Here is a 72,089-nt window from a genome sequence, read left to right on the forward strand (position 1 = left end):
CTCCCAGTAGTTGTGGTACCAGGAGAGCAGCTACTATATATTTCACTTAATGAGTATCCATGGTTTACTGAACGAATTACAGTCTATTCCCCACCTACCTTTTTATGAATGCAGGCCCTGAACCTGGGTGTGAAAACTACTACCTGTGGTAAGAAGGGTATTACCAAATAAGGGGGAGTGGGAGAAGTCCAATTTTGAGACACATAGAATATAGACAAATATTAACAATAGCACACCTAAATGAGACAAAACATTACAGAACATACACCATTAAACAAAAACACACTCTGTATGCACAAAACAATGAAACTCTAGTCTAAAGACTCAGAAACCTTGATAGGCCAACAAGGTAAATACCCTGCATCCAAAATAAAAGAATATAACTAAAAACTCAATCTCGCTTACAGCAGCCTGGATGCCAAAAAGTGAGTGGGAATCTATCTCCTTATTCTACAAATCACTAAAAAGGAGAGCCAGAAGAATCCACAATAATTTCAATCGGAATTGCCTAAAATAAGGAGAATACCAAGCTCTCTAAAATGATTAATTTTACTTAGCCAGAATTTGGGATCTCCGATCAGAACAAGGTTCTCTCACCTTGCACAAGCTTACAGAAAGAGGAGGCTGATGATGTTATTCTTCTTGCTTTCTTTTTGTACCTATTTCCTGCTTTTTGGCTCACTCTGTCTTTTTTTCTGTTTCCTTTTTCTCCTTCTTGTCTGCTTACTATGTTTGTGCTGTGTTCTGTCTGTTGAAGCCTCTGATAATTTACCATGAAGTTTAAATTAACCAGATTAAACCACCAGAAATCCCCTTTTGATCATTTGTGTTTAACTGTCCGACAGCTAGCCGAACACCTCAATTGACCCATTGTTTTTCATAGACACCCTAATTTTAACAAGAAAAACAGGTACTGAGTGAACCAGCGTACCGTCCCTACTGGACTACTGACCTACAGTATCAGAATCATGGATTTTAGAGAAAAACCAACATTTGCACAGAGACTTTACTAACCATCACTTTCACTAGAGCTGTTTTTATTTCCAGAGAGAACACAGTAAACTACAGTATAAGTGCTGCAAACAATTTGCAGATTTTCAGTTTAATAAAAATTGCAGTCCATTAAGAAGTTTGAAAAAAACAGTAAAATTATTTGTCATTATATTTACATTTGGGGGACTTTGGAAGTGTTAACGTGACTAATTTTATACCTGCTATACTCTGCAAACATTATTTATCTGTGCTTAGTGAACTTCCAATGATACAATAACCACAATGCTTAATTTAAAACGGAAAAATGCAAAAATTAATCTGTCTTTTTCTGTGTTAAAAAAAGTTTTTAAACTGAAGCTAGAATACCCTATTAATAACTGAATATAACTGAAATCTTGCAATTTTATTTGTATTGCTATTCCTCCCTTTTTAATGGAATTACTGTAATTCTCTCAGAGAGAGGATTTCAAAGGAAAAGATGTAGCATAGTAGCATGTAACAGTCTCCATCTACTGTATGTACTGTACATTCTGAAGACGCTTTTGTAAAACAAGCCAGATTTTCTCATTCAAAAATTGGTTTAATCATACATTGTTGGCTGCAAAATTAAAATTAAACCATTAATAGTTTACTTGATGAGTGTGCTGTGTATAAATGAAAAGACTATGGAATGAAAGTGACTATGCTGTAAATGGACAGTACAGTATATTATTTTAACAAGCTGTGCAACATTGTAAGAAATTTAATCTACTGTAGGTACAGTACAATACTGCTAAAAAGACAATTACATAACGCTGAAATATTAAAAGTAATAGCAGCTAAATAGAAATAAAAATGCCAAGATATTGACCTTTAATAGTGGTATATCAAACACTTATTTCCTGCTTTTTTGTTATTTTGTCCATTAAAAACCACCTCACAAAAAAGCAATAAACAGATTTGTAATAGAAGCTGTAGTCAATCATAGTGTTGAACATCTCCACTGAGGAAAAATGGGTTTAATTTTCAGTAACCAACTCTGTCTTCATCTCATGGACTCTAGAATTAAAATAACTTTGTACTCTTCAAGGATACATTTGACTAAATTCTTTATTAATAGCTGATTTGATAAAAGGATTACTGAATTAATTATTTACTGTGCTTTAATCAACAGTTGCCGGAAATCACTGCAGTTTCTTTTTAAATTGGACCTTCCAAGATTTATTCAGCAATTGGATATTGCAGTCTTAATCCTGTTGCCAAAACCACAGGTACTGTATGTGTTTTTATGTAATATAATATTTATGTAACATATTATGTAATATGTATATATATATATTAGTCTTATATTAATAGAGAGAGGTCTCAATACTCAATGCTGCTGTCTCTATTTCTTGGTGCTAGTAGAAGAGTAGAAGCATTTAAATGATATTGCAAACATATGGCAACATTTATGTGCTCAGATAAGATAAAACTGGAACTTTCTGGTCTAAATGCAATATGTTACATCTGATGCAAACCTAACATACTGCATCACTCAGTAAACACCTAATGTCAAGTGTGGTGGTTGCAACATTATATTACAGTTCTGTTTCTGACCAGTGTGGACTGTGAAATTTATCAAGACATGAAGCAAAGTACGGGCAAATCCTAGACGAAAACTTGTTTCACACCTAAAACCAGGACAACAATTCAAGCTGACAATGATTCCAAGCACAGTACCAGATCTACACTGAAATTGTTTAAGAATTAGAAAGTGAATGTCCTTGAGTCAAAGTCCTGCCTTGAATCCAACTGAGAATCCGTAGAAAGACATTAAAACCTCTGTTATTAAATGATCCCCAAGCACCTTGAGAGAACTTGAGTAAATCTGCAAAGAACAATGGGTAAAATTGCACCAAGCAGATGTGCAAAGTTTGTAGAGCAAAGTACAAGATTGAAGTGACTTACCCAAAATAACGTAAGACTATAACTGCCACCAAAGGTGTTTCCACCAAATATTGAGTTCTAAGGTCTGAATACTGATAAAATCAATATTTTTCAGTTAGTTGTCTTTAATATTTGCTTGTGTGTGGGTTTGAGCAGTTCTCAGATTTTGAATAAAAATGTAACATCATTTGTGGATACATTCGCAAGACAGTACGAATTCTAAAATACCTGGTTGTCAATCAGATATTTAAAAAATCCATGAAATCATATCTAAAAGAAAAAAAAGTCTCATTAATTTCACTTAAAACTTACAAGAAATCAAATGTTCTACATTTTATTTTTTTAACAGCTTGAGTTTAAAATAAATATTGTGACATATTCTAGCATTTATAATATAAATAAAACAAATGTGGTAAATAAATGCCTATTTTAATTTATTTTAATCCTTTTAATTTATTGGTTGAAGAAGTTGAAGAAGGGGAAGAAGTTGGAAACAAGAACTTCACATCAGCCTCAACCCCAACAGACTACTGAACCAGCCTCCAGGCTGAAGATTCCGGTTAGACCAGCAACAATCCCAGCCTCCAAGCTGAAGATCAGCTGTGCTATCATGGTATCTTTGCAACGGCCACTTTAATATGCCTCAAGTCATTTTTTTACAAATACAGACACGAATCCTCAGACCCTACTCTTACAGCTGCTTTACAAGCCTCCAGGCTGAAGACCAGCTGTGCTAATATTGCATTAGCCACATACAGTGCCTTGCGAAAGTATTCGGCCCCCTTGAACTTTTCAACCTTTTGCCACATTTCAGGCTTCAAACATAAAGATATAAATTTTTTATTTTATGTGAAGAATCACCAACAAGTGGGACACAATTGTGAAGTGGAACGAAATCTATTGGATTTTTGAAACTTTTTTAACTAATAAAAAAATGAAAAGTGGGGCGTGCAAAATTATTCAGCCCCTTTACTTTCAGTGCAGCAAACTCACTCCAGAAGTTCAGCGAGGATCTCTGAATGATCCAATGTTGTCCTAAATGACTGATGGTGATAAATAGAATCCACCTGTGTGTAATCAAGTCTCTGTATAAATGCACCTGCTCTGTGATAGTCTCAAGGTTCTGTTGAAAGCGCAGAGAGCATCATGAAGACCAAGGAACACACCAGGCAGGTCCGTAATACTGTTGTGGAGAAGTTTAAAGCCGGATTTGGATACAAAAAGATTTCCCAAGCTTCAAACATCCCAAGGAGCACTGTGCAAGCGATCATCTTGAAATGGAAGGAGTATCAGACCACTGCAAATCTACCAAGACCTGGCCGTCCCTCTAAACTTTCAGCTCAGACAAGGAGAAGACTGATCAGAGATGCAGCCAAGAGGCCCATGATCACTCTGGATGAACTGCAGAGAACTACAGCTGAGGTGGGAGAGTCTGTCCATAGGACAACAATCAGTCTTACACTGCACAAATCTGGCCTTTATGGAAGAGTGGCAAGAAGAAAGCCATTTCTCAAAGATATCCATAAAAAGTCTCGTCTAAAGTTTGCCACAAGCCACCTGGGAGACACCCCAAACATGTGGAAGAAGGTGCTCTGGTCAGATGAAACCAAAATCGAACTTTTTGGCCACAATGCAAAACGATATGTTTGGCGTAAAAGCAACACAGCTCATCACCCTCAACACACCATCCCCACTGTCAAACATGGTGGTGGCAGCATCATGGTTTGGGCCTGCTTTTCTTCAGCAGGGACAGGGAAGATGGTTAAAATTGAGGGGAAGATGGATGCAGCCAAATACAGGACCATTCTGGATGAAAACCTGTTGGAGTCTGCAAAAGACCTGAAACTGGGACGGAGATTTATCTTCCAACAAGACAATGATCCCAAACATACAGCAAAATCTACAAAGGAATGGTTCACAAATAAACGTATCCAGGTGTTTGAATGGCAAAGTCAAAGTCCAGACCTGAATCCAATCGAGAATCTGTGGAAAGAGCTGAAAACTGCTGTTCACAAATGCTCTCCATCCAACCTCACTGAGCTCGAGCTGTTTTGCAAGGAAGAATGGGCAAGAATTTCAGTCTCTCGATGTGCAAAACTGATAGAGACATACCCCAAGCGACTTGCAGCTGTAATCGCAGCAAAAGGTGGCTCTACAAAGTATTAACGCAAGGGGGCCGAATAATTTTGCACGCCCCACTTTTCATTTTTTTATTAGTTAAAAAAGTTTCAAAAATCCAATAGATTTTGTTCCACTTCACAATTGTGTTCCAGTTGTTGGTGATTCTTCACATAAAATAAAAAAATTATATCTTTATGTTTGAAGCCTGAAATGTGGCAAAAGGTTGAAAAGTTCAAGGGGGCCGAATACTTTCGCAAGGCACTGTAGATACAGTGTGGTCTGCTGGGTCACTAACGGAGCCATAGGGCTCCTGCTACTATCTTGGCCTCCTTGGACAGGACATCCCCTGCTGTACTGGATACAAGCCGGTATTATACACAATTCCTGTCAATAAAGAACAGTTTTACACTAAATCTTGTGTGCAGGGTGTATCTTTGATTAGGGCTCCGCCTTTAACCTGTGCCACTATTGTGAGCTGCCACAGGCTCTAGAATGTGCCACCCACTTTGTTACATAAAGTTCTGCTGTTTACATTCCAGCTATCTGAATAATAATGCAATTCAGTTATGCCTGAGCAATTGTGTTCCTCTTTTTTTCAGCACTATATGCATCTTAATTTCAGCAGGAAATTACCTCATGAATTCACTACGCATATCCCTTAATTGCTATTTAACATTTTAATATGACATTATTTTAGAACATAAGGAACACTACTTAACAAACAGAAGGCTTTTCTCAAAGATTTTCAGAGCTTGAGCTTCAGTATCATTAACAAGTCATTTGTCGCAGATGTGCTTGGCTCTTTGTACAAATAATTGCCTCTTATCTTCAATACCATGTGTCAATACCAAGATAATTAATATTCACCTCCATTCTCAGTTGCTTGTTTCACTTAATCAAGTCCCTTTGTAACTTCCTCTCTTTGAAATGTACTGTATACGATTTGTTTCTTTTAATGTGATTATATGGAATGTTCCAAAAAATGAGACTTTGCACATGCATCCTTTGGAATAAGCAAACTGTAAATGAACTCTTCACTTTTCCCAGAGTCTCTTCCACAGTACCCAGGAGATATCTATAGAATCAAGCTTTTCCTCTCTCTTCGGAACTTTAAATCTTGTAAGGTGAAGCATGTAAAGTATAGAGCATTCAATATTCACATTTTAACACTCCAGAATTGAACTATTATTCCCAATAAATTTGTATTTGGTAATACATTAATTCTTGACAGAAAATCAATATTCACATATCTTCTTGAAGTATTTATGAATCTTGATGTTAATGTTTTGAGACTGATTTTACTATGTTGAGCAACACTCACCCCAGTACAGGCAGCTACTGTATTCCTCTCTTGTAATCACTCTCTGGCTGATCCGCTGTTTGTTTGCGTTACAACAGTTTGATTAATATTTACCCTTGTTATATAGTTTTATTGCCATAATGTATTATTGTATTAATACAATTTTGTCTTTATATTCTTAGAAGCACTGTGTATGCATTGCTATTTGTTCTGATTAATTCCAAGGAGGTAGGTGATAGGAAGGATGGATAGTTCCAGAGAAGAGAAAGAAGAGAACAACTAGAACAACTGAAAAACTAGACTCATGTTAGTGATTTTTGGTTGCGGAGGAAGTGGCACAATCATAAATGTCTGCCCAGTCTGCATTGTCATTTGGTGGAATGCTTGTCTGTCCTAATTTCAATTAAAGAATTGTAAAGGAAAATGAAGACACATTTTCTGGACAGCTTTAAAACTGTAAAACTTGCAATGTGCTTTAAGTGGGAATGGGAGATAGCTGGTAAGAGTGAGCACACTTATTCAATTTATGGAATATCAGTAACTGCAAAAAAAAAACAGTTCAATCAAATCCACATCTTAAATAAAACTAGTTTTCCCTGTCATGCTTATACTACTGGGCAGTAAATAAATTTCATATGAATTAAAATGTGGACATCTGTGTCATGACTCAAGCTTCATTTACTGTATATTGTTACAGTAATTGGAAGTAGATATTGAAGTGGTTAAGAATCTAGAGACAATGAAAACACCACATATGTCCACGTATACAGTTCTTGGGAGCTTCAAAGCAAGAAAGTAACTGAGATGTTTGCAGAGGGGGTCAGAGACAAATTAAACAAAGGAATTTTTGAGTTTACCTTGGTTAATTAAGTTCTGGGTAAATGATAAAAAGTTGAGGAACTGAGGATAAAAAAGCAGGTGGGCAAAGAGAGAGAAAGCACAAGAGGGAAGGACATGGGACAGCAGAGACAGAAAAACACAAGGAGGTCCTTGTCCAGACCATCCTTAAAGACCAGATTTGAGTTAAATCTTGAAACCTTGTTAAAAGAGCTTACCATCCTGTCATTTTGAGGCAGCTCTGAAGGTTAAGGTATAGAACTGTCCTTTTCACACTGTATTGAATTTTTCATTTGGTGCAGTAAAGAATATGATTTCAAGGCAAATTAATGAGAAATGCATGTACTAGATCTATTTATCACTTTAGCTTTTTGCATACTATGTTGAGTGTAAATGTTTGGAATTGTTCTGATTTCCTGTATAGGGAATCCCTAGGTTAAAAATGTCCTCCTCTAGTTTGTAGAGAATAGGGAGATACATTTTCCATTCACTTCCAGATTTGTGGTTGTTCAGAATATTGTATGTTGTGTTGAATGTTGTTAAGCGTCTGTCATTGTAATTGTAATAAATATTTGTTTAACACAGTAGGTCTGATTCATTACTCTTTTCACCAAAGCTGTACCAGAGAAAATGGAACTGAGGTGGGTTAAATTATACCAACCACTCGGGTACTGTATATTCTTGGCATAATCTTTACAATTTCAGGGTTATGATTATTTACTATCCCACTCAGTCTATTTCGGTAAATCACTATTTTTGTAATCCCATATTTGCAACAATCTATGTTTGAATAAATATATTTTTAGATATTTTTCTCTTTATTTTGAGATTGTAAGTTCACTAGAATTAAAGGTTACATATGTTATAAAAAAGTTCTAAAAGGTTATTAATGCAAACTTTTTAGCTTTTTCAAAGGCAATGACAATCACCAGTATACATCTTTTCAACCAAAACTGCAACTAAATATCAATAACATGGCTTTAATTGACCAGGGAGAGAGGGCATAAGGAATATGGATGGTGGGATGTTCAGGGAGGTTTGTCAGAAAAAAGCTGGCAAATATCACAGATGAACAGCTGTTGAAGTTCTACGAACCAAGAAAAAAATACCAAATATCAGCTGACGCTTCACATCTGGGCCTAGGCGCATGTCTTCAGAAACATGAAAAATGATGGCAGCCAGTGTCTTACACATAAAAAGCTTTAATCAATGAAGAAGTAAGTTATTCACAGACAGATAAAGAACTGCTAGCAATGTGCTTAAATGATTCAGCCACAGATAGCTAAAAACTGGTTAAAATTCAATTAAGATAAAATTGAGATTGTGTTTATCAGTTCTAAATCAGGAATAGCTCACTGTAATGTCATTAATGTTCCACTTGATGAAAATATTATCGTACCATCTACAAAAAATGCATATTATGCTGGGCACTGAGCTCTCTTTTGAATTTCTCTTTATGAGGTCTCAGAATAGCTAGATACTTTCTTGTGATCTTTTTCTGAACTATTTTTATGAGTAAATATTTATGTTTTGTAACCATAGAAAGAAAATACCATCAACTTTTCTATTCATCCAACACCCCTTCCCTCCCTCCTTTCTGGGACTCCATGGTTTGATTTTTACAATTACTGTACTTGCTGGTCTTCATTCTGCTAAAATCAGAAGGTGTTTTCAAGAGTACTGTATTTGATTATTAAATGCAGTCTTATTTTGGAGTTTCCAAAGAGCATTTTTAATTTTGAAGGCCTTAACATGTTAAAATGCAGCTACTGTATAAATGTTATCATACTAGGCTAGATGTTCTCAACATTCAATAAGAGCTCTTATTTAATTACATTAATTACCTGTGACTTATTAAATTATCTTTGAAATGGCTATATTTACATACAGTAAAAAGTGGTTCATGATCAAGGTCTACATATAAGATTAGTTCCAGTATATGACTTCTGCAAACTCTGACAATCACAAAACCACTTTACAGACACATTTGCTGAGGTGGAATTCCATCGTATTACAAATTTGCCAGAACGTAAGAGTGCTATCCAGGTTCAGCTCAAAACATTTCTTTTTATTCTAACAAGCTTTTAGTGAATGTTGCTTTTTTGGTATGTACGGTAGATGTAGAATGGTGTTGCATTGCTTGATTTTAACTCTTGAAGTACAATTACTATTTCATAAATGATCTTTTTATGGTGGGATATATATCTTAAATTTATTTCTCATATCCCGCATTTTAAGGGCAATGATTTTTTTAAAATACATAGTTTAAGTAGTGATGGAGTGTTCTTTCACAGCAATATTGAAGCTGCCTGCCGTATTAAGGTTTGCTGTGAGCACAGAGGTGGATATTAGTGGGCGAACAATTTGTCTGTGGGCACAGTTTGGAGAATGTATGCATTTGTTGTGTTCAAAGAGAAAAGCTGAGGCTGTCTTTATGTTTCAGTAGTTAGAGAATTGGTTAAAAAAACTTAACGTCTTATTTGTTTATAGTCGTACTGTACATCAGGAATAATCAGTAATACAGTTTTTCTTAAAATTTGCTACATTTTGAAATATTACAGGAAACGCGAGAAAACAAATAATTTTAAAATTCCTAGTAATGGAGCCATACTTACATAATGACAGAAGATAAAGTAAATTCTTTATGTTATTTTTGACATGTTGTACGGTATGTGTTTACTGTATATACAAAGGCAAAGTGGGTTTTTTGTCATTATTGTTTTTAACTTTCCAGTGGTTAGTGAGTAAATATTAGCCCTTGTCTACACAGTTTTGAACTGTTTTCAAAATAAAACATTAAAAATATGCTTGACTCAATGAAACATTCTTTGGTATTCCCCAGGTTTTCTGTTTGTGCATAATGACTGATTTGAGAAGTGTTTGGGAGGTTTAGAAACAAATGAAATTGATATTGAAAGTATAGTTAAGGTTTAAAAACTAATCTGATAATACTACAATGAGGGACTTTCACACTTTATCATTTTAAAATATTAGTTATTCTAGGCAATTGATTCCATACAGATTCATTCAGTCCTGAATGAATGTAAATTCCAGGCACCAGATAAGGATTGTGTCCAAAGATAATGTTTAACCATACCATTAAAACACTGTGATAATACAGGTTTATTTATTTGTGATTTTATTCACATCATAGCCTGGTTTAATTATGCTTAAAAAACTTTTTGGGCATTTCTACTCTAATGTGAAGAATCTGAGAAAGAGAACTCAAATCCATTAAATACTTAATTCAAGTCTTAAAGGTTTGTAAATCTCGTCTATCAGGTTACATACGTTAAGCAAGTTTAGGGACTTTCAGTTCTAGAGTAGAACATGAAAACTTTAGTACACAGGAGCACTGCTATTCAGTATATCCGTGGCACTGTTACCATTTTTTGGACAGATGTTGAACTGGAACTTTTCAATGTGAACAAGAGTTAACACTACAGAACTATGCTAAAAGTAATACTAAATCTGACTTATTTTAACTTCATAACTGCTTGTTAGTTTACAGTTAAAGGGTGGTTTGTGCACCATTCCCCTCCATACTACTCCCACAGTCATGTACATTTTTTAGAATAGATTTTATAAGATGTACAGATGTTAAATAGGTCAGCAGATCAGTTGAATGGAAGAATACCAAATTACTAAACTTATATTTTAAGGATGACTAGAAAACATAACTACAAGAGGGCTTCATGCATTCAAAGCTTTTTACATCAAACATCGTCTACCAGTTGTTGGCCTGGTCTTGATTTTTATCAAGATCCTTTTGATAAAAAAAACTTCTCCTGCTTTACGGTGTTAGCTAATTTTCCTATTTTAAAGTGCACTCAAAAATACCCAATTGCATCTATAGAAATAGATGTACAGTACAGTATGTTAGCAATGGAAATTAAGGATGCTTTGAATAAGCAATTCTTGATAAATACTGTACTTGGGAAAGGTTTGCTAAATAAAAAAATACTACAGAGTACAGGGAAACTAATACTATATAGAAAATTATAAAATAGTAAAACTTAGCACCTGGATAGCCACAGGGGGGGATGTTACTCTTTTTCCCTGCAGGGCAGAAGCACACAGTCTCCCCCCAGGGTCAACAGCCGATGGGCTCTGGCAGCAGGCTTTTCTTTCTGTTGCCCTTCCCTCTTTTGCCAGAGGCACAGGTGGATTTCTAAATAATTTAACCCAACTCCACCAATCCGAGTATGTGGTTTTCATCACAATAATGATATAAAAACATCAGGCATTTACTGTCCCGTTTAGATCATGTTCCAATGTGGAATGGAACACATAAGCGACAGAACAATTGGAAGATAGACAAAACAATCTAACAATCCCATTGACACAGATTAAGGCATAGTTTTTTTCATACATAGCATCTTCTACCTCTGTGTTTTCCATTGTAGTATTTACAGTATATGTTTTTGCTACTCGCATTCAAAACTCTCTACATTGAATGTATCTTCTAGCAATTGCCTTGTCCAGATTTTTAATCGAAATCTTTTTTTAATTTCTATTTCTTGCTACTATGTTAGCTAATCTTTCTATTTTGATATAGAAATATTGGATATATAATCTGGATATTTAATTAGTATAATCCTTTGGTCTGTGATCACCATATACTGTAATTTTCTTTTGTTTTTCTTTGGTTTCTTTCAGGTTTAAACGTTTCATGATTTCTTTGATGATTCTTGTGCCAATACATCTACAGCCTGTCTCATTTCGGTGCGATCTGTCACATCTGTACAGATACTGTAGCTTTTGCCATGGAAATGTTTCCAGTGGTCCTGAAAGCTGAAGCCTTCATCTGAACACCCTGTCCTCATCCATGTGTTGGTTGGACATTTTAATTTTAAGTTGTTCATCTTTGCCTGGTGCATATAGGATCCCTGAGAAAATAGCTGATATAGTCCTGTTCTTCAAATTTTTGAAAAGTTGTTTGAATTTATTCTGCATGGAAAGTAAGATGGTTATTCCAATGTCATTTTTGACCACACTGATAACAACTGAGTATTCCGTGCCCTAGATAGAAATCCAGTACCCACAGGGACACAGCAAACTTCTGTCTTAAGGTCTCTGGTGGAAATTTCAATTGTGGTGTTCCAGAGAACAGAGTCTCCAACATTCTCCTTTATTTGATTTTTTTTCGGGTTCCTAGTCATCACTTGCCAGTGATGGAGTGGACCTGGCCTTGAGCTCCCATGTTTGATTGCAGTTTCTTGTAAGGGATTCGGTAAGAGAAACCGAAACCAGTGAATGAACCCACTTGCAGGAGCTGATAAAGCCTAGCCGTGATCCAAAGAAAGCAGTGGTCGAAGAAACGAGCCAAGAGTCCAGGAGAAGGTAGAGATCCAAACAGGGAACGAGTTACCAAAGCCAAACCGTGATCCTAAACCGTAGACGATAGAACAATCCGAGAGTCCAGGGGAAGCCAGAGATCCAAAATAGAGAGTGAGTACTGAAGCCAAGCCATGATCCGAAAAACCGTAGTCAAAGGGGAAAAACTGTAATCCGAAGAACAAGAAAGACACAAAGCAGAAGAAGGAGTAGCGCACTAGGAAGCTCAAAAGGAAAACCAATACTGAGCGAGGAGGTAGGAAAAGACAGGTGTTTAAGTACAGGATGAGATGGGGGTGTGGTGGTGAATAAGGAAACTGATAGGTAGACTGATGAAGTAAGGCTACGCCTTCTTCTGCCTCTTCCGTTGCCGGGAGGCAGGGATCGTAACATTTCTGGAGTGGGGCACATATTTTTGGTGAGTTCAGTTCTGGTATTGAGTTGGTGAAATTATTTCCTTTCACTACCTGGGACCATATTCACTAAGTCCATTTCTCTATGATGTTTCTCTAACAATCGAAGGTGTACAACTCTGGATCTGGATTGTGTTGCAGTTACCACAGATGTAGTCTGGTTGTTGGAGTTCCTCCAGGGTGCTCCACAAGCCACACAAGATCCAGATTACTAGTTCAAACACCAGTTTTTGAAGTCTTAAATGTCCTGATGCATAGATCTGTGTTATGGAGATAAGCTGTGGTGTTTCTTTATGGTGGCATAAATGCTGTTTAATGTTCAGTCTGTCACTATTACTCCTTACTTCTTACTATGCATTAGAAAAGGAATGGAGTAAGAGTGACAGACTGAAAATTTAACAGCATGTATGCCACCTGGTGCTCCAGTTTCCTCCCATGGTCTACAAACATACTGGTTGGTTTCCAGGAAAAGTTGCCCTGGTGTGAGTGTGTGTTTGTTTGTGGCTGCGTCTGCCCCACGATGAACTGGCGTCTCATCCAGGGTGTATCCTGCCCATTGCTTGCTGACACAGGCTCCGGCTGCTCCGCAACCTTGCATTGGATGAAGTTTGTCATAAAATATGTGGATATTTAAACACTACAGATAATAAGCTTCCCACAGACCTTTGTATAGGCACTAATTTCTGCCTTGACAATAAAATAGTTAATTCAGTTTTAATCAAATTCTATATCCATACTCTAAACTTAAGACTTAACTGGATTTTATTAAAATAGAACCCATGCTATTTAAACAATATCAAGCAAATGATACGAGAATATTTGAAACTCACATGAATGAGGCAGTCTTTCAACATTACTGGTATAAATAGAAGTGAATCATGATAAGTATATAATATAATAATGAAAGTGTTTCCAAAACTGAGTTAGAGTGAGTTAGAAGTGGACACATGCTTTAACGTAGGTCCAAATACAACCACACTGGCTTCTCTACCTACATGCACTGAATGAATTTTAAATTAAATTATAAGACATTGCTTAGAATATTGCATATAGTTTTGGCAACCATATTATTAAAAATGGATCCTTACTACCTACTCAAGGCTATGTACTGTATATGGCTCGCAGGAATAGGGCTGCAGACCTCTGGACTAAACAAATGTCGTCTTGTACATTTGTTTGTCTTATTGTTTAAAGTACCATGTATCTTTTAGATACAGACACATTGTTTTTTTTTAAAGGCATGCTTGATATTGCTTGGTTATTTTTCTTTGTATATACTGCAAACTAAAGAAGGAAGTTAAGATGTTATACCCATCACTTACTCAGGTAAAATAACATTCTGAATGATGTTTAGAACCAGTTCCTCGTCAGACCTGTTAAGCAGGATAATGTAAACCACCTAATTGATATTCTGCATAACAAAATGATTTTGACTAAAAAGAAAGCTCTTTCTCAGTTTGCTGAATAAAACAGTCACCTTCATGCAAAGGGACTAAGATACCCATCAATATTCCTAGGTAAAATAATCTGTGACTTCCTTCATGGATTTTTGCCATAAATGTTTCTATAGAATAGCCATAAATACCCAAGAAATTAATTGATGTCCAATAAAATGATAAGTAGATTATAAAATGTTAAATAATAGGTCTAGAGTTTTATTCAGACACTCCTGAATCAAAGTGACCTTCAGCACCTTGGTTAATTAAAGAAAAGGAAGTTCAGTAATTAATTTATTATAAGATTCAAAGTCCTGTACTGGACTTTGAAAATTTTAAATGACATCATGTATTGATGCATATTAAATGTAAATATTAAAATTTAGTGTGTTTCAGCCAAAACAAGTTAACTAATGGCTTTTTTAACCACTGAAGAAGGCCCAAAACATCATCTTTCTTCTTTTCTGCATGTAATTAGCCCTTATGCATCCCTCTAAAGGACATTTTGACAGCTCAATGGTCATTTTTACAAATGTTTTGAGCCTCTGAGCTTCTGCAGTCAAAAGCCACCCTCACTCTTCCACTCGTTTGACCAGACTTCAACTACAAACAAGAACTTAAAGGCACACAACAGCATAGAAGGGTAATGCTGGTTTCCAGACAACAAAAAAATGTATCCAAGGTTGGTCCATGCTCTCTAAAACTATGCACAGTTCAAAGGCTTGTTTCTTTAAATCAAATAATGCATCCCAGACCTGTGAGCTGTGTCTGGCAAGTGATGAAAAAGAAAGAAATCTTCCCTCAGTTATAAAAATAAACACAGGTATGTTCCATGGTCAGCAATACCTACAGTATAATGATGACATGCTGGTTATTTGGGTTTGAAGGTACTGTAGGGATGGGAATGTGAAAGGATCAAGAAGAATCAAGGATCAAGAGAAAATAAACAGGTTTGCTTGACCTTTTAGACCAAACTATTCCAACAGGACCAGCCAAAAACTTATTGGGTCATGTCCAGCCTAAGTCTGCCAGGTAACAGGTCTCCTATTGGAGCATGGGATGCCATAAATTAACCTAGGCTGCACATCTTTTGAAGAGTACCTTGGAGAAGATGGAGATATACCCAGGGAGATGATACGACCTGCATACAAGAGGTACTCTGGGCTAGAGTTGAAGCCAATTGTGCTGTGAGGATGCTACCCAGAATTTCATTCTACGTCTCTAAATTTCATTTGCAGTTGCTCTGATCAACAGCAGTTAGGTAGTTATAAATAACTAGAACTGCCGCTGATTGGACAGTAACAACAAATAGACTGCATTATTATAACCTTATTAAAATATGTGCTTATATTCACATTAGGATTAGATTGCATTACGATACTGGTGAGGCCTTCTATCTGAAACACGTGTCCTATCAGCTGGAACATGCTCTCAACGGCCAGTTTGGCACTTTCACACTGCAAGTCCTGCCAGAACACAAGATTTACCACCAATGATATCTGCTCCTTTCCCTTTTTGAAGACTTCAGGGTCACTTTTACTGCACTCTGAAAAGTGTGCTTTATTGTTTGGAAGGACTGTAACCAAGGGGACAGAAGGGTCTGCTTCTGCGGTTAGACTCAGAACAGTGAATGCAAAAGTTCATTTTAGTATGGGGCTGACCTGGAAGGTGTAATGTGAATGTGCAGTGTTGCAGCACTCCGTTTCAAATCGCTTCTAACTTAATATTTACCTGTGCACGTCTGAAACGGTACAATAAAATACGATACAGTGCGTACGAAAACATTTTTTTTCACATTACCCACTTAGACTTACATTGTTTCACCAAATTGTAAAATAAAAAAAACATATTTTCATCAACAAAACTCACTATCGATTCGTATTAGCCATGTTACTGTAGAAGAAAAGAACAACGGAAAACTAAACGTAGCCTGTGTAAGCATCAACACGGACCTCAGCTGGATTCTTCCAGTTTGTTTGCTAAGATCCTCTTTTTCTTTTTACAATACGTCAAAATTTGCGGACAGTTTGTACAGGCTGACCGCACGTTCAACACACTTGTAGTCATATATCCGCGGCAGCATTTCGGCTCGTATGTAAATAGAGTGCAGCTGGCTAGCGCCGGCTCAGACCCTTTTGATTGGTTGCCAATGACATCACCCCTGTTCTCATACACGGAACCCGGAGCATTGTTCACTCAACTGTCCTCCACAAACTGTCTTTTTTTACACCCGTCTAACTCCACCCTTCCATTCTTGGGTTGGCTTTTCTTTTGCATTATTCTATATTTAATATTAATGAGGGTTCCTATTGGTTCTTACCCGTATCAATCGGAATAGAGCACTTTTGTAGGTTGGTTGACCCTCTTGTATATTACATTACGCGGAGCTAAGGCAGAAAGTAAAATGTTGCAGATGCACAGCAATGGGACAGGCTGCATGAGGAATGCGACGCATTAGTTATAAATACAGTATAAACCAGCTGCACATAGACGTCTGGAGTCTACACAGTTTGCCATAATGTAAGTGAAACTTTTCGTTTTTTGAATATAATTTGTAGTAGTTTTGAAAATGTAGTTGTTATATAGGAGTGTTTTTTTCTGCTCTGTAGAATTATCGTTACTGGCCAGTATTAAACACTTTTACTTCCTTACATAAGAGGTGTAAGTGTAAAACATACCTTCTCTTTATTTTACCTTCTCGCAGTTTTATAAGCTTCGGTAGATAGTCTTTTGCCTGTAGGTTTTCATTGTAGTTCCTCTTTAATTGATATGATGACAGCTTAACCAAGAACGGAATCGATTTTAACCGCTATGTATAATATATGGTTGTGTAAAATGCACTTCATGTCTGGGTAAAAAAGTTAGTATTCTCCATAACATTTCTAATTGATGAAAAGTAAACTTAGTTTATTGTGGTAGAGAATAGCTCAGGTATAGTATGCAAGTGTGCGTATTCTTTGCACGTCCACATGCATATTGCTAAATGTAATGCATGTTTTCAGTTTTCATGTAATTGTGTGTATTTCAAATTGCAGGATCTCTGTTATGTATCAGATGGACGTGATGCGATGAGAAATTATGCACGACTAATAAAAAATGAAACGTTTAAATATACCTAAAATTTACATGTTGATGTTTTAATAGAAGCAGCATGTTAAGGGACCGCAGTGTGTTGGCATCTTGTTTTGTTTCATCCAGGGTTATTTTAAAGGTGAAGGTAATTGAAGAACAAAGTGTGTTTTGTCAGGCTGTTGTTCGCTGATGTTCTGCTTATTAAGTTGAACTCTGATCTGACTTTAATACGCTTTCCCTTTAGTAAATCTGCTAACATTAATAAATTGCCAGTTTTATTGAGTCTGATACTGAAACGGAATGCCACTTCGTATATTTAGCTGCTGAGGGATGCTATGAATTTAGAATCAGTCTCAATGCCTGGGTGTCTCCTTTTTTGGCTCTATGAGCAGGGCAGAATAATAAACAAGATTCCTTTTATTTTTTAAATACATGCTGTACTGTGCAGCCTTACAAAAACAAATGAACTTGAACAGTATGTATACTAAACATGTATTAGAAACGTATTTGACATAATATATAATACATATAATTAGAACAAGTGTAGTCATTTTGACAGTTCTTAGTACCATAATGTGGAAATACTGTTCCAGTAAAGAGAAAACAATGATGAATTGAAAAAAGGTGTGTGCTTGTGACACTAATAAATCCATATAACACAAATTGCATGTCCCATGTTTTAAAATTTGATTTTTAATCCCAAATTATGTCTGCCCAGTGTTGCAGGAAGAAATAAACACATAATTGCCACTGGCTTCTGTTATTGCTCCTAGATTGGATTCTTGAGTTCTTCATAGATTGCCAGCTTTCAGCCTCCCCATGCCTCCATCTCCTCTAGACGACAGAATTGTGGTGGCACTGCCAAGGCCAATCAGACCTCAGGAACTCAAACTTTGCCTGGACACTAGCTACCTGGATTCTGTCACCACCACTACCACCAGTAAAACAGTCATCAGCACAACTGTGGTGAAGATAAGGGCGACCAATCTTACTTATATGCCCTCATCCAACGGCTCTACGCGTTCGTTGTCGTGTGGATGCAGCAGCGCCAGCTGTTGCACGGTGACCACTTACGAGAAAGACAGCCAGACCCAGAGCCAAGTCAGTGTCAGTAGCCCCAACCTGAGCTCAGGAGTCTGTTTCTCTGGGCCCACCAACCAAATGGTTAACAACAATGAGGCACTAAGTGCACCAACTGGCATTGGAAGCCCAACATCTGGCTTGGGTAAACCCCTGTCCCCTGTCCGGGTCATCTACCCCAATGAGCTGGCTAAGAGGATGACCAGATGCCCCAAAGGCCACCAGGGAAGCCCAGGTACAGTCATCATCGACTGCCGGCCGTTCATGGAGTACAATAAGAGTCACATTCAAGGGGCAGTGCATATCAACTGCTCGGACAAAATCAGCCGACGGAGGCTTCAGCAAGGAAAGATCACTGTGTTGGACCTGATCTCTTGTAGAGAAGGCAAGGACTCCTTCAAAAGGATTTTTTCTAAGGAGATTGTGGTTTACGATGAGAATACCAATGAACCAAGCAGGGTGATGCCATCCCAGCCTTTACATGTAGTCCTGGAATCATTGAAGAGAGAAGGAAAAGACCCCCTGGTTTTGAAAGGTATGCACTTTTTTAGGGTGGTTAAAAGCAATTTAAACTTGTACAGTCATGGCACATTTATGACCAAAAAGCTTATTTACTGGAGGTATACAAGTTGATTTGTGTGAAGTCAGTGTAAAGGAAAGGGTAGACCTCTATGTTTTATTTGCAGTTTTGATAAAGAGAGAAACTACATTTCAGAAACTGTAGTTACAGCATTTTGTAGGAGCAGCATACAGTATAACAGGCATTGGGAGTGGGGTGGGTGTTACAAGCACTTCTTAAGTGGAGATGTAGTGATTTTTCAATAAAAGGTAAGTTATATTCCAACCATAAAATGGCAAATTTCTCTTCATTTCTCAGTATACAGCAGCATTTTTATAGATTCTTCTGCCATTTGAAATATGCAATTATGTTGGACTTCAAAATGTTTAAGTACCTTCTTTACACATCTAAAATATTGTGCAGTAGTTCAGAGCAAGGGGGTGTTTAGTATTTTAGTATTTTTAAAACATTTCAGTTTATACAGGGGTTGCAGCATTGAAGTTTTAAAACTGTGAAACTGTCTGTTTTGAATGCAAATACAAATTGAATGCAGTTTATGATTTGAATTAAGTTTGAAAATCCATATTTCAGAACCATGTGATTGTGCAGTGTTTTCGGTAGGATGATAAATCAAAGAAACTTTTCAAAACATTGACCACATACAGGGGTCAGCTGGAGATACAGTATGACATTTCAATGCTTCGGTGTGCTGGGGAAATTTAGTTGCCAAGAAAACAGCCTTTTGAACTGGCAAGGGGAATCCAGTTACAGTATATATTATCCAGTATAAATGGATTTATGATTGTACATGTTGAAAGGCTTCCTTTCCATTTGCAATTTCAATGTTTTAACATCAAATTTATAATTGCTGCATGTAAGATTGCTCTATACTTTATAACTACTTCATAAAATGGTGTGGTAATTGCACATGCTGTAGAATGGATATCATTTAAATGAAAAGCCACTTAATGTGTGAATTCAGTTTTTAAGTTTTGATAACATGTTGAAGTGAAGGTTAATATCTCTCTTTTTTCTGTTAGAAAAAAATCTAATTTGGTTGCTTTAGAATGGAAGTGTACTTGTAGCATAAAGTCTTTAAGAGGACCAGGAAGGAAAGTGCTTACAAGCTTATATTTAGCTTGCTCTGGCTGTTTGGCAATACAGACTGGTGTAATTTACTGCTCTGTCCATTGCCTGGTTTGTGTTTGTAAACAGTGAGTTCTATCTTTGAAGCCTTCCTTGCTGCATCTGGTTAAGTGCCATTTTCTCCATCTTTGGTACTGAACTGCAAGCACACTGCTGCTGTTTCTGTGGTGCAGTATCACGTTGGGAGAATATGATCAGAGCATTTTAGGCCTTGGCACTGGTCTTAAATTACTGCCTTAATTTCCAGTTCCTTTAATGGAAGGGCAATCTGAGATTGATACTGTCTGAATTCAAAGGTGAGAAGAGGCAAATGGCACGTCTGATTAATCTTTTCACCAGAAATTTAGTGGAAATCTCATCCAAAGCAACATTAACATAAAAAAATGATGGCTTACATGTGTGAGGCTATCAGTTTTTTTTATCTCATATAAGGAATATCCTCATATAAAGATGTGAAAATCTGTTGGGATCACTGGCAGAGATGTATTTGTGTAATTTATTTGACAAAGATGTGGTTTTAATTGATGGAACTTTTTATAGAGTTACAAGTAAAAATAAATAGTTGTTAAAGTTTCAAAATACAAATAAATTAACCTGCTCTTCTGCAAAATGTCTGGGACATTGTGCACATTTCACTGATATTTGCTGAAATAAACCATTGCATCATTTATGACTAGAGTAGAGTGAACTGCAGCTTGAATAATGAAACCAGGAAAACAGTGTTGAATATGTAAGACTAAAAACCAAACCTGTACCAGAGCAGCCTGCAATATTTATCAATATTATATAAATTGTAATTTATATACTGTATACTAACATGTATAATAACAGAATTTTAATAATATCTAAGATTATGCATTTTTTAAATGCTAGCAAATTGATCCATGTAAGCAGGCTGCTTTATAACTCTTCATAGCCTTGTTGGCCCTATATCCAATGTATTATTATTAGACATGATTTAAGTAAGGCATTTAAATGATGACGGAATTTCAGAGTTCTTGGTGTAACAACACATACTGTATTAGTGACAGTGTTCCTTTGAATCCTGCTTGGCTGCTTAATTTCAAGAACTAATTTTTACAAATTAGTAGCAGAAATTTTTAACTTTTTTAAGTCACTCAGAGAAAAAAAATCATGCTATCCTTGCGGTAGTCACAAAATTAAACAAAACAAACGGTATTGCCCTTAAAACCATTAAAACTAAAGTTAATTACCCTGACATTTCCTAAAAGGCCTTTCATTCGGAAGTTAGTCAAATTAGTGTACATTTTTCAGAAACTGAACAACACTGTACTTGTGTGAAACTTCTACTCTAGAGAAATGATAATATGATGTAATCCTGAGTATAATTTGCAACTGATTTGCTTTAAGTAATAAATCCATAAAGGGGTAAAATGAATAGTGAGAAAATGTGAATGTTTTAAAGGTGTTATTTACTGGAAGTTCAGGAGGAGCTCAAGCTGTAATGTCGTTCTTTCACCCCCAGAAGTATAAATGCTCCCTGCACACATCTTTTCTAGCTCTTCTCCCTCCACACCAACTTCACTGCTGCAGCATCCTCCCTGGCTCATTCCTCAGCAGTGAGGGGGATGGTGACAGCCCTGGTCTTCAGCCAGCACTGTCATTTCCTTAGCCAGGTCAAGTATCTCTACAGTATGAACAACACAATACTTTTATATTTGTCAGCTCTTTGAGTTGTTACTAGAATTTGACCCAACTATTGAAAACGTACTTTCGGAATTTTTGCTGGGCTATATTGAACAGTTGAAAATGGGATTATAATCTGGAAAAAAAGACTGTTAGCCAAACTGAAAGTAACGTGAGTTTAGATCAGTTAATTTTTGAATGAATGCCTTGTCAGAGTGATAAACTGTATACAGTGATTTAGACATAGGAATGTGGGCGAATTCCTAAGAACCTGTTTGTGTCAATGGTTGTTGCAGATGTGGGTGCATTTTACTATTGATGATCTTTAGTCAGCTGTGGAGATAAATTTCAAACATTTACTATATATGCATGTGGTTGTATGTTTTCTAGAAGAGATTGAAAGTTTTAATCTTTCTGCCTTTGTTGAGTGGCACATCTGCCCTGTGACATCAGCTTGAACTGGGGTGTGTGACAATGAAGTGTTGTTCTGGTGAAAGGTATCGTCTGACGCCAGGCGGTATTCATCTTTGTGGACTCTCCATTCACAAGACCTCCTGCAGCTGCCAGAATGGGACAAACCACCTTTCTCTTGGACACAGTTTCCTTGTGCTCACTTGACCGGCATTTTGATAGGTGTTGAATTGTACTATTCAGTGTTTCAGAGCACTTTTGCCTTTTTCTTCCACATTATCTCTGTAAACATACTCGTGTTCATACAAAATTTGCTGTTCTGCCTACACATATTGTATATGAACAGTAGGAGTTAGAAAGGTGCCTGGAAGTCTTTGATAAAGCATATCTCTGACAGTATTTTCATCTGTGGCTTGGAGCTTGTAGAGTCTTGCATTTAGTATTTGGTGTCTTTGTCAAAGCCTTATAGGTCATTCGTTGTGGCAGGGTGATGTATAGATAGCACTGTAAATATTGCTTCCATCAGCTGTACTCTAACCTACTATACAATCACCACAAGGAGAGGGGAAATATATATATATATAAGAGGTTGCAAAGTATCTAACTGGGAAAATAATAATAGATTGAAGTGCAGGTTGCAATGTTGAAAAATAGTTTATGTATACCAAACAAAATAAAATGTTTTTAGACTACATAGTAGTGGAAGAGGTTCATGAAATTTTCTTAATTGTGACTTTGTGTTGTTCCCTGTTAATAATTGTCTGCTTTTTCTAGATTGAAGAGTGTTTGGGCATCACTTTTTAAAGTAGCTCAATTTATTTCTTCAGGGTTTGTTTCTGTTATTGTGTTTTGTGTACAGTTTATGTATGTCTTTAGCATTTTTGATTGAAATACCATCTAACCTGCAGAAATGAGAACAGATACCAGAGTATAGAATCTATATTATTTTATGCTGGGCATATTGTTACATTTACAGTGTATACCTTTTATTTCTTGGGTCATGTCTGGGTTTTTTAACCCTTGCTTATCCATGTTGGAAGCTATATCTATGGCATTTATTAATACCCATTTTGCAGTAATGCATGAGAGCGTGTTCGAGAACTTGGTAAAATTAGTTTTGCTGTTCAATCTCAGTGTTCAGGATTTTATTCCAATTTACATTTTTAATCTACATTAATTCCTATTTTTACCTCATTCATCTGATTTTTTAAAACCTTATTTGGCATAACTAGTTCAGGGTAATTTGTGAAATGTGGTTCTGAATGTCTCATTGATATATCCAAGCTAATTACGCATAAATGATCAAATTCAGTGGTTCTGGAGTGTGACAAGCCCTAGAATGTGGTTAAATGTTATCCTGCATTGCACAGTCTACACCACTTTACTTTCCTTGGTCTTTCAGTTACTTTGTTTATGTTATCCCACAGAAGCCTACATAGTTTAAAGTTGTGAGACTGCAAAACATTTTGCTCTAAAAAAAAAGCAGGGAGGTGAATTACTTTCAGTCTTTCATCTTTGTGGATAGAAAACATAGGATTAGATCTGTTTGGTGATACTGATTTTTTGTTCTTTTCACTGTACATCTTTGTTCATTTTTCCACAAATTGCAAGTCGCCATGCATGGCTGTTTTCAGTTGAAGTGATCAGTCATGTTTGGGTGTAAACAGCAATTCAGAAGGAAAGGGAAAATATCAATGAGAATGGTGGAAGACCATGGGACAGTCACCTCTATTTCTTACAAAAAAAAATGTTTTTATTTGTGGTACTTTGCAATGTCTATGTTGGACATTTTTCTTCATCGAATGATCCCTTATTATACTGTAGATAGTTGCAGTGACCTTAGATTAGGAGAGAGGAAAAGTACCCACTAAAATTGGACTATTGTTGCTTTTGGCTAAAATATCCAGAATGACAGAAGCAAACACTTAACACATTCAATAGTGTGATAATCTACAGACTGTCACAGGAAGTGGATGATTAAAAGTGAAAGTAACACTGAAAACTTGCCAAGTAGAACAGGGTACTTTCCTAAGTAAACTCATTTGTAATGAACAAAGGGAAAAGCCTAACAGGTGCTTTTTCTGTGACAGCTTTGGAGTATTTTGGGAAATGGCACCTATTCTAAGTAATTATTGTTTGTCATTTGATGCATTTACACAGCATATGTGGAAATATACAAAGATAAAAGTACAATGGAGTTCTGAGGTGATATCAGAAAGTGAACTGATTTAAAAAAAATGTATTCCCAAGTCTCTCACCAAAAACAAGTGCTAAAATAATCACTTTTAATAATCACCTGTTTATATTAACCAATGTGTTTTGATAATTCATACAAATAAAATCATTTTGAAATAAGATTAAAAATCTGCTAGAAAGTTATATTTAAGATAGAAATGTAATTTTATTTATAAACAGAGCCATTATATTAGATTAATACTTTCTAGCCCTTCAGAGGAGTGAAGTTTGCTAGGTTGTACTGTAATACACAATGGCAATGGGCACAAGGTGGGGTTCAACCTGGAATGGACACCAGTCAATCACAGTGTAGATGGACTCAAATACAAACACTCTCACACTCACATCAGAGCCAGTTTTCCTATCAGTTAGTCTACCATTATGTTTTTGGACTGGTAGGTTTAAACTGTAATCACTGTCACCTTTTTCATATTGTGTAGCTATACTGTGCATACTGTACAGTACATCATTGAGTTAACATGGGAAGCTGTGCACCTGAAAGAAAAGCACCATCACATCATCATAAGGCATGGGGAGAACATACAAATACCATGCAAATAGTACCTCAGGTCAGTAATTGAACCCAGGGCCACAGCCCTGCGAGGAAGCTACGCCAACCACTGTGTTATTGTGCTGCCTGTAATACAACACATTCATACTGTTTGAGTAAAATAATTCTTCTTGGGGTATTCTTAGTTAAGCCTGAAATTTGAAAGATGTGCTGTATTCTTTTAGATATTTAGAATAATTATTTTACAAATAATTTTTATTTGTATTTATGTGTACATTGTACAGAATGTTAAAAAGTCTTATTTGTAAAAAGTGGACCGTATTAATGAGTTGGTATTTCCCATATTGACCAAATTTTGTTTGCTGTGTGTTTACTTCTGCTTTTCTTTTTAATTCAAACACAGATCCATTGAGGAAAAGGAACAGGAATAAAAATAGCTACTGACAAAGTAGCTCATTTGTTTATGTGCTGAAAGGTGTTTTTCAAAATGGTTTATGGCTTGTTCAAAGTACACTACACCTGCCTTAGCAGATATGAGCTCCCCACCTGCCTTGTTGCCACGACAATTTGTTGGGGGCACACAATGACATCACTTAGCATGACATCAGCTCTGTAATCTAGACAATGCATGAACAGCTACTTTGTTTTATGGTGCTCCAGTACAACTGTGCACTCATGGGGAGGGGGTGGGGGAGAAGGCTGGTGATGTAATGCTGACAGGTGCTTAATAGCCCTTATTTGACTAACTGAAAAAAAGTGACAATATCTACTTTGCAAGCTGTATGCAAATATTATGTATATTACGAGGAAGAGCTAGATAAAACTACTTTGAAACTTACAGAGAAATGTTTGCATTGGAAGTAGTTAATGCTGTTGGAGTTCTCATAGAGAGCTATGTAATAAAGGCATAGTGTAAACTACAGGTAGATTGGTATCAAGTGAAAGTAAAAAGATAAAACATCACATTAATAGTTCAGTGTTTAAATAATACAGTAGAGGTTTAGTATTACGGATAGTAAATAAAGATGGAATATTAACTAAATCGGTCTGCCATCAACTCCAAATACATCTCCTTAAAATGGAAGAAAAAAGCTTCTAGTTTTGGATACAGTCTTCACACATTATTCAAGCATAGTATGCGCTTGAATTACATTTCTTTTAACTAAATGTGCCCAATGTACAGCCATGAATTGGTGTTTGAGTGCTACTGCTGACTAATCAGAAGTAAGTAAGTAAGAAGTAAGTGTAGTATGAAAAGAAACAAACTAACATACACTACCCGAGATCTAGCCAGAAGTGCTTTTAGCATCTATGCCATCCATCTGTTACTGTATGTCTTATACTGTTCCTTAGCTCGAACACTGGGAAATATGACAACTGGGTAAGAAACACCTGTAGTGAGGTTTGCACAGGGAAATTGTACAGTTAATATTTTTTTGTACGTCTTCATAGTTTGGCTTCTACATGTCTCAAAAAAGCATCTCTTTTGTTTAACTCATTACTAGCACAACATTTCCAAAATAGTCTTCTTAAACCCTAGTTTCAGTTCGTGTCCCCCCCCACCCCCCCTATGTTGTTCCATTTCACAGCTCAGACGAAGCTACATTTAGAATCTGAGTATATCAAAAATTGATTTGTCTGTTATTTCATTCATTTTCATCTGTACAGTTTTCCTGCTAGGAATTTTTCTTCCTATTTGGCAGCTAACCCTCAAAGGAGCAGAAAAGTGATGGCTGTTTTGTCCTGCAGGTGGGCTCAGCAGTTTCAGGCAGAACCATGAGAACCTGTGTGACAACTCCCTGCAGCTGCATGAGCGCCTGGACGCCGGTGGGGCCTCGGCTGTGTCGGGAGGAATACCCCACTCGCTGCCTTCCACCCCCGACATCGAGAATGCGGAGCTCACCCCCATCCTTCCCTTCCTCTACCTGGGGAATGAGCATGATGCTCAGGACCTGGAGAAGATGCAGAGGCTGAACATCGGCTACATCATCAACGTCACCACTCACCTGCCTCTCTACCACTATGAGAAAGGTCTCTTCAACTACAAGCGGCTGCCCGCCACTGATAGCAACAAGCAGAACCTCAGGCAGTACTTTGAAGAGGCGTTTGAATTCATCGGTGCGTAAGGATCTTTTTTATCCTGATAATAATGTATCTTGGGTGGAACTGGCCAAAATACTCATTCATTTGTCCATTTTACAGTTCTATGTTTTTTTTACATTAACAGGAGTAGGTATAAGAGGTGTGAGATAACACATTGCCTTATTCTCTCATAAAAGGCTTTAATTTTCTCTAATTTGGATTTTTATATAGTCATATTCATGAATTGAAACTACTCTGTACACACTGCAGTCAAATTGCCTTAATGTATATTCCCATAGTCTTTATATACAGTATACTGTATAAATTTGATTGACCCAAATTATGCATTCATATACTTCTTGGTGTTTTAAAAGTAATAATCAAGGCTTTTTATGCTGTTTTGTTGGCTTGCTGCTTCTCCTGTTCTGTCAAGGTTCTAGTCCTGCAGCTGTAGAGCTCTAGGGTGGGGTGTGTCTTGTATGAAGTCTAATATTCTACACCTCACATCCTACAAGTGCTTCCTGTTGAGATAGAATATTAGTGGGTTACTCCTTAAAATAACCATTTCCCATTTCAGAGGAGCAGAAACATATTTTATGTCTGAATGCTTTTAGAAAATTAGTGTCAGATAATCTTTTACAGCATTAACTGCAGACAATGATGGTTGCTCTGTATTAATGACAAATGTCAGTTGCATTTCCCTTATTGTTTGAAAAGATGATGAGATTAATAATATACACTGTGGTTTTGTTTTACCCTTCTTGAAATATAGAGTGAAGTACTGCAGGGGTTGAGTGAGAATAAGATCTGCAGATTTAATTTTGAAAGACTAGGCTATGTTAAAAATATCACAATATGACAGTCATTATTTAGTTGTTATTCAAAATATACTAAATTATGAGTCTGCATGACAGTATTTTCCATTTATCTTAACTTGAGATCCTCCCTGGAAAATAAAAATTGTTGCTTGAGCTGAGTGAAATATTAATTTAATGGAGGAAAATATTTGATTTTCTTTTGTACTGTGAATATACAGAAGACTCAAAGTGTCTAGTGTATCTAAGTCTGTATCAGAGTCTGTTGGTATTTTGATCTGTCACAATAAATACAATATAGGTGAAAGCTACTAATTATGCAAATTGTTACAGAAAACCATGACAAAGAAAATAATTATATTTCTTTCCCTTTTTCTCTTAAAGATTTGGGATTTAAAGAATCTTTTAAATTATATGACAGTTACATAATGTATTTTAGATATAAAATACCTGTGATTAAGCCCCTCAATTTCATATTTCAAATGGTAAATAATAAATATAAACAGTATGGTATAATGTACAATGTAGTGTTAGTAGACCTTTATTGTAAATATTTTGAGCCATAATATACACGTTCCTTTTCCCAAACCATTAGATTGATATTATTGTGATGCAGTAAACATTTTGTTTAAAAATGCAGTGTACTGATAGTGAATTTACTATGCCTTCTATATACAGTTAAGAATCACAAAAAATGTTTTTTTTTTATCTGCTTATCTTGGACAATTACCGCAACAAGTTGATAGAGTATGTTTTTTTTTAATTTATTGGTTTTAATAAACCATTTCTTAAGTTTTGTTTTTCTCTTAATGGAATTTAATAGTCCATCTTCTCCTTTTTCTTATTTTCCAGAGGAAGCACACCAGAGCAGAAAGGGGCTCCTCATTCACTGCCAAGCTGGTGTTTCCCGATCAGCCACCATTGTAATAGCGTACTTGATGAAGCACACACGGATGACTATGACGGATGCATACAAGTTTGTTAAGACAAGGAGACCAATTATATCTCCAAATCTCAACTTCATGGGACAGCTGTTGGAGTTTGAAGAAGATCTCAACAATGGTGTTACTCCCAGAATCCTTACGCCAAAGCTGATAGGAGTAGAGACAATTGTCTAAATGAGGGGGTGGTCATTTCCAGTTGGCATACTCTGTGGCAGGAATATGCTGCAGGATCTCTTGTCAGCACTTTCAGGGCACTTTGAACTTTGGTGCTTCAGAGAGAGGTTTCACAAACTTCAAGGACAGAGATTGGATAAATGGCAGTGGCTCTTTCGATTAAAGGGAAATGGGTTTGTAGTTGGTAGGAAATGTATCCTGCTATTGTTTTGAACTGTCCAATAACTGGGAATACAAATGACACTGTAGAGAACTAGTTGTCCTGAGTGTGGCTGTCTGTGCAGGTTCATAGACAGAAGAATATGCAAACCTAGATACTCACGTTTCTTCATTTCAGCAGTGAGGCTGCCCTGTGTTTCCTTACTGCATCCTATGGCCACAAATTTGTGTGGGCACAACAAAGAAGGCAAACCTATGTGATTGAACACGCAGTGTATGAGAGACTTCTTTATTTGCTGTGTTTATGCTATTGTCCTATTTTCTATGGGGTTCAGACACTTTGGGGAACAGACCATTACTTGCCCTCTGTGGCTTACTGTGCAATAATTGTAGAGTGGAGCTGAAGTTAAATTGTAAATAGAGTGGTAACCCTTCCAGCTCAGTGGTAATTTAAAACAAGTAACGAAAAATCATTTTTTGTTGGTTTTGTTTTAATTCTGAATACAGTGCCACAAAACTGGTGCAAATGTATATCAGAATGTAAGAAAAAATGCCACAGCGTATTAGTGTGTTACTGTTGTCTGTGTATAATTTCCTTTTGTTTATTCTATAAAAAAACATGAAACCATTCAAATTTGTCTGTGTATTTCAGTAATTTCACAAATTAAGTCTTCTTCATATACATGATCATTGAAACCTGTGCTCAATGTTTGATTCCTTTTCATGCATTTGTTAGTGCAGTGTGTGCTAGCAGTATTGTCAGATTGTGTCTGAATTATAGAAGTGTGTCCATTAAAGTTCATGCATGTCTCTTCAAAATATCTTTAAAAAAGTTGGATTATAGCTGGATTACCAGAACAATCACCAAATGTTGAAATCAAACCCTTAACTTGTAAAGAAAGATACACTAGAAGTAAAGGCTGTAGTCGCTAGTTCATCTGTCCCTAGTGGATTTTATGTTATGCTTTCTAGTTCTTATTTTGTCCTTTATTTTTATTTTTCTAGTACTTCAAATCTCTTTTCCAGAGCTGTTCCTTTGATTGTATTAGATCTGCAATAATTAATTTGAGATACTTCAACTGTTAGGAGGCTATGAGTGCACCCCTGCATGTGTGATTGTCTTATTTTTGGACAAGTGTGGTAATTTATGACACCTGTATTCTATTTTTAATATGTAAAGATAAAGCAGCAAAACAGGCCTTTAGGAAATCTTACTTTGTGGTTGACAGCTTGTTGCAGCACACAGAAATATTACTTTTCTGAGAATAATATTCCCTAGGTATAATGCAGTTTTATTATATTAATTCATTTATAGGGTATGCAGCCTTTTTTCGGTTGCAATGGTAAATTGTTCTATTTGTACAACAGTGGTGTACAGAATGTCTAGAGACTATTATAGCTTACTGAGGAACACATTCTATTGCTTTGACCCCACTTCTTGGGTGCATTAAGACCCCTTGAAACACCTGATGGTGCCAAATCTACTTGAAAATCCTTTGTAGCTGAAATGTGTAAGGGATATCTCTACTCTAGTAATTTCCAGAGAAATAACATGAAGGTTATTTTAAATCCATAAAATGCAAGACAGTTTTAATTCTACATGTTGAAAATTGGAATAAAGTTGTAATAGTCGCACTTCAGAACATTTTAACTTGGAAAATCATCACTACGCACAGAGTGATGTAAATAACTGATGACAGTTTCATCCTGTGGATAATTCCACTGACAAGCAACTGTGATACAGTAGATGTGAAATTCGAAGTGAGCTTTTCTACTTAAACTAAGATGGAAAATAATGTTATAAAGGATAATCTTTGCTTCAAACCATTTACAATTACATAAACTAATGGCCTCAATTTCAAAGGAATTATTAATATCACAGAATCAGCATCCTGATATTTAGAAGTTATTCTTTTAATGATATTGACTAAACATGGGTTGCTATTTGTCCATATAATGCATATGAATTGCAGCTGAATATCTCATTATTTTAAAGAGCTTTAAATTGAAGTCATAAAAGGAAAAAAGGTATAACCTAAGCCAACTAGTTAGTTTATATATTCTATCCTGTAAAAATTAAGGTCACTTAAAATGTAAAGATAATTTATTTGGAAATTAAATATATGCTATGGATAGACTGAGAATTCTGTACATTTACTGTTGCATGTTTCTTGAAGACTATTTAAATGTTTAAAATTAAAGGGTCGCCAGAGTATAAGGAAACAGTCATACTTTGATGAATAATTTAGTTTTTAAATGAGAATCAGTGGAAAAGCAAATGGACTTGTAGAGAAACTGCCCCCCAGCACACACATGACTCTAGGAAAAGAAGAGGACTACTGTACATTCTTGCTCAGAAAAATAATGGGATCGTACTGTACATTCTGTCTCAGAAAAAGAATGGGATCGTAGTCACCTGAGCTAGGATATACTGTACTGCTGTTTAATACAGTGGATGCTCTCAGTCAAATGTAAGAACTTCTTGCACGAAGCTTCATCATTGTTTTCTCAGGGTGTTGTTCATGAGGATGTGTTGATGTGATTCAACATGTCTTTCAAAAGCACACCAGCAGTGCGTAGTATGGTTAACACCAAGGCAGCTTTGCAGATCCATCCATCCTGGTGTTTTCCTGTTCTCTCAGAAGCCTGCCTGGTGTTTAGGGAGCTAGGAAGGAAGAATTAGGAAATTAAGAATGTTATAAAACAGGACTTGGCGGTTGTGACCGTCAAAGGATGGGTAGAATGAAATCCTTTGGTGTATGTGAAAACAGTTACTTGCTCTCTGCGAACGACATGGAGATAAGCGTAATTATCCCTTCACATACTGTAGCTGAACTGCCATGACTGCTGCATTCCCTTTTCGAGAACAGAATTGGGAAATGAACAGGTGCTTTCCATACATAATCCACATCATGTATCACTTGGCCAACTGAAATGTGATTTATTACTGAAGAGAACAAAGCTCTTCCCCTGCTCTGAGGACCCTGTTTGATAGACCCTTGTTTTGTTGGCTGGCTACAAGGAGACAGACTGGTTGTTGAGTGTGGATTCTGTGTTCATGTACTGATCACTAATTGTATACACTGACAAAGAACTTCAGTGGAAGTTATGAGGTTCTGACAGAGCTCTGCACCAGCCACCTGTTGGGTTTTCATGCTATAAGGATTATACCTCTCATTCATTATAGTGGCTGGCTGTAGATTACTTAGTTTCCAGCCTCTTGGGAATGATCCTAATGTCTTTAGATCACACTTAGTTGACTCTAAATTTACACTAACCAAACTTATCATTTGACAGATGGGCATGTATAAATTCTTTGATAATAATTAATAATTTTTGAAAGAGACATTTTCTCACCATGACAGAGCTTTACAGCATGAAAACAACCCACAGATAAAGTGCATTAGGTGTAGATGAGATTCTTTATTGTTCTTATGGTGTGAATCCCATCCTCAGCTCACAGAGACTACTTTACCATGTTGACCCTTTAATTTTCGTGTGGGTGGTGTGTATGATATGCTTATTTGTTATTAAGATGATTTTTTAAAGAAATTGTTTAACTTTCTATGCATACTACATCTATATTTTTGCTCTGGCATACAAACATCAGGATTTATTTTCACTAAGGTGCTATTATATTGGAGGCCTTTCACACCTTTTGCATGAAGTAAGTACTCTATATTTTTTCAAGAGATGTATTTATTCCAAAAACTCTGTTAAGGGATAAGTACACTTACAGTAATTTTGTAGTTCTTGACCTTAAACATACTTTGTCAAACTTGAAATAAACAGATGGAAAAAGGCACAATATTAAACTATGGTATTATCTTGTTCAATGTGTGTTCAGTTCTTCTTGGGTGTGTTTTTCATTGAGTGTAATAAAAGTAGTATTTTCCTTTTAAAAGTATTATGTGCAAAAGGTAGAATTTGAGTTATGTTCAGTTAGAGCCAATATCACCGAACATCTCTCAGTCTAAAGCACAAGATTAAGAATCTACACAATGGAAGACTATGTAATAGGAATATCTAAGATGAAAGAAGAGCTGAAAGTTATTTTAAAGTTAACTTCCTGGACCAAAAATACCACTCAGTGACAGTTTGGAAATCCCCTTTTTTCTCTTGCTGTAAAACTGTAAAGTGAAGCATGAAATGGTGACATCTGCAGTAGAGGAAACTGAAGAGTAAGGAATAATGTACAGGGCTAATAATAAGGTTGAAGGGGCAGTATTTTTAAGTTCACAAAACACGAAAAAATGGTGAATTGCACTTGTTGTATGAGCTCTGATTTCCCTTTGTCTCAATGTAAGGCCTCTTTTCTAGTTAAAAATATCAACCAGTCAGTTGTTAAATGCAAATTATACCCTGTTATGAGGAGGAGAATCAAGCTGACTGGAAATTTAACTAAAATATTAGATAAATCTCTTGTCTGTGTTCAATGAATCTCAAGTGTTTGTTATATATGTTTAATAGATAAGATTTTTTTTAAATCTGAAAATGAAATCTAAAAGATATTTGAACATAACTGTTGTAAATGAGAGGAGGCTATTTGGTCCATCTGGCCCATTTGGTAGCTTATTGATCTTAGGATCACATCCAGCCAGTTCTTGAAGGAAGCCAAAGCATCAGCTTCAACCACATGGCCGGGTAGCTTGTTACATTCTCCCACAAGTAAGAAATGTGCTTTTTCCTAAATGAAAAAACAAGTGGAGTACAGTTTGTGTTAGTTGTAATACACAATGTGTTGTACCATTGTAATAGGCATCTTTAAGATTGAAGTAGTTCAGGTGGGTAGCTGCATCAGCTTGCGTGGGCTGCAAAGGAACAAGTAATAGGTTTATTCCATGCTGAAAAGAGAACAAAGTCAACACAATGTTTCGGTTGTAGAGCCTTCTTCTTCTGAAGATGGCTCCACAGCCGAAACGTTGTGTTTTCTTTCTTCTCTTTTCATCTTTAACATTGGTAGGCCTGGGAAAACAGACACAAATGCAACCATAAATTATAAAAACAGTATTCTATTTTTACAGTGTAAGAAAAACAAAACAAAATCTTTGCTGTTTTCTGAGTTGGTAACTAACTTCTTTAAAGCCAATACTGTACTACTATAATATAGCTAAGCTGCAAACACTGAGACACTTCACAAAATGTTGTCAAATGAAACTCTCCGAGACTCATCACATAAAAAGCACATCGCAAAAATTCTGAAACCTTACAGTTCCATACTCATTCCACAAAAGCAGATACACAAAGAGGATCTGATTTTTGTCTTCCATACAGCAGATCAACTGATAGTTGGGTGTCTTTGCTTCATGCTTCTTTAAACTGCCACCTGTCCAATTGTCTGCAACTCGTGAGGTGACTAAGAGCAGCAACTCATTCCCCACAACTTTATGGGGAATGTGGTTAAGACAAGGGCTGCAATTCTGTCTGCACCTGCTGCCCTCTTTTTTAAGCCTAGTCTGTAATCATTCTAGGTTTTTACCATTAAAAAAAACCTAAAATTCCAAGTAAAAGTTTGCAATAAATGACTAATAAAAACACATACTTATATAGACATTTCAATACTCCAATTAGTGTCATTTATGTTGTCATTAACTGTGGTGTTCAAATGTAATTGAAAGTGATTGTAGAGGCAGGAAGTATAGAGCATAGGTCACAAAAGAACATACTGTACATGTCACTTACTCATTTATTCATTAAAAAAGCACACTGTATCCCTCATGGTTAAAGTTGATTGGTTTCTATGAAGCCAAAGGTGACTGTTATGACCAATGATCACACTGTCAGGTTGTACAGGTGTTGTCTCAGAAGGTATCAGGTCACCAAATGCTGTTGCTTTGTGCCTTGTTTCTACAAATTCAGATCTCAAAGTTCTAGACTCCTTGACAGAAGAGGGGCTGTTCATCTTCCATCTGGTTTGATCAAGCTTCAATGACTATAGCTCAAAGGACGATCGTAGCTTCAATGCTTGTGGTGTCTGCTAGGGAGTGAACAATTATGCCGGTGTGTCTGTATCACCCACTAGATATAGTCTTCTGCATACAGCATTGGAGATACAATTCTCGTGGAGATATTTGGTCTTCTGAATGTAAACCCTAAGTCCCATGTTCTGATATGCCTCAGTAAATACAGTATATTAACAATTGTCAGGAGATTTGTTACTGTACTGTAGTGTCATCATCTTACTGGCATTTGATAACTCAAGCTGGGATAGTTTGTATTTTGGACGTGAGTCTTTGGCTCCAACAGACAAGCTCTATGCTTCACTGCATCTAACTTGCCGAATTACATGACTGAAACCAGTTGCTAAAAGCAGGTCTTAGGGGCAACACAATAGTACAGTGGTTAGCATTTCTAACCTTTGCAGCACTGGGACCCTGGGTTCAATTCCATACCTGGGGTGCTGATTGCGTGGAGTTTTTATTTTATGTTCTCCCCTTTTTCAAATGGGTTTTCACTAGAAACTCTGATTTCCTCTTACAGTTCAAGGACACACTGGTACTGTAGGTTAATTGGCTTCAGGGAATATTGACCCTGGTGTCTGTATCTGTGTGTGCCTTGCAATGGATTGACATCTAAACCAGTGTGTATTCAACCTTGAGCTCATCGCTTGCCTTGATGGGTTCCATCTCCCCATGACCCAGTTTAGGATAAAGTTGTTAGAACATGAATGGACTTTAAAGGGATCTGTAGTACATTCATTTGTGTGGAGCATGGAATTCATCTTGAATCCAGTGAAGGAAGGAGATCAATTTTGTCAAATGCCTTTGTCAAGTTAAAGAATGCTAGGCAGAAAAAAATGTATTATACATACAATGAATGACAAGGAAGGGATGTTAAAGTCAGATATACAGTGTGTTTTGAATTCAACTTCTCCTGCCCCCTTTTCTCCTGAGTTTTTTATCAATCCAATGAGGAGGCTTAGAAGCATATTGCTTCCCTGCCATTGATTAAGCATACTGTACATCACTTTGAAAGGCTGACTTTGTGCATGCTGAATGATGAGCCATCTTGAAGGCCTTCAGAGAGATGTCGCTGAACATTAGTTCATCAAGCATATACAGTATAATGTCTTGCAAAAGTATGCAGACCCTTGGCACCTCTGGCAAATGAACACACCTTTTTTGGTATCTACCAACATGGAATACTGGCTTGGTATTCTTGTCTTGGCAGATTTGCTCAATCTCTCAACTTGCTTCTGGATTACATATGGTCAAGTCTTTCCACAAATTGACAATAGGACTCAAGTTAGGACTTTGACAGGACAAATCAAGGACATTCACTTTGTTATTCACAAGCCACTCATGTGTTGCTTTGGTTATTTTCCCACTGAAAGATGACTTTTAGTGCCAGATTTAGTTTTCTAACTGTAGATGTGAAGTAGTTTGTCCTCCAAGATTTGCCTGTATTTTGCTCAATCCAGTCTTTCGTCTGTTTTGAGACTGCTAATAAGACGCAGCCCCATAACATGATGCCGCCCCACCACAACAGCAAAAATTTTGCTGACAGGGTGATGCACTGTGCTGTTTGCACTGGAAGTAATATTTTGCATTTAGATCAAAGTGTTCCAATTTTTTCTTGTGTGACCACAAAACAAATTATGGCACTTGTATGCAGTATCACTTAAATGCTTTGAAGAAAACTCCTCGCGGGATTCGAAATGTTTGTAATGGCTTCTCTCTTGCCACTGTGCTATACAAGACAGCTTTGACTCAAAGCTGAGTGATGGTCCGTTTCTCCCATCTCAAATCAAGCCTTCATCACTCGCTTTCTCACAGACACTGTTGGCCTCACTGTGGCATCTCTTACTACTTATAGTATCTCCTTGCTTGGCTGCTAAAATATAAGCATAGCCAGATCCAGGCAGTGTCTGGGCAGTATGACACCCCTTCAGCTTCTTAATGATCACCTTCATCATGCATGAAGGGATATTCATTGACTTTCTTCTGATATGTGCCTTTATATAGCTTTTCTTTTACTCCCTGAATTGTTTTAAAAGTTCTTAAGTCTTCATGATTTAATCTTTGTTTTAAATTCATTATCTGAATGAAGGTCTTGCAAACATAAATATATTTATCCTGAAATCATGTGAATCACCATTATTGTAAACACACAAAGGCCACAAAATTAATTGCATTGCTCATTAAGGTAATAAAGAACCTAAATTAATATTAATTTAGGTTTGCCAAAGCAAAGGGTTTAAATACTTATGCATTCACAACCTTTCCCTTTCCTTACTTGTTGAATGTCTGTATACTTCTTTCATTTTATTTTTTTGCTTTAAATATATGCAGTAGTCTGTGCATGTAAAAAATATTTATTTCTTCAAAGTGTTACTATTGCAAGCTTTGAAACAACACAATATGAAAAGTGTGCAAGTATCTAAATACTTTTGCCATACACTGAAACTTAATCTCAGGTTATGACTGTTGTGAAGAGTACAATACCCCTTTGGAATGCTTGACCTTTTAAATCCTAAAATGAAACACAATCTTATTAAAAACATAACATAAATAGTACTTCTTCCACTCCCAGCAAACCTGAGTTAAGAGTTATTTACACTTCTCCACATAACCTTGTGTCACATTGCTCTCAGCATATCATCCTATATTTACTGCAGCCTTTAAGGTCTTATTACATAGGGGTGTAGAATTGACTTTGCTGATAAGTAGGTCAAGTTCTCTGCATATGTACAGCCCTAAAATAGTTTTTAGTGTTGTTTCTAATTGCGACTGATGAGCAGACTGTCTATTTAATCCTCTCTATCAGCACTACAGGACCTGTCTGGACAAGAATAGCCCTGATCTCAGCAGCCCCACATTCGGCCTTGAGTTTGTCTTTTTCTACGTATTAGGAAAGGCAGGCCTAGACAACAGGCCCAAAGGGAAGCCTGTTAGCACAAAATTCCTTTATATGGAGGGTTATGCAATGGACACATTAAGATTTTGATTTGTTGTAAAAATACATAATCTTTGCTTAATACAAAGATCTAGCTAAACTATTGGTAAATGACCATATAATAATTAAAGTCTAAATGTTTCCAAAGGCATTTATAAATATTATTGTCTGATAACATAATGCAATTATATCAACTGTTGGAAACTGACAAATATTAGCTTAAAATGCAGTTCCACTAATCTGAACTAGGCAAATGCTGAGCATTTGTTTTTCTATGAAATTAGTGTCATACATAGGTCACATCAGCTGAAGTACCATGTGTTGCTGTAAAAACTGAAAAACAAAATCAGATTATGAAACTGAATGACACACAATTTGGCACATGAAAGATAAGAGGTCAGATTGACACAGCACTTGAATTTTTTATTTAAAAAATTACATAAGTAATTATCATAAATTATAATTCTTAAAGGGTTTGGTAGAATTAGTTTTTATTTTTATTTTATTTTATTTACAATGAAGGGTCAAAAGGTCTTTACCTTTAGCTTCTTGTGTCAAAAGTAGGCATAATTATTAGTTTTTTATTATTTCTAATCTAGGGAATATAGATATTTAATTTGTCAGTATACTTACGAAGATCCATTCCTTATTATTTACCTTATAATGAATATAAAAATATAAAAAATAGACCTCTACTCTGTATGACTAGAGGTAAAACTTTGATCACCTGTCAGAGGTAAAAATGCACATCTGACCAAATTCACATGACCATATTCCTATGCTGTAGAAATATATTTGGTTTTGACCTTTTATTTAGAGGTAAAATTAAAGTTAAAAACTTCAGTCATATGGTTATTTGAGATTGGCAAGCAGTTAATGATGGGCTGAAAAATAGAGAGTAAGCATTGCCTCCAAGACATAATCTTTATGTAACGAACAGTTCTTTCCGGACCCTATGTGGACGACACAATCCGAAGAAGTGGGGAAACACTAGGGAAACGTCATGCAGGAATACGGGGCTGAAAACAGGGGGGCGTGTCCAAAGTGCGCTGGTGCACGGGGAAGGTGTGGCCGAGGCAAACAATCCAAAAGAATAATCCTTAGAGGGTATCCCTAACACAAGGGTAAGTCCAAAACCAGGAGATCCATCAAAACACGGAATTAAAATCAGAAACCGGGTCGGAACCGGCGGACAGGGAACAGGAACTGGAACGGGAACGGGAACAGAGATTAAAACCTTAACGGGACCAGGCGCTTCCAGGTCCGGGACTCGCATGGTACGGAAACCAGATGCAGAGCCCGGATGAGCGACAGCGCCTGGCTTTTAAGGTGGGCTGGGAATAGGAATCAGGTGCGCAGAATAAAGTCTTAAGTGAAAGGGCTGGAGCACCCTTAAGGAGGGGGGACTATAATCTTGACAGTAAGCCCCTCCTTTTCAGGGCGGCTCCAAAGCCCTAAGAAAAAAAAAGGGGAGAAAAAAAAACCCGATGGAATCCAGGCTGCCAGGGTGCCGTCCGCGGGGTCCAGGTGTTGGCTCTGCATTCTGTAATGAACAGTTCTTTCCGGACCCTTTGCGGACAACACAATCCAAAGAAGTGGGGAAACACTAGGGAAACGTCATGCAGGAATACGGGGCTGAAAACATGGGGGCGTGTCCAAGGTGCGCTGGTGCACGGGGAAGGTGTGGCCGAGGCAAACAATCCAAAAGAATAATCCTTAGAGGGTATCCAAAACACAAGGGTAAGTCCAAAACCAGGAGATCCATCAAAACACGGAATTAAAACCAGAAACCGGGTCGGAACCGGCGGACAGGGAACAGGAACGGGAACGGGAACGGGAACAGAGATTAAAACCTTAACGGGACCAGGCGCTTCCAGGTCCCGGACTCGCACGGTACGGAAACCAGATGCAGAGCCCAGATGAGCGTCAGCGCCTGGCTTTTAAGGTGGGCTGGGAATAGGAATCAGGTGCGCAGAATAAAGTCTTAAGTGAAAGGGCTGGAGCACCCTTAAGGAGTTGGGACTATAATCGTGACACTTTACCATCGTCGACAGGCCAAAGAAACTATGGATTGCTGAAAGGAATACAAACATTAGTGGGGATTACACCTCACTCAGGTTTAAAAGATGACATGATGTTAAAAAACAGAAGAAAGGTCGTAAACAAGAGGAGGTCATTTGGCCCATCCTGCTCATACCTGCTCAGTACCTAAGGGAATCCAAATATTTGTCTTGAAAATCTTGTCCAGTCATTTCTTGAGAAAAAAATTCCTGAGACAACTGACAAACTTTAGACGGTTAGAAGCCAAATTGCTAAGGCAAGAGCATTCTAAAGACAATTTAATGTCTCAATACTGAAAATAAAATCTACCCTACAATGGATATTTATGTTTTAATATTCTCTTATGTTTGAAGATTTTCCCATGGAATGTAGTCATATAGTTATTTTCCTGTCCCAGTGGCGAGCTGCATCAGTGTATGAGCTAAACAGAAAAAAGTAGAGGTTGACTCTGTAGCGGCAATGCTTGTTAATAAGACAGAATTAAGCGTTGGTATGCTCCTAAAGGAGGCCCCATCTCACCCTCCATCTCTGTGGTGCAGCCACAGAGAAAGAATTCATGCAGGCTGATTTAAGATGTTTTCTTTTGATAAGAAACAAGCTCCCAGACGGGGATACAATTAGCTAAGCCTGGCTATCATGATCAATGGTCATCCCTTGGCGCCTATCACTCTAGGGAGTGCCGAATGGACATCTGGACTGCATTCCTAATTGTCAAGAGTAAGTGACTTATATCTCACCTTGACCAACCAATCAGGGACTGGCAGGGCATGGTAATACCACGTGGGTCTCCAATGCCCGCCAAACTCTCAACCAATCAGCACACATCTAGGTCTTGATCAAAAAGGGAGCGCAAGCTCAGTTCTGAGCTCTCCTTGGCCATTTTCGCGCATCCTCAGAGACAATCACGTGACAACTGCCGTTGTCTGCAAAAGGACTTGGACTTTGTTCTAAGTGCGAGGCCAAGGATCCCGTACGTACTCAGAATTCTACCAACGTGAATGCTCCGCTTGATCAACGGCAGCCTACAGTTGGACCCTCGTCGACAACCTGAATAGCTTATTCAGAAGCAGCGCTGGTCCGGGAACGAACCAGCTTCTTCCCAGGCAAAAGAGTGACTTGTGAGGACTCGCGGTCACACTCTGTGCATAGAGACTTTCTACTAGCCAGCTGGACTGCTGGTAGATCCCCTCGGAGCAACGACTGCCCTGCGCGCCGCAGTTAGATTCCTCCGCCTGTCCGACTCCGAGCTGCACCTCGACTGGTTGGCCGGTATCCAGAGGACGCCGACACAACGCCCATTGGACAACCGCTGGAACAGAGGCTGCAACAGAGCCTGTCAGCTGGTTTGGTGTTCGTGCCGGGAAATTCCAAATCCAAACACAGTGGATAAGTAAACCCCATGTTCTACATTGCGTCTCGAGAATTCAATTGTACCTCAACACAAGTTGTTATCAATTTAATTCATGAGTAATGTATTTACTTCCGAGTTTAGAGTAACAGTGGGTAATAACACTGATTAGCGATTTGGTAACCGAACAATATATATTGACATATATTCTCTGTTGTGTATCTCTTTGTGTTTGCATCTCTTCGAAATTATATACCTTGTATAATGATAACCCTCACAGTAAGGTCTGCCGCTCGTATCCAGGCAGACTAGTATATGTTTGGTGCACAGTTTATATCAATAAATGTATCCCGTGTATTGAACCCGTGTGTGTGCGTTGTTAGTTGTTCTGACGATTGATTTTCTAAATCAAAGCCCCAACGAACAACCTCGTGATTACTGCTACAATTAATAATTGTCTTAGTAAACCCATCAAACCACTACAACTCTATACTGAAAAGTAGAAAAAAAGGTCTTTCATATTTGTGGACCCTTTTTCAGACATGAAGGACAGAGAAAAAAAAACAGGAATATGAAGCAAAGGGGTTGGTAAGATCAAAATAGCAAGTTAGATTGGGCATGCAGGTAAGAAAGAGTGACCAAACAACTGCAAATTTGGGATTGAGTTTCAGGAGAAGTGTGAAAATGTGAAAAGGTGAAAATTCACCTGTAAATGAATGGAGAGGTTTTAAAAATAGATTTTTGTATCATTGAAAAGTTGAGGAAGCCATGGCCATGGTAAAAATAATATTGGCTCTGATATCTTACTGGAATAAGAGTTCTGGAATCACTACGAAAGGGCACAGACAAAAGCGTGCAAGTGTCTAAACACAAGAAAAAGGTCAGATCATTTCTTGAAGTAGCAAAGGAGGATCTGCTGGTTTGGAGAGATCTTTGATATTCACTGCTCTGATGTGATCTCTGAAATGGCTGGGTTATATTGGCTAAACAGGTCTTCCTGTTTCATTACTGTAAATTGTAAAACATTTTCTGCAAAAATGCAATAAATGAGATTGCTGGATAACCATGAGGCTAGCTGGGTGATCTTGAATTGGCTATCATGGAGGCCATGTACTGTACAGTATATGTGTGTTAATGGATATAAATTTGCAGGTGCTACAGAGGATTCTGTTGCAGCAAAAATGTCTGGCCTGGATATTGGCCAAGGTGGAGGAAGCTATGGACAAAAGACATGACCGAGGGAATGAGATGTTTGGTGGGTCTGAAGAAAAAGTTTCATTCGAGACGTCATCCATCAAGTCTTCTGTGATTTGGTTTTGGAGTAGAGGGGAAGCACCAGTGAGTTTCTGGGTGCAGGAATTCCTTATGGATTTGATGTCCTGAAGGCTCTTTTTGGCGATAATATGATTGCCTGTCAATAAATGAAGAATACACAGGAAATATAACGTCAGATTGTACCAGCAGTTCAATTTTGTATTTCAAAATTACATTAATAATAATAATAAAAATAATAATAATAATAATAATAATAATAATAATAAATTATCATTCTTAAATGGTTTGGTAGAAAGAGTTTTGAATTTTATTCTTTGTACCATTTACAGTGAAGGCTCAAAAGGTCTTTAACTTATTTAAGGTCTTTAAGTATTTAACTAAAGTAAGCATAATTATTTTTTTTTCAAGGCATTGCTAGATGCATCAGGATCAGTTTACATTTTCTAAGTTTTTTTATTATTTCTGTTCTAGGGAATGTGTATTTGTCTTTATATCTTGACATTTTTAGTCACCCTTTGACTCCAAACTATCTTGGTTGTTAGTGATCTCAATTCACCTATACAGTTTAATAAGTACATGGATGATAAACAATTTTTCAGACTTAAGTCTGAATTGTCAATGTTTGCAGTTTCTATAGGAATATCTTTGCAAATTACAAATGCAACAAAACTAATTGAACAGTTTTTTTTAATTTTGTATCTCTTTTCTTTGTTGTTATAGTATTAATCAGTAGAAATTTTCGTAAATTCTTATTATTTTCATAATGCATTTAAATGGACAATTAAATTGTCAATTGTTAGCGGTTAAGCAGATTTCAGATAAGGCTGCAATGAGTTCTAGGAAACTCTCCATGTAATGTGAGTCACATAAATGTGTGAGCGACACTCATCAGGCACAGGTGGCACATCTTCCTGACATGACTCAGCCCAGCAATGAAGGACAATAAGATGATAAACAGCTTCGGCTACCCAACAGATTTATATCCCTCAATCATGGAGCAATGAAAATGCTTGTGATTGAGTTAGGAAAGTCCAATGGAAACCTTTGCTTTTGATAACTCTTTTAAGATTTAAGTTTAAGAAAAGGTAGTGCCATTAGTCGACTAGAACTTTAAATGATGGGTTGGAATTAATCAGTAGGGCTCCTTCAGCTGCAATACTCATGTGGCCTCCTGGGCACCAGCAGGCATTTTGTACTGTTGGTAGAGGATGCTTGGCCTCTCCAATACTGGCGCTGAACCTCCTGTATTGGGGTAAGTTACTAGTGAGAAGTTTAAAGATGAGTGACTCAAAGGCGGGCAGGCTGGAGGAGTCTGCCTACACACTGCCTATGGGAGTCATTCTCCCCCATGCGAGCTCGCTGTGTTCAGCAGTGCATTGAGACACGTTAAACGACACAACATAATTGACAATTCAATTTATTTTTAAATAACAGCAGATACTGACAAATTGTAGGTTATTTAGTTTGTAGATTACTGTATTTAATTGTAGATTATGTAAATTGATTGTAGACTGATAAATAATGTTTACTCCATTCCATAAATTGTTGACTAGCCTCGCATCAATGGGAAGATTTTAGTGTTTACTTCTGCTTAGTCTGCCTCTTTGCAAGTTCTAATCAGATATGAACTGTCTGATATTAAAGACACAATTGTTGCATTTCAGTATTCAGGTTTGTACAAATTGTACCAGATAAAGATTTCTTAATAAGCATTTATGTAATACAGACACTAGATGGTAATCTAGGATTTTTTATTGACATTTACAGCCATCCATAAACATAGCTATCAAATGGGGTTACACTTGAACACATTAACACATTGTACATGAAAACATTGATTAAAAAAAATAAATAATTCACCTACATATCTCCTAGTTCCAATTTATGATCGATTTTGATGCAGTAAATAAGAACAAGTAAAGATAATTTTAGGCTTATTCAATTATATCAAAACTTTGGTTTCAATTCTTTTTTGGCCAGTATAAACTTCAAACCAGTGAAGTTGTACCATAAGGTGCAGTGCCTTGACAAAAGTATTCACCCCTTTCCTATTACGTTCCATTTATTAAATAGCATTTATAGCATATATATAGCATTTATGTAAGTAAATACCTTTACTAAAATCTTTAAAACAAAACTTTTTCTTATGGGAGAAAGTCATTAAACATCAGCATAAATACTAAGAACAATCAAAAAATAAAAACATTCATCCCCTTTGTTATGTCAAATTAGTTCAGGTGCACAAAAGTTCTTTTAAAGTTACATATTTTTAAAAATGGGCAAATCACCCATGTGGGACGAGTTCAAATCCCACCTCCGGATTTTTCCTGGATGAGTCTGACTGGACCTTGTTTAAGACGGCAGCTGTTGAGGTGTCTACAAGGAGCTTTGGCCAGAAGATGGTTAGTGCCTGTTAGGGTGGGAATTCTAGGACCCGATGGTTGACACCAGAGGTGAGGGGTGCTGTTACGTTGACGAAGGGGGCCTTCTGTGCGTGGCTTGTAGTGGGACCACAGATTTGGCTGAGAGGAACTGAGCCAGGTCCAAGAGGACTGCAGCTGCAGAGGTTGCTGAAGTGAAGGCCTGGGAGTTCAGTGAGGCCATGGAGAGTGACTGCTGGACAGGCTTACATACCATTTGATGAATCAGGAGGGGAAGGCAGAATGTTACTCAAGATATTCTCGGCAAAGGGTGGGGAAACGTTGACCTTAACTGGAGATATTGTTGAGAGGTAGAAAGAGCACTTTGAAGAACTCCTGAATCTTGTACACATGCTTTTCTTTCAGGATACAGTGCCAGAAGCCTCTGGTGTATCCACTGGGTAAAAGGGATCAAGAGACTGACCAGCAGATTGGTGCAGCTCCTGCAGGAATGAGCACTCTGTACTGGACCATAGCGGTAAACCGGGAGCTGAGTTTGGCTATGAAGCTAGTCCTTATGGTCACAGAGCTTTGGGAAGGGACCGAAAGAATGAGATCACATGTACAAAAGGTGGGAATGAGGTTTCTCCATAGGGCTGGTGAACTAAGACAGTCTGAAGAGCTCTGGAAGTCCTTGGAGTAAAGTTGCTGCTTGTCTGGATTGAGAAGAGACAGTTTAAATGGCCCAGGCATCTAGTGAGGATGCCCCCAAATGCTACCCGCTGGAGGTGTACCAGACATGGTCGACCCAGAAGAGATCTTGGGGCAGACCCAAGAAATGCCAAGGGGATTATATCCCTTAGCTGGCTTGGGGGAACCTGGAAGTCCCTTACAACGAGCTCAAGGTTGTTGATGGGAAAAAAGGAAAGTTTGGTCTGCTCTGCTCAAGCTGTTGACCCCATCCCTTTCACCAGGAGTAAGTGGTTAGAAATTGAGATGAGTGAGATGAGAAGTCACACAATGGATGGCCTTTGTCTATGTACAATGATAGCGTTGTATCACGATTCACTCTTGTCATTTGTCTCAGGCAGTCAATTCAAGCAGGGATTAAGTTTCAGAAAGGCAAAAATCAGATGAATAGTACAACAAATTATAAAAACACTGAATATATCTGTGAAGCAGATCATTAGGAAGAGGAAGGTGTTTTCATATTATCCAAACACTGCCTAGATCAGGTTGTCCCTCCAAATTATGCAGCCAGGAAAGGAAGAAACTGTAAAAAAGAACAGGTAAATACTAGACGAAAGCCAATTTCATGCTGCTAAAAACATACAACTGGGATTAGGGATGCAACTGTGAGGTAAAAGGTAAGTGATGACTTTGAAAGAGTTCAGTAGCTGAGATGGAAGAGAAATGTCCATTGTTTAAGAATTCCCTTCACTCTACAAGGTGAACTAAAGAAAAAATCATGACAAATCCTGCATTTGTTTGTGACAAAGCACCTTAGTGATACTGCAAACATGTGGAAACATTTTTTGTGGTGAGAAAAGAACGTTTAAACTTTATGGTTTAAACGCAATGTGTTGTATCTGACATCCCAAAATAGCACATCACTCAGGGAACACCATCACTACAGTTAAGTAGGAGGGTGGCAGCTTTATCTTATAGTTCTACTTCTTATCAGCAGAAACTTGGAAGCTTGTCAACACTGACGACAGCTAAATGTGAAGTATTAAGCAAATCTAAGAGGAAAAAGAGCATCATTTAACAGGTAAATGATCCAAAGAATAAGGCCAAGCTGTACAGGGCTGTCCCAAGATGAAGAAAGAAAATGTCCTTGCATGGCCCAGTAAAAGTCCTGACTTGAATCCTATTGAGAATCTGTGGAAAGACATGAAAACTGTTGCCCGTAAGTGATCCCTAATCAAGTTCTTCAATAATTGTTAAATAATTCAGGTTTCCAGGTTGGAAGAGTTCTTATATTATGTTTAGCTGAATCAATTTTAAAAGGAAATGTCTTTTGGGTGTGTTTACATGAATGCAATAAGAAAAAAAAATATTTCTTTAGTATTGTTTAATGTTCATTTGAATCTTCAACTGTTGAATGTTGAAAGGTGTTAAATCCTAAAATGCTACCTTCATAATGGTGGAAAATATGTAATTACATCACATTTCTTGGCCATGAAAGTAAATTTTGAGAAACCAGATATTCTGCAGCATAGATTCTTCACCTGACCATTGGATACCATTCTCAGCTTTCCTAGCTCTTTACTGTACCCTGCTAATAGTTGAATTTTTTCTTTCTCAGCCTTACAGAAATACAACCTGTTGGGTCTTTTGCAATACTAAAACTTGTTGTGATGTGTTACTTAACCTTTTTATGATTCACCCAGCATAGCCTACCTCTGTGAACTTACTGTCTCGCAGCTAATTGTGTTTGGAGTGCCTTCTTCCTGTGGTCATGCTCTTAAGAAACCATCAGTTAGCAAATACTCTAAGTACTACTAACATCTCAGTCAATACTTAGTACCATGTACCCAGTGTTACGAAGCGTCTTTCAGGACCCTATGCAGACGACAGAATCAGGAAGGGAGTGAACACACACAGGGGGGAGACGAGGAACTGGGCTGGTAGAGGAACCGGGGGGGACATGACAAAGGTGCTCCGGGTGGCGTTGTCCAGGCGAACAGTCCAAAAGGTAGTCCAAAGGGAAGTCCAGTGCAGGTGAAGGTCCAAAGCCGGGTGACAAATCCAAGATGAACAAAACAAAGTTAAAAACCGGAGCAGGATCCGGCAAAGGGACGGGGAGAAGAAAGAGGGAACGGAACCAGGCACTCCAGGTCCCAGACTCGGCTGGTTCAGGACACCTAGGAGGCGAATGCCACCCCAGCCTTGGACGTAGGGCGACTTGGTGATAGGCGAGCTTCCGGGCGTCCGTGTTCCAATGCAGAGCCTGGAACAGAGTGAGCGTCTGGCTTTTAAAGGTGAGCTGGAACAGGGAGCAGGCGCACAAAATCAACTAAAAAGTGAATGAGCCAGAGCACCCTTAAGGGGGAGAGACTACAATCGTGACACCCAGACCATCACAGGCAAAGTTTATGTTTTCTAAAATATGTAAAAAAGCATAATAGCATACAATATACAGTAGTACAAATGCAGAACAATACAAAGTTATTAACACAAAATGTAAATGACCTTATTTGCATTTATGAATTGGGAAATAATTGGTTGCCCTATTGCTGTAAGTACTGTACTTAAGCACTTGTCTTCTATAAAGACTAGATTTTATTTTTTAATAATGATCTATTACAGCAGAAGTCACATACTACTATAGATGCTTCTAGTTTAAGTTTTCTGATATTTTTTAGTATGGTTCCATTATGCCAAGGCGAGTCAGAGCTCACAGCCTTTGGTCTCCTTGGAAACTGTCCATATTCGCATGAGTACTCGAACACCTCCAGGGTCCATGGGGACTCACTCAGGCCGATTGTCCCAACCTCCTGTCTCCAGCATTTAGCAGCATTTGTCTATTTGTCTTGAACCCGCTCTGCCTGTTGCCATCCCATCTGTCCTGCCAAGCATCAGAGCAGTGGCAAAGAACCGAATCTCCTTATGGCTCTGTGTGGCAAAGAAAAGAAACCCTGCCCTGTTAAGCACTGACAACTGTGTCTGCCTTCAGTCTCAGGTCAGCCAGTCTATCATTGCCTGCCCTGTTTACATTCAAACTCTGATTGGGTATTTCCATCAGTTCTTGTTATTCCTCAAACCTTCACTTGCATCAAGCATTTGGATTCCTCAGCTTTATCCGTAAGGTGCAGCTTTCTCCATCTGTTCGCCAATGTTTCCATGTATTTTCAAATACTAGTCTAAATGCAGAAAAGAATATATCTATTAAGTGAAGATGGTGCTTCAGTGTATAGTCTATGTTCCTCTGTACTAAACATGTGGTCACTTAGTCATAGTTTCTTTAATAGCTGAATTTCCCTAGACACCTGGGTGTCACCAGTCTGAGCTGTTGATCACATTGCATGTCTCTGTTCCTTATTTTCAGGTATACACTTCCTTTTTTTACACAATGTAAGCATTAATACACAACTCCCTACACCCAGACAGGGGCTCAAGGATGTAAACTAACATTAACAAATAAGGTTTTATACTTATAAATATTTAATACAGAGACATGAAGTTTCATTCTTTTCAAGCTGCTGTCATTAAAATTTGACTGTTGTACAAAAAATATTTAACACAACTATAAATTTAGTGGCATTTTTAGTACTCCATTTGTAAGTAGTTGTAAAACCCATACTGTATTTACTAATAGGCTAAAACAGCAACCTTTTTAGCCTTGATCAGAGAATATTATAAGGGGGCACGGTTTGAGCATTCAAAGGGCTTAAAAACAAGTAGGACACAACAGATGTTTTTTTTGAAAATATTTACCAATTTTACCATTTAATTTGCACCAATGAAAAAGAAAGAAATGTAATTGAGCTGTAATTAAATGTGTAATTATGGGACTTAAGTGCATTAGAAGTGCATTAGAAGAACTGAGAATAGGAGGGAGTTTTTCACACAGAGGGTTTTTCACACAGAGGGTTGTGAGAATATGGAACAACCCACCCAAGCATGATGTTTAAGCAGATGCCCTGGCCTCTTTCAAGAAACAGCTGGATGAGATCCTCAGTTCAATTGTCGACTAGCAACCAACCGGTTTAGATTAAGTATTGGCCTACTTCCTTTTGTTAAATTTCTTACATTCTTTAAAGTCTAGTGTCTAATCGGGACAGCAGTCTCAATGAAATATTGATGTCAGTATGCAGAAAGTAGACATTCTTCAAATGGATGCCAAAAACAGAATTAAACAAAAAAAAACACACCGATTAGAAAGCAAAATACATTTGGCAGAGCAGTCCCCATGCATGCTAAAGAGTTTAATATGCTGTTACTTCCCTTTCCGTATGATTTCTAGTATGTAATCTATCCAAGTACTTTTAACTAAGATGTTTTAACTAAAAAAAACTTTTAACTAAGATGTTTTAACTAAATGTTTTAACTAAGATGTTTTAACTAAAAAAAACATCATGTCCATTTATTTGTATTATACTGTACGTGTCCACATTTATGTCTGCCTTTTTAAAAATATTATTAAAATGATTGCATCCGAGTATCTGACAGCATGTGTAGAGAAATAAAATCCCAATACCAACATATCTGAAGTGTTTGCACAGTTTTAAAATAGAAAGGAGGGTAGCTTTCTCCATTGCAACATGTAAATGTAATAATTTCAGACTTTAAAAAATTGATTTTTCACTGTAAAAGAACATTGAAACCATCACAAATAGCATCAGGGTCTAGAAACATAGGCAACATCCTGCATAACAACAGTCTGCATAGAGTCATATGAAGTGTAGAAATAGGAACAGACATAATATGGATGAAAAGCATGAGCTATTGGTTCTCAACAACAGGAAACAAAGCAATACAAAATACCAAAGAGAAAGTGGACTTCCTTGATGAGTGCATCTATAATATCAAACTGGGAAGATGACTTGTTGCCTGTTAACACCTTTGGCAAAGGATTGATGATACAGAATTTGAGTCTCATTACTGCAATCTGATCTCAAGCCTGTATAATCCAGACTGACCACAGATATTCTCAATTAAGCCAATCAAAAGCCTTCTTGGCATCAAATGACAGAGGAGCAAAGGAAGACTTGTGTAGTTGGAAGTGTAATGAGGAGAATTACTGTGAATGTCATTAGAGGCCAGGAAGTTTTAATAAAGCCTGTCTGGTCAAGGTAAACTAATTTGGTAATATAAATGTGCAGCCAGTGTAAAAGTCTTTCAAATGATTGAGATGTGAAGATAGATTGTAGCTGTTGCCACTAATACATACTGTATATATTTTGACAATTATAATAATCTAACTGTAAAATTGGCTTGATTTATACCCATTGTGCTGGTAAAATTGGCTATGTCAGATGTCAGATATTCATTGATAAGATTGTATTCAAAATTATATATATACAGTACATCTGTAAATATCAGTCTAAGCTTATTTAATAATAAGCAAAAAAGTTTCATAAAGGTTCTTCATACTGTAGCTGCCTGTTATGTTTATTTAATATCTAGTGTTGATATCAGTGATATGCTGTGTGATTATGGCTTAAATTAAAATAAACTTTAACTATATACTGTATTGGACTAGACCAGGCTAATCTTCAGGAAGTCGGCTAAAATAACAGTCTTTATCTGCCATAGCCTCGTTTAGAATATTGTGTATATTTTGAGTCACCACATTGTAGGAAGGATATTGCTGGACTGGAATCAGTTCATTGTAGCGGCCAGGCTTATTAAAGTACAAGAATTACATTTTCTGCTCCCTTGCCAGTCCCTCTGGCCTTCATGGAGGCCATTCCATTTGGTTCACAATTAAGGTGTTTTTCTAGCTGATAGAGTGTCCTGATAAGGAACAACTCCCAATGCTGAGATTCTCCAGCAACCTTAACAAATGGTCATCTCTGGCGCTTCAAAGTCTGGGAGATTCTGGGAGAGTCTTATTCAAAGTTGGTTTACAACTTCTTAGGTCAGAAGGCATGGTTACTCATCATCAGCTAATCAGGAACGGGTAGGGCAGGTTACCCCACGTGGGTCTCTGATACCCATGAAACTTTCAACCGATGAATGATCGTAGTTCCTCCAGGTAAAACAGGCAACACAGAGTTCCAGAGTGCGCCTGCTGGACATTTCTCAGACTGTGGGTGCCTCCTGGACATTCTCAGACTCAGAGCACCTCCTGAACATCCTTGGACTCAGCCCAGACCACCATGTAATGGCCAGTGTGTCTGAGTGCAGGACTTTCCTTTGTTCTAAGAATGGAGAATGGAGGTAGCCAGCGCGTAACCAGAGGATCCACCCGAGGTTAGCCCTCTTGAACCCACCGCGAACGCTCACCTGATCAACAAGTGAACTACAGTCGGAACTGTGGACAGCTGAATCAATATTCAGAACTAGTGCTTCATCAAGAACGAACCAGTCTTCCTGCCTAAAGAGCGTGACCTGCTGGGACCCGCAGTCACTTTTCTCCTGTGCACAAACTCTGCTAGTAAAGCCAAAATTAACTAGCCGGTCTTCAGAGAGCCACTGCTAGAGCATCGCAGCAGGAATCTCTCCAACTTCTCGGCACTGCTTGGCACCGAGCCAGAGAGTGCCAATTGGACATGGCAACAGCCTGCCACTGCTTCTTTGTGTCTGCAGGAGATCTGAATACACACAGATTGGATAAGTATTCAACATTCTGCAGTACTGCTCAAGAATTAAATTGTTACCTCAACCCCAGTTGATATAAATTTAATTCCTATGAGTGATGTACTTGCTTTTGAGTATCTAGTGTAGAAGTTGTAATCCAAGTTCATTTACGAAACGGTCTAAATGTATGATATACTGAATGTATGTCCTCTTGGTATTTGTAACTTTTCGTGACTGAATACATACCTGTTGTATTCTGCTAACCCTCACAATAAGATCTGTTATGTTTATATGCACATTTTATGTATTAATAAATGTATTTTCATGTATTAGTACCCGTGTGTGTGCGTTGTTTGAGTTATCCCGCAAGGTTGGATTCTAATACCATCAAAAGAATCATTTTGTGACTTACTGCTACAATTAATAATTGTCCCAGTTATGCACAAACCCCTTCATTTACTGGTGCCTTGTGAGAGGATGCCTACATCAGAGAAGAGCAATTCAGAGAAAGAACATCCAGATGCATTCCTAGGCTTAAGGGAAAGCCCCACAAAGACTGAGGGAACCAAACCTCTTTAGTCTTGAACAGAGGGATTTGATAAACTTTCGACTAACAAATAACTGAGAACATCAACTCACTGGACATCTTCAAAATCAAAAGTGAAACATGAACTTAGGTTTCCTCATAGGTTGGAAATATGAGGAAATGTTTTTAAAGCCAAGAACCAGGAACACTTCATAATCTAAGAGTTGTGGTAACACCATGTACCCCAACACAGTGATGAAGCCAATACCCTTCTTTTCTAGTTGAATGAGATCCTCATTTAGCTACCAATTACCAATTGGGCTAAACTATCCAAATGGCTTTCACTCTGTTGTAACTGTTCTTATGTTTCCCCCTTAAATTGCCCCCTGGGGATAAATCATAATTCAAATCATTCAAAATTAAAAATCCTACTGTTCAAATCCACTACTACACAACATTCTAGGGGCGGTGTGGTGGCTCTGTGTCTAGAAGGTTGCCGATTAGTATCCTGCAGCCGGCAGAGGAATACTGTTCCGCTGGACCCCTGAGCAAGGCCCTTAACCCCAACTGCTCCAGGGGTGTTGTACTGTATAAACAGCTGACCCTGCACTCTGACTCCAAGCTTCTCTCCCTGTCTAAATATAAAGTTCCCATCAGGGAGAGATCAACAGTTCCCAATAATTGAAGTATCACAAAAGCTTTGAATTGACATAACCCATGTAATTTAAAGACAGTCATAACATAAGGAATAAAAAAAAAAAACAATAGGTTTGTTTTTGCTCACATATATTGTACACTTATAATGAAGCAATGTTAGAGAATATCAGTATTCTGAAAGTATTGCATTTTAATACAAGTTAGTCCAATGATTTGAGCCCCTGAGTGTAGTGGAATGCAACGAAAGGTATTGGATACCAGCCTTGATTGTGTCACCCAAGAAATGGCATGTCTCATCTGGTCAGTCATTTGACTACAATCCAGGTAAAGTCAAAGCAAGAGCAAGCCTGATCACCAGTGTTCTATCACAAGCAGCTATTGGTGAGTGAAAATCCTATATATTTATCCACTTCTCAGTCCCACTGTACCAGCACTGGAAACAGTTTGTTTGTTGCAAGGATTCCATAGGAGCTTGTTTTTCCTTTTACATTCTTTGGAAGGAACACTCTGCGGATGTTATTCCTGTAAGAGTTTTATAGTTTTTGGAGAGAAAAGAGTAGAAATCAACCAATGGTATATACTCCTCTTGTGGCGGCAAACTGCACATTTATGACCGTCTAATGCAGACACATTTTTTTATCATAATCAGTTTCCATGAAGATTTTTTTGTGTGAACAGACCGCTATTTTAGTTAAGTGCCAGAAGGTGGCGCAAGTGATGCTGCTTTTCACCTGGAGCATCAGTTGGTGAAGTAAAGCAGTCAATCTTGGTGAAGTCAATCTTTGTAACTTTACAGATTTTCAGACACCTAAATAAATGTGTTGTGCTTAGATGGGCGTTTCTCTTCATTCCTAAAGTGCAACACCTGTACTACTGATAAGTCAGTCAGGAGCAAATCAAACAACTGTAACGCCACACCCTCCCCAGAAATGATACAGGGGCAGTATGCTCCTTATTTCCTGATCCTCTTTATTTCATGCTAGAGTAGGTATGCTTGTGTTCACCTGGAAAATGTATTTTTTTCTTCCTTGGATTAATAAAATAAGACAATTCCAGTTAATTTTCTAATTGCTTTGTCCAATTTAGAGTTGCAGTCTTAGATAATTATTCAGTTTAAATCTCAAAACATTACAAGACAGGCATTACAATAGAGGCAAACACTATAATGTGTCGTGTTTTAATGCCTTTGCATATGTTTTTATTTGGTTGGACATCTGTTTTATGCCCTTTTCAGAAAATTAATAGCATATGGATACCTTGATTGTCACGATCGCCATCCCTCCTCTAGAGGGCTACTACCCTTTTGTATTTTAGTTTCGTTATTACATGCACCTGCCCCCTGTTTGCCGATTACTATATAAGTGTGGCGTTTCTGTGGCTCTTGGCTCAGAATCTGGAAGACGGTCCAGGAGTGATTCTGGACATCAGAATGGCGTCCTGACCATCTGGGTCCGGGGCTCAGTGAGCCTGGCCTCATTATTCCTTTTAGCCTCTGTGTTCCTGTTCGTGTTCTTCCTTCCCGCGGATTTTAATCATCCTTGTCTTGGATGGACCTCCGTTTTGGATTATGGACTGCGCCCTGGTTTCCCTTTTTGGACTGTGTTGGACTTGTTCACCTGCGCCATGCCCCCAGAGCACCGGATCACAGCCGTCACGCCCCCCTGTCTGTCATCCAGTCCTGTTCCTGTCGTGTTTCCCCTGATGTCCTACTCCAGTCACTTCTTGATTATACCGTCTGCATAGGGTCCTAAACAACACATTCGGGAGTCAGAACCGGCTCCCATTACATTGATGTTTCAGTGTGGGGACCCCCATAGTGCCAAGCCTGGGGCAGTTTCTCCAGTTCGCTATTCCATATGGACAACCCTAGCAATGGCCATATCATCACATGCTGTGGCACATGAATGAGCACCTTTTTCACACTTTTTATGGTTCTGCCTCCTGGTTGTGTCAATTATTTAAAATTTGGCAACTGCATCTAAAGTATTTTAGAGACATCTTAGACCTGATGCTTAGGCATTCAGGTCTGGTAGTGCTTAAACCAGTATTACTGCCTGTCCAGCTAACTATAACCTTTTACTAGAATTATCTTACTGGTTGACTTCTACATTTTAGAACAAAAGGGTGCTTTAGGCTACTGCTGTAACCCTGAAAGAAACAAAATCACTTTTCAGCTCCATTTTGGGGTTCACAAATGAATTAAGTAGATTAAGTTGCAGAGTTACTGGTAACGGCACTTCCATTTGTCATTAAGTTTCAGAAATAGTTATTAAGAAAGAGTAAACACGTTAAGCTTGTTGACTTGTTGAACATTAGAGTCAACTATAAAAATATTTCAATGCAATAAATAGCCAAGTTAAAAAGGCACACAAAGAATACATTCAAATTTTAATTTAACACGTGAAACAATTTTGGCACTTTCTGAGTTAGTAAAGAAATTCAGTTGAAATTAGCCGAAATAAGTGAAACAATTCCTCCTAGTGGAATTATATTGAGAACAGATAAGACTGTAGTAAACAACCTTGAAAAAACATTTCCCCTCCTGAGAATCACACATTTGAGAGTAAATTATAAACCCACATCAGATTCCAGTCTCAAGCAATTGAGAAGAAAGATTTTTACCTCACATTTAAGTTGAGAATAATTAAATTAAGTATATAAAATACTGTAATGGATGCTAACTATCTAATTTCTGTCTAAAAAAAAATCAAAATTGTTGTCCTCTAAATAACAGTGAGTAAAAAAGTCTAAACATTTCACATAGCCTTACTATTATTTTTCTAGAGATATATTCCTTAAATGAAAGATTAATTTATATACTGTATGTGGTAAGGAAAATGGCTTTAAATGGATCTAATCCATCTAATGAGCCAAGACCAAAAAACTAATTTGTTTTAAATCTAATGTATAAGCAAAGTATATAGGGTATGAAACAGATATGATTTTTTTAATATTGAACTAAAATTAATATAAATTAGTGTTATATTACTTGACCAGAACTGCAGCTGTTACACAAAATGTTGCCCTAGTTGCCTTCAACCCATTTAAAAACAAAGAATAATTTAATTGAGCAACATTTCGGCACAGTTACTAGTAAACTAAACCAAAGGCACTCTTTTTCTTAACATTTATGCTGTTCTTGTAGCTCTGGCCCCTGTTACCCTGTGTCCATACTCATCTCCTTTGGGTATCATCGGATCATTCCAGCACTTGAAAGTATCATATATAATGTAATCCAATAGGTCTCTCAATTACTTGGTTTCCTAGGACTCTTCCAGAAACAACAGGTGCAGGGTTGAGCAGCAGCTCCAGTAACACAACATTAGGAGCCCAAACTCATGTCTGAGAAATGCAATAATGTTAAAAATACATAATCCTTTTTGCCACACCAAGATATACTGGACCATGACACATAAAGCCTGTCATGAAAACACTGGTCACTAGGAGATAAATTTTTCCAAACACAGGGCTACTTATTTCCTTTCAGATGCTCAGACTTGCCCAGCAACTGTTAGAAAGCTTTGACAAAAACATTTAAACGACATTCAGGAAAAGAGTGCGCAAATTCTAACAGTTGAGATTTCTCTCTAGAGCATACAAACAATAATAATGAGATGCCATATTGGGGAAAAAGGTGTGAAAAATCATGGCTGGCGATTTGTGTCTTTGGTTGACTCAAGATATGCACTTTTTATGCACTTTATTACACTTTTGTGGTTCATGAGCAAGTCTGCATTTACTTTTGTGACAAAACTATTTGTCATTGTTCAAATAAGTACTGTAAAATAATGTACACATTGATATTACATTCACCCATTGGGACATAATTTTTGTACTAATTTCTTGCCCTCAGGAGAATATATCACCTCAACAGTGAAACTAATAATTGATCTCAACATTAAAAATGGCACTCTGAATGCTATAAATATGTCTCCTCATCAACTGTAATTTATAAATATATGAGCTCATTATATATCTACTTAATTTTTCATCTCTCACTTTTAAAAGTACACATGAGAGTCATAAAGTAGCTAATAATGTCAGCTGCTGGCACTACGCAGAAAAATTATATTAAATGATTTTGAAAATTCCCATATAAAATAACACTGTACTTTGTTGTGGCTACTGTTTAAAACTCAAAGGGATATAAGATCTGTACCTAGAGCACAGGAAACATGTTTTGAAAAATTTAGAACATGCAAATGTTTATATAATATTAAGAGTAATGGAACAACAGACAAAAAAAACAAAGATGCAAAACTGTTTTATATGGAAATTTTCTATTTATTGTTTAGGGCCATCCTGGCAATGTCTGTTGCAATTCTAGAAGAAAAACTTCCTAATTCTGATTAAAGCTTAAAGGAGAGCTGTGCTCTCTTCAAATTGGGTTAAGACTTTGTACAGGTCATGAAACTTTGTCAATGCTATTTACAGTACTTCTGAACTGCTGTATAATACTTCCACCTTTATGACATGAAGATTAAACTGTAAATGACTGCTGGCAGGGCATGATGTGCAAAATCATGAAGCCATTTACAAAAACTGGCTGGCGTATTGGAAACTATAAAGAACATTCTCACCATACTACACTACCCCTTCCACTCCATTGGAAGAGTCAAGACAATGCTCTGGTGAGCTAGGTTAGGAGTAGGGAATCCCTACCAGTATGTCTGTGTTTTTTTCACTTCATAGCAAGTGATTGAGTTGATTAAGAGCAGAGTTAAAATAGAAAACATGCAGAGACCCAGACCCTCCACACCAGGATTGGACACCCCTGATTTTATCACTCCACAGGAAGTATTTGACAATTCTACAGCCCATTGACTTCTCAGGAAGACATAAAAGTTGACTTCATTATTATTGTTCCTTCTTGAACTTACAACTATTATGAATCAAAGAAGCTATTTCTGCCATCTGCTGGATTGAAACTGGTCTACAGGGTTAAAATTTTGCCTGTGTTCATTTAAAACTTCAGAAACTATGGGAAGCAGCTCTAAAACTAAAAACAGGAGCCATTTCTTTAGCTTACTAGTCACATCTTTGTAGCCTGACTTCCTTCAAGACTATTAGTTGGCATATGTACGCACCAAATATTCGTGACCAAATATCAGTGAGCAAGTACAGGATGAGCAAATATGGAAGATGCAAAAAACATCATCAAAGGCCTCTTCTATGCTAGGTTTATTCCATGCTGAAAAAAAGAAGAAAGAGAACACAACGTTTCGGCCGTGGAGCCTTCTTCAGGTGTGAGAGAGACAGGGCAGTAGGCAAAGGTAAAGTAGCGGGAGAACAAAGGTTGAGAGGGAGGAGGAGTGAGAGGCGGGAGCAGGGGACAGAAAGAGAGGCCAATCAAGAGGTGTGAAGTCAGAATGGGTGCAGAGAGGTGTGAAATGAAACTTCCAATGAATGGAGAAAATTTAAAAGAACAGTAATCTATCGTAATGAGAAACGTTGTGTTCTCTTTCTTCTTTTTTTCAGCATGGAATAAACCTATTACTTGTTCCTTTGCAGCCTACGCATGCTGACGCAGCTACCCACCTGAACTACTCTTCTATGCTAGTTCTGGATCTCCAAACCCCACCACCGCTGTAGTAGATGAAGTCTCACATAATGAAACACAAGGCAGACTTATCCATTACCAAGACAAAGAAACTGAAATCCACAACACAAAGACAGAAGCAATGTGCAGAGTCCCATAACCAGTATCTTAACAAAACCAAGGAAGAGCTGAATGGTGCTTTGTTGCAGATAAAACTACAACAAGCACAGTGTACAGTATATAAGGACTCCAAATCAACAGCTTCAAATGAATAACCATTCTGGAACTGTAATCACAACATGATTTCCTTTAAAACCCTTTGAAACCCCACTCGAGCAGTCAAAAGCAGTGGGTTTATAATTAAAAAAAACATGAAGGAATACAGTAAGTGAATTTAAAGGGTTTACAGAAATTCATCAATATAATTTAACCTTACCTTTATTACCTTCCCAGGATGCATCAATGATTTAATATTATCTGATTTTCTTTACAAAAGTTTGGATTATGAAGGGTGATATTAAATTGTTTATAAATGGAAGCATGTTCTGTAACTGTCAGTTTAGAGCAGAAACACACTTGATATTTCAGAAAGATCAGAAATGTCACAGAATGTCAATGAACAGAACCTTCTGACCTTCAGCATTGATGCAGCCAATCTAATTCTATAGCTATTTAGACGTCCTACAGTCCTGTAGAGAAAATGAACTAGATGGGGAAGCAATAACAAACACAGAAATCTTTAGAACATTCAGTTAAAATTGTAGAATTTAAAACAAGAGATATTATGTGATGTGGAAATAAAATTGTTCAATGCACTAGTAAGATCCTGTTTAAATAAATGTGTGAGAGATTTTGGTCAAAATATTACTAAAAGCACCTGCTCAAATAATTCACAATATGTTCATGCTAGATGTTTTTGTTTTGATCTTCAATGTTTCGCTCAACTGCTGAACAGATGGTCATATACTTTAAGGAAGAGCAGACATTTCTAAAGTCTTAGATGACAAGGTCCAAATACAAAAATGATGCTGAAACTACAGAAGGTTTGAAAGATATATGTCTGAGGTAACAGAAAGAGACAGAAACAAAAGCATAGAATGGGTCACAACACTAACAAAAGCACACTAAAACCTTGGCTTTTGGGGAGGGTTAGGTACTTTTAGGTTAGGTAGTGTTCACAAATGGTGAACATGAATGCAGGACTTAATATTTTATGGAGAAATAGGGTATGGTTCTGTAAAACAAGTACGTTTGTATAGTGCTTTGTGTTGTTAATAATATGATATAGTTTTGTTAATAATATGAGTGTTAACAATCTCAGAAATAGCATTAGTATTTATTTGTAATATGTACAGTACTTTCAATGAAAATGAATTGTATTGTTCTCCACTGTCATCGAAGTTATTGTGTGTGCTAACAGATAAATCAGATCACCCTCATGATTTCGTAGGTTGCCCTGTAAAGACTGTTTTCATTATTGTACAATATTTTCTATACTTTTTACATCTTGTTTTCACTTCTATTACAAATGCAGCAGTACTGCAAAAATGTGACCATTAAGAATTCTGTGTGAATAGGCAATTCCAAATGTAGAACCTATGAATATCAAAGTTTTACTGCATGTGCTGTTACTGTAAGAGTAAGGAGATTAAAATTGGCATTGTTGGCAAGATACGCCCTCGATTAGAAGACAGAATGAAAATCATCAAGTTTGCAGGAGCACATTAGATGAGGACAACCAATGATGGCGGTTTCTGATTTTTGTGAAGCCCTTCTCCTAGCAACCAAGAAACAGTATACAATATACTGTACTTAATAGCACAAGTACAGTACATGCACAGAAAAGATTTGTATAATGCCACTTGAAGTTGTTTTGATATTAATTATCATACAGTACCATATCTTATCGTAGCATGAATTACTATTATATTCATTATTGATGGTCTTACTTCACACACCCGAAATGTATGCAGAATAGATTCTCCTAATAAACATGATATTTGTGTAGGTTTTTTGCAAAGAAGAAAGTACAGTGGATTTCATCAAGATGCTGGAGTCTCACCTTTTGTGCCTACAATAATATACAGATGTTTTGTTTTTTTGTTGTGACACAATTCTCAATTTTCTGTTCTTGGTAAACCGGATGATGGAGAAAGGAGGACTACATTTTTAAGGTCAGTAAGATTTTATTTATTTGATTTACTCTCCAATGACTTTCCACAGATTTTTTATTTCACTCACTTAACTCTTATTGGATCCTTCTGAATAGCCTTTAATTACAAGTGCTTATATAAAAGCCATATTTATCACAACTTCTCAATGATCATAATGGCAGCAAGACTGCATAGTTTTACGCTTGACCTTGGGCTAAGGAGGAAGGGCTTGTAACTGTTTTATTGAGCATTGATTCTTCATTTCTTTCTCCTATTATGAGTGGCCCTGTGATTGTACAACAGGACCTGTGTTTTTGAAATTGTTTCTTTTGTACTGGGAGCTTGAGATGGGAGGATGTAGAGGAAGGCTGTTAAGAGACTGATGAGAAGCAGTCGTATATTATTGAACTTTCATTTTTCTCCCTCTTGGTATGGGTATTACAGTAGGTTGGTGATGGATATATAAAGTTGTGATTATTCCCTGAATCCCTGTTCCTCCCAGCTCAGGTTTTCTATACTGTATGTATGGTCCTTTTAAATTATACTACTTATTGTATTTTCTTTTGCTGTTGTGTATGGGGAAGATTGAAATTGTTTTTTTTTTCATCTGCTGAGTTTTTATGGTCATTTGACTGACTTTACTGGGAACTTTTATATGATGTTATGCTTAATTTTAGTGTTTGCACACATGATCTGAGAGAATTCATAGATATACATACTGTAACAACTAGTACTGCAGCTACCATGTCCTGAGCTAGGCCTCACTGAGATAAAGTACCAGTGGTCTAAAGTGTTTTTTGCTTCTGTCTATAAAAATATTCAATGAATTAAAGTCTTTCACTGAATCACTCATTCTTTCAGGAGCTAAAGCATACAGTCAACATTCATCCCTATGCCGCGGGCATATGGTTATTTTTAAAACCACAAACAATGTCAGCTTTCTGAGTTTATAGGACCAGTTCATAAGAATACATTTATGTATTACTTTATGTGACATCTTTTTGATTTAAATAAAAATGCAAAAATCACAGAATTCTGTTCAACTACTAAATGGTAAACATCCACCAGTTAAGTTGATGACATTTACTGTCAATGTAAGAACAGACTGCAGTACAGCTACTGTATATAAGGGAACATCTGTGTAATTATGCATTTACTATAGCAGTAATTCCAATATAATAATATGAAACATACTAGATTTATTGAGTAGAATTATCACAATTTAGTTAAAGCAGGAAACATCACATAATCTCTATGTAATTATGAATTCCAAAATCAATTGAATTGAATAAACAATTAGGGAGATACTGGAATCTATCATTTGTTGTGATGTTCTAGTTGTAATCGCAATACATCAGTAGAAAATGATTGGTCCTTAAACAATAAAATTTATTGTATGTTGTACATATATACAGTACTGCATACAGTACAAAATACTGTAAAAAACAAAATATTCCAAATTAATTATAAGATGATTGAAGATTCATGCGATGGACTGGCATCCTGTCCAGTGTGTGTCCTGTCTTGTACCAATAACTTTCACAGAAATTGGACATACTAAAATCAACTTTTTTGTCATCAGTTGAAAATGTGGCACATAGCTGTCCCAGAAATCCTAATACAACTTTCAGTGAAACCACCGACAACTCTTCTAGATAGTAGGGATTTAGGCCTCAACATTCAAAGCTGATGGGAGATAGAGAGTGCAGAATTACAAGTATTATACCTACATGCAAATCTTCTTAGCATCAAGAAAAATTAAAAGCCAGATTAGAATTTGCTTGGACATGCAAGACATAAAGTGAAAAAGAGAAAAAAAGAAACTGCCCATTCCTCAAAGCGCATCACCTCATCTGTAAATCACGGTCGAGATAATGTCATGCATGGCCACCTCGGGAACTGGTTCACTATTTTTATTGATGATGTAACTATGCAATGATGACAGCAGCCAAATGAATTCTGAAGTGTGTAGAAATATTTCGTCTGCTTTTGTAGAAGAAAATGCGTCCACAGTCCATAGTTATTGGGCAATGCTTGACTGTACAGCATGACAATGACCCTAAGCATGTGGCCAAAGCAGCAAAGGAATTATAAATAAAACAACTGAAATGGGATATGAAGAGAACTTACCACTACATTAATCCACTTATACTCCGCAAAACTAATTTCAATTTAATTGTGATGAATTAGGCAATTGGTTTGCAGGTTATTAATCAGGATATACATCCATCTATCTTCAATAGCTGTTAAATCCAATACAGGGTCATAATGAATCACAGTGAAACCCAGCAGCCAACAGATACAGACTGGATGGGTGGCCGGAATATTGCAGGGCACCCACACACATGCACTGGGAGATGCCAATTAACCAAGACGGCATGTATTTCAACTGTGGGAGTAAACTAGAGCACCTGGTAAAAACAAATGCAGCCACAGGAAGAACATGCAGACCAGGCACACCAGGTGGAAATTAAACTTGAGAGCAATGCTAACGGTCACATTACTGTGCTGCTATTAAGAAATTACAATTATTGAATAAACAGCTTGAACAGGAACTGTCATTCTGTGTATGCTCAGAACAGGTGTAGAAGCAAAAGCTGATTATCTGAGTGTTACAGGACTGTACTGGGTCACTAGGGATTTAATGACTCAATATCACAAGATGGATATTGCAGCTTAGTATTGATTAGAGTAATTCCTCAGAAAGATGTACAGTACAGTATGTGAGACTGGAGTACTAGCCAGCCATATTATTGTAGTTAACTCCTCTGGATCTTATAAGGACATTCATGTAATCAGATTGGAATATGTTGCCTCCTCTTAATTGTAACATTTTAGAAATTCTCTAACTTCATATTTTATTATACTGCTACATACTATCCTTGAACATGAAACTAATTATGCTTCTCAGGTACCTCTTACTGTGGTTGCAGAGAGAAAAAATGTTATGAAAACAAAATATTCAACTTAATCTGAAGTAGAGTGAAACAAAACAATTTCAAAGACAATTAGTACAATTTATCAGATATGTCTGCAAACAGGTTTGGTTTAGACAATGATATTAAATTTCACCTCTTTGATACGAATGTAGTAGTTTTGGCAACCCAACAAAATAAAATGATTACAGATAATAAATGCAAAAAAATACACACAGGCTTTAAGTACAAAAAACAAAATAAGTATATATTTTAAAATGGCTTAGTTCAAATGAAGTTACACAGTAGATATCAAATTATTTTTCTACAGCTAATGAGACACAAGCTCTACATTGTCAATGAGCCAGTTCACCTCATAACGCCAGTATATCATACCAGCATAAAATGATAACAGCTTGTCTGTCTGCTTCTCACTAAAAAAACATTAAACATATCACATCTTACAAGTACATCAGAAATGTATTTACCCTACAGCCTTGAAGCAACTTCATCCATATTTCCACAATTACCACCGGAACAAGGAATATGTGTATTTAGACATTCATGGTATTGTAATGCAGTGAAGCATTTTCCTTTCTATTTCAGAGATACCTAGTTAGTAGTGTCATAACATAAATTAAAATAATTTATTATAAACAGGCACCTAAGTGAGTGTTATTAATGCAGTGGTTAATACTCAGATAGTCAGATGATGCAGTGGTCAATACTCAGATAGTCAGATGATACCCCATTTTGCAGTTCATGTTTTCTAAACAGCTTTCTTCCCACTTTAAGTTACACATGGCTTCCTAAAATGTTTTAAAATAGTGCTACCACTGTTTGAAATTGGCTACTGCCTTATTTATACTTTTGTATGTTTTTAGGTTTTTTGAGTGTACTGTAGCAGTTTTTTAAAAAAAGCTCATATAAATGTCCATGAACCATTCATGGTTCATGGTGGGCTGTTCTCCTGTTGGTTATAGAGAGATTGCAGTGATCGTAAGAGAGAAATTAGGACATAAAAAAGGTTACAAATGAGAGTTTGGCCCATCTAGCCCATTTGGTAATTAGTAATGATCCAAGGATCACAGCCAACCACATCTTGAAAGATGCCTGAGTCTTAAATACAGTAGGTGGTGATTTTTTTAAAATTGACCTTAAATGTAAATTAGTTTTCAGACTTTTATAGATTCATCTTCTGAAAATTCAATTCATCGAATGATTCACTTAGATACTGTCATATGAAATGCTTGCTCCTTTACATATGTCCCCTCCACCCTTTTTTCACCTCTTCAGGGAGTATTTGGATATGAACAAGTTCCAGGAGCTGTTGTTTTCTTCTTTTCCACTATTTTAAAGATGGATATCTAATGCTTTCACCTGATATGTTTACTAAAATCCAATCTTAGTACAGTGTATACTGTAGCAGCAACAGAAATGGGTCTGGCTGGCTTGTCTCACTGCAGTTGAAATGGATCTGAGGAAGACATTGGGAGCCATAGTATTGAATCATGGTTCCTGGCCAATCTTAACACTGTTCATACAGTATGTATTTATTTACTACTGTACCTTTTTCCATGGTGTGGGGAGAAGATGGAACTCTGGAGTTCTGCCATTGAAGCTGTTAAGCTCAATGGTAATTAAGTCATCATAGTTATTCTACTCATTATCACCATTGAAGCTGTTTGGCTTTATTTTAAGGGTGGATCATTGGAGGTATACTGGAGATATCAGTAATAGTAGGAGTAGAGTGGGAATATAGTATTGATTTTTACTTGCTTTTTTCTGTTTTGGAAATATTAAAAACTTAAAACTGGTTCACCAAAAATCAATTGTTCCTTGGGGCTAACTACTGTAATGGAGTACAGTACCATTAGCTACACAAAGCAATACAATGATGCACAACAATATATAAACTATATAAAACAAAAAAATATATAAAATATATAAACTGTTGGGCAGTTTATTTTTTAGTATGAATATATGTAACTGGTCTCAATCTTGCAGCAGAAATTTCACAGCAACCAACCTTTGGGTAGACTGAATATCAAGTTCATATCATGCAATATTATTAATATTGATGCCATATAGACAATCAAGTTCATTACATTGGTATGAGTTTTTATAGTTAGTACCAGCCAAAAATGGTTTACAATCTATATAAAAAACAACAGAAGACCCCCTTTGACATTGCTATACATGTTTTGCAGTATACAAAAAAAATTCTTGTGCCTCAGTTTTTGTTTCCTTCTTTTTGATCTATTTTTTTCTGTTCTCTGTTTCAACTTCCAAATTTTAGCTTAATGTAAAACCCAGCCTAATATTGAATGTTATGCATTTCATCATACGACAGTAATGAGTCATCACTCTTTAGGCAGATCTCTACACATCCTTTTATCTTTTTTTCTTGTTTTTGTGTTTATGTAGGCTGACAGATCAAGTATTCTCACTCCTATTATTTCACCTCTAACTCTGCCAAATACAGCACATTTGCAACACACACAGCTTTTCTTTACAATAGTATTACATGTTCTGCATGCTTAAAATGTCATTTTCTTTTTGTATGTAGAAACAAAATTAAATTTAAAGCTTAAGATAGACTATTTGAATAATATTAAGAACAACAACAAGTGTGAGAATAAAGAATTAGTGTTCTGTCTCCTGCTCTGGAACATCAAGAAAAGCTTTCTGACTTCTAACCTGTTACCTTTTACCTTCTCACTTCCCCTTCCCCTGTCAAATGGGAAGGTTTCCAGATGTTTTTCTCAATCTCCTCATTTCCACATCAGATGATTACATATCTGATAATCAGTAAAGGGCAATAGAGCCCAGTAAGCCTACAACTCAGTCTTCTGCCTCTCCTTCTTCACTTGCCAGCATAGTTAGAGAGCAGGGAGGATCTCCACAGTAATAATGTTGTGTCATCTGCCAGCACAGTTCTCCTGGAGTTTGAGAATGGAGCTAGGCTGGTCCCTAAGGACTCTGGGACAGTATTCAGATTCCAATCCAAAGAGCTTAATTGGCATGACTGATGAATTACAATGTCACCAAAGCCGAAAAAACAGAACATTTATAGACATCACATAAAAAGCCCACTCTCTGATCCTCAAGCTGTGAAAAGAGATCACATAATGGGCGGCCAGCCCCATTGAGTTTTTTCCCCTTCCCCAATCGGACTGGAAGCTGCTCTGATTCTTGAAGGTGTTGGAATTCTGGGATTAGATTTGTTATTTCAGGGAAAAATGTTTGTCTAATGTACTGTATGTCTTGTAGTGCAGCAAATAGTGGATCTCTGTCTCTGCTTCTCTCCGCTGGCTGTATGTATAAGCACACCTTGTCCTCTCTGAACAGCCAGGTCTGTTTGTGTTTTCTAGTTACTATGGCCAGGCTATGGTCACTGAGCATGTACTTCATCAGTGTTTGTTTCTCCTTGCTATGTGGAATCTGCTTGTCTTTTTTTTAAATGCAGTTAAATGATTATATTTATTATTTCTGACATCTGCTCAAACTATTGTCTGTAAATAACAAGATGATCATTTTGCCACTCTTTCAAGATGTACTGTAGCTAATGCAGTTCTGTTATTCCTTTCCAATTTTCTCTGTAAGTAACTTCATAACTTCATAATGCCATTAAGCAGATTGTCACATCCTGACACAATATTGTATAGAATAATCTAGGAATTTCACAATATACTGACACCTTTCATTATATTGCCAGAACAATTTGTTATATGGATATCACACTTTGTGAGGATAGCAGTAGATATAAATAATTCTCTCTTTCTTTACATTGTGTCATTCTTGAGTTGAAGGTGCTTCAAATCCACAAGATGGTGGTTCATCAAAAGTTTGTGGAGGGAAGACATACTGTAAGTGCAGATCAGCCCTGAGGGTAGTACTGTACAATATATGAACAATCCAGTGTCACTGCCTAAGAGGCTTCTTTCTCTTTACTAACTTCAACTGCCCTCACATAGAACAAAAGTGTCATTTTGAGAGGTTCCTGATAGCCTAAACTAGTAAAAATGCTTATTTTGAGCAAACGTTGTGTTGTCTTCTTTTTCTTATTATCCCCGTGTGGGCACAGGGGTTTATAATTTCAAATTGTAAACAGGTTTCTACTAATACATCATACTGTCTCCTGTACCTTTTAATTTGTAATGGGAGGAGTGAAATGTATTAATAAAACAAGCCAAAGGATACATTTTCAAACCAATAGCCCAATATGTTGACAGGGGACTCCGTGCTATTGGTGGTAGCATCCACTGACCTTTGGATGAGACCTTAAAAAACCATGGCTCTGTATTTGGCATTTCATTTTCTGGGATATTGTGAAAACGCATATATAGTACTGTTAAAATCTATAATTTCTTCTTTTCAATTTAACTTGTTTTATAAATTCCACTCATTTATAAAATATATATTAAGATGTTTTGATAATCATGTAAATTATGCCATTTCCCTAACTGCTATTGCTTTGATTTATTTAACTATTCCTGGGAAGCATGACCATGAGACACTTCATTTTGTCATCTTGGGAAATTGCATTTCCCATATACTGTTGTTTTTTAAACTAAAATTGCCTTTTCAACAATCTTTCCTTTTCACATTATCGCTCACAATAGGAAATTCTCTCTGCTTTTTCAAATCTTGCTAATAACAATAACAGCAAACCATTTTTCCAATTGAAGTCATAATCTCCATTATTCAGTACATTTAACTCGTATACACAAGACAATTTAACTTTGACTACTGTATAAAATAGTTTAAATTGACCTTTTTAGCTATGGGGTTGCTCAGCTTAAGTGATTGCTTCATACATTTCTGTTTGTATATGGAAAGATTTAATTTTTCACCAAGAAGATTGCAACCGAAAGGGATCAAAACAGGAAAATAAGTAACTGTGTAAAAACTGTAACATACAGTATGAGCTCAGACCATAAGACTGTTGTGAGCTTCTGAAAAACATGCATTTATTCTCACTTGTGTCTCATTTTTTTTTCATTGTAAATACATTCAATTAGTTCCAATATTATTGCATGTGTATGCAATACAATTAATTTGCTTATTTGTCATGGGCAGACAGAGACAGGCAGGGGCTACAAAAATTTAGTTTCATTTTGTTATAATTTCACACACTATAAACTATGTCTTTTTGCATATTTTTGTTTTGGCATTTGTCATAAAAATTGCTTTAGAAATCAGTTGTTTCTGGGAAGTTACAGTGTATTATGGGTGGCATGGTGGCATCATGGTTGGCATTGCTGCCTTGCAGTATCAGGACCCTGGGTTCAATCCTGGACCTGGGCTGGATCTGTGTGGAGTTTGTATGTCCTGTGTTTGTGTGGGTTTTCTCTGGGTGCTCTGATTTCCTCCCACATGTCCAAGACATACTGGTAGGTTAACATTGTCTTTTCACAAAATTGGCTCTTATGTTAGTGTGTGTGTGTGTGTGTGTGTGTGTGTGTGTGTGTGGCTGCCCTGTGATGGACTGATGTCCAATCCAATGTGTACTGTACCCTGCCTTGGACGCACTGCTTGCTGGATAACCTCTCCCTCTCCCACAGCCCTGAATTGGAAGAAACGGTTAGAAAATGGATGGAGGATAGTGTAGTTGTTTGCAAGTGGCTTTGTAGTACTGTAGCAATACTCATTCTAAAGTAAATCTACATTTCTTTGTCGCCCATACAGTATATGCCTATCTTGCAATGCATTCAGTCTGAGCTCAACACTTCTTTCACACCTAAACATGCATGTATTGCAATGATTATACCCTTTACAACAGCTTTCTCAAAGCATAAACTGGCACAAAGAGTCAGTTTGCTTACTACGTCTTTGTTTTTTCTTCTTTTAGCAAGCTTGGAGAAGCCTGACAAATACTGCGGAAGAGCCCTAGAGCCTTACACCAGCGACATTCCTATAGATCTGCTGGTCTACTGACTGGAGGAATTTAATGATCAAATAAATATCAGGTGCTGTCTCTCCCCATGCTGCAGAAAACCGTCAAATAAATTTAGCTCATTTATCTACTGACTGGCTGGTACATTGCAGTTATTTCCACTGGTTTTATGAACCATTTAAGTTTCCACTCACATCCACTCAGAGTGAAAGAAAGGTCAGCTTGCTTGAAATACAGATATGGTCAACACTGCATAATTCAGAGATACAGTTTACAAGCAAACATGTACAATACATAAGTCTTATAATATAGAAAATAAATGGTTATTAGCATTTACTCTATTGGTACACAGTGATGGTAGGATTCATTATTATGTATTGTAGTAAAGAAAATGAAGTTTCTGTGTTGTGTTTTATGTTGTACAAAACCTTCTCTAGTTCATTGGAAATTCTGCAAATGTGACCACATTGTGACTAAACTGTGGAACCACACTTTAGTTACATTTCTTCCAAACAAGCTGAAATAAGTCTCTTTTCTTGAAAAAGGAACTTCCATGTTCTCACATTTTTTTTCATTTAACCCTTGTGAATAACAAAAAAAAAGATTTCTCAGTCTTTACTATACCTTAAAATTTAACCTATTCAAAAACCTATCAATATGGGTATGAATATAAATTAATTCTTCACCCAATCACAAAACTGCAGGCAACAGAACAGTCTTTTTACTTTCGATTAAGTCTTTTTACATATATGAAGTTAATTATTATGATTTTTTAAAATTGTACAGTAATTTGCTTTTCTGAAGAGCTAATATCACAGATGCTGACCCCTAAATGCAGAAACAGCTTTTACTTGATAGCCACCTACTCCACCTAGCAATTATAACTATCATGATTACTAGCAATTTTAAGGGTGCTAAGACACCTTTTTCCCCTGCAGGTTCCAGGTTCCTCACCAGTGCACCTAAACACCAGACAAGACAATCATCCAATGTACTTTCCCTTTTTATTGCAGTCTATCAGTCTACTTATTACATAGGCACCACCATATCTATAGCAGCAAAGGAAGAGGTAAAGGTTTACTCCATGCTGAAACGAAAGGAAAACAGACACAATGTTTCAGCTGTGAAGCTTTCTTCAGGTGTGGGGTAAAGAGGGAAACCGGCAGCTCTCCCTCACATCTGAAGAAGGCCTCACAGCCAAAACGTTGTGTCTCTTTTCTTTTCCTTTCAGCATGGAATAAACCTTTACGAGTTCCTTTTCAGTTTACACACACTGTTACAGCTCCCTACCTGAACTTCTCCATATCTATAACTAACTAAAGGCTACCACACAGATCATATAACACTATCCACAAGAGGCACTTACTCTCAGAAAAGTACAAGAACCCCATGGACACCAGTTAAGAAAACCAATGTGGCAAAGGAAATGTCCAGCAGTGTTATTCTCCAAAATCATTCCTGGTTGGTCACTTGGCATGCTTCCTTCAACCCGACCAAAGTAAGGGATTAAAATCCATGGACATTCGATGGTTCTCAGGCATCCTCTTTGTCCCAGCCATCCTGAACAATGTGAACACTTATACCCCCGCTTCCACCTTACCCGGTGGTATTCTGAGTCTAGCTTTGGGCAGAGGGAGAAGGAAAACAGTGTCAGGGTCTGCCTCAGCTGTGATCTTTGATCAATGGGAATCCCAAAAACAAGGGAAAACGATTTCACTACCCTTACTGAGATACAGTACTGCCATTCTGTGCAAACTTAAAGACAGCATAGTCTCTGACGCCTGTTGTCCCCACACCCAAATTAATTCACTCTGTGACACTAATTAATATTGATATACATCATTCATTGCAACTGCTGAACAAACAGCCTTTTTAAAATACTAAAGTCCAACCATTACCATAACTGTGCAACAATTACACATATCCAAATTGTCCATATCCTAACAGATTCAACAACTGCATCAACACAAAACTGATTGATAAATTCATACTCAAAATATTTTATTTTTTTACAGTGTGGCACATTGTTTCTC

The 72,089-nt window shown here is 37.1% G+C and overlaps 1 protein-coding gene across 1 annotated transcript; it reads left to right on the plus strand.

Moving 5' to 3' along the window:
• Positions 1-16,576: 16,576 nt before the first annotated feature.
• Positions 16,577-32,995, plus strand: dusp10 (dual specificity phosphatase 10). The gene is made up of 4 exons (XM_006625922.3): positions 16,577-16,865; positions 18,191-19,032; positions 26,756-27,124; positions 28,756-32,995. Exons 2-4 carry the CDS (start codon positions 18,237-18,239, stop codon positions 29,019-29,021), a joined length of 1,431 nt encoding a protein of 476 aa, XP_006625985.1. The 5' UTR covers positions 16,577-16,865; positions 18,191-18,236; the 3' UTR covers positions 29,022-32,995.
• The last annotated feature ends 39,094 nt before the right edge of the window (positions 32,996-72,089 follow it).

Source organism: Lepisosteus oculatus, chromosome 2, assembly GCF_040954835.1.
Source record: "Lepisosteus oculatus isolate fLepOcu1 chromosome 2, fLepOcu1.hap2, whole genome shotgun sequence".
In the NCBI taxonomy this organism is placed as follows: Eukaryota; Metazoa; Chordata; class Actinopteri; order Semionotiformes; family Lepisosteidae; genus Lepisosteus; species Lepisosteus oculatus.

Coding starts and splice junctions, on each gene's coding strand:
- dusp10 (XM_006625922.3), top strand. CDS start 18,237: ATGCCTCCATCTCCTCTAGACGACAGAATTGTGGTGGCACTGCCAAGG. Junction 19,033..26,755: donor AGACCCCCTGGTTTTGAAAG/GTATGCACTTTT, acceptor TTTGTCCTGCAG/GTGGGCTCAGCAGTTTCAGG. Junction 27,125..28,755: donor AGAGGCGTTTGAATTCATCG/GTGCGTAAGGAT, acceptor CTTATTTTCCAG/AGGAAGCACACCAGAGCAGA.